The sequence below is a fragment of the Oncorhynchus tshawytscha genome, linkage group LG25, assembly GCF_018296145.1.
Source record: "Oncorhynchus tshawytscha isolate Ot180627B linkage group LG25, Otsh_v2.0, whole genome shotgun sequence".
Taxonomy (NCBI): domain Eukaryota; kingdom Metazoa; phylum Chordata; class Actinopteri; order Salmoniformes; family Salmonidae; genus Oncorhynchus; species Oncorhynchus tshawytscha.
This window is the reverse complement of record NC_056453.1, coordinates 12,022,218-12,094,306: the sequence shown is the minus strand read 5'-3', so window position 1 is coordinate 12,094,306 and position 72,089 is coordinate 12,022,218. Positions and strand designations below refer to the sequence as shown.

Here is a 72,089-nt window from a genome sequence, read left to right as displayed (position 1 = left end):
AATTTTTTATTTCTAAACGTATTTAGGCTTGCCATAACAAAGGGGTTGAATACTTATTGACTCAAAACATTTCAACTTTAAGTTTTTATTCATTTGTAAAAAAAAAAAAAAAAACACAAGTCTACTTTGACATTATGGGGTATTGTGTGTCGGCCAGTGACAATAAAATCTCAATTGAATCATTTAAAATTCAGGCTGTAAAACAACAAAATGTGGAAAATGTCAAGGGGTGTGAATACTTTCTGAAGAAACTGTATATATTTTCACACTATGAGGTTGGAATAATACTGTGAAATTGTGAAAATGATGATAATGTCCATTTAGTGTAAGAACCTTTTGAAACAACTGACTGAAATTTCAACCTGTTTTGGTGGGATGGAGTTTTGGCCTGCCTGGTGACATCACCAGGTGGTAAGTTAGTCACTAGACCAATAAGAAAGAGAGGGTTTCAAATCTCTCTGCCAATAACAGCTCATTTTCTGTTTTCACCTCCCCACTAAGACCACTCCCAGACAGTCCTAGCAAAATTCTTGGTTTAGAAAGTGGTCTTTGCTTAATAAGATATTTTTGTTTATTTTTGACCATTTTAATTGAAAACAATCGATAAGGTACATAGTTCTTACTCAGAAATGATTTGATATTGAGATAAAAATGGATGCTTCACCTTTATGGACCTTTAAGCGAAGTAGAGTGTAAACAATCCAGATAATTATAACGTTTCTCAGTTAACTACATATCTCTTGTCCACTACCACAACAGTATTGTCCACTTTGTGATAACCACAGAAAGAAACCCAGCAACATACATGCATATATTGAAGTAAATGCCTAAACTGTGTTGATTAGCTTTACAGCAGTGCAGTAGGGAGTGTTTGGTATAGTGTGTGGCTGTATAGCTGGAACAGTGGGTCTTTGTTTGCAGACAGAATAGTGCTCCCTATGGGTTCACCACAGGATCCCAGCTCTCACAGGCACAGGGAAACTATACATTGGAGTTCCTGCCCTCCTATGAATGTTTTATTAGCTAGGGGAGTGAGTCTAAAAAACCCACCCTCAACACACACACACACACACACCGTCTTCAAACTTAATGAGTGGCGCCTGACCGTAGCATCTAATGCTTTAGTTGACTTGTGAGGGTGAGGGAAGGGGCGCGGGAGTTGGATAGTGAGAGGTGTGAATCATGCTTACCTCAAGCCCACTACTCTTCATTCATTGACTTAGCTATGTAATTTATGTCAATGGAGGAAGTCATTCGCTCTCACTGTGGAAATACATAGTGCTCTCACTGCTATGGAAATACAGTTGATCAAAATGAAACAAAGAGGACAAAGAGGTTTTTTTTCTCCAAACAGAGGTCTCAAAATCCAAGTAATATCCCAGATGCAAGATTAAGAACTGGAATCTCTTCATTCGTTGGCCTCTGTGCCATGGAGTATTGCTCTTGATCTGTACAGCTGTATGACTTGAGATCTTATTAAAGTGTTATAATTACTTTCCAGAGTGCTCAGCCTGGCCTCAGAGCCATGCGAAACATACATTACGTATTTCTGAGCACCTCCAGGATGTATGATACCTACTAATGGTCTAGTTACTTTAGACAGAGACTAAAGTAGGGAGGTTAGTCGGGGTGTCATGCCCTGGCCTTAGTTATCTTTGTTTTCTTTATTATTTTGGTTAGGTCAGGATGTGACATGGGGGATTTATGTGTTTTGTCTTGTCTAGGGGTTTGTATGTTTATGGGGCTGACCCTGTCTAGGTAAATTGTATGTCTATGGTTGCCTAGATTGGTTCTCAATTAGAGACAGCTGTCTATCGTTGTCTCTGATTGGGTACCATATTTAGGCAGCCATATTCTTTGGGTATTTTGTGGGTGATTGTTTCCAGTGTCAGTGTTTGTGCCACACAGTTCACGTTATTATTTTGTATTTGTGTTCATGTTTAGTTTTTCTTATTAAAAACCATGGACACCTACCACGCTGCGTATTGGTCCGATCCTTGTTTCACCTCTTCAGAGGAAGAGGAGGAAATCTGCCGTGACACGGGGAGGATGGGCGGGTGTAATCTGCGACCGTCTAGCAATCCCAAGGTTGCATGTTAATGTCGCGTCTGGGGCAACTGTAGCATTTTAGCTAATCCTTCCACTAACCCTTATTCTAAACTTAATTTACGTAATCTGCTACAAATCTTAATTTGACCCTTTTCATGGCAGGAAGAAAATAACCCTACAGCAGGGGGATTTGAATGTCTGAAGACAAATTTAAAATCGACTCCAGGGGGGCAGCTGGAAGAGGTGTTTGTATACAATGCAGTACTGTAACCAGTGGCATGTATTCATGGATGCCAAGGGAAGCCAGGCTTCCCCAGAAAATGTACCAAGAAACACACAGTTGAATTCGGATGTTTACATACACCTTCGCCAAATACATTTAAACTCAGTTTTTCACAACTCCTGACATTTAACCCTACTAAAAATTCCCTGTCTCAGGTCAGTTTGGATCACCACTTCATTTTAAGAATGTGTAATGTCAGAATAATAGTAGAGAGAATGATTTATTTAAGCTTTTATTTCTTTCATCACATTCCCAGTGGGTCAGAAGTTTACATACACTCAATTAGTATTTGGTAGCATTGCCTTTAAATTGTTTAACTTGGGTCAAATTTTTCGGGTAGCTTTCCACAAGCTTCCCACAATAAGTTGGGTGAATTTTGGCCCATTCCTCCTGACAGAGCTTGTCAATTTTCGAGGGCCTCCTTGCTCGCAGACACTTTTTCAGATATGCCCACAAATGTTCGATTGGATTGAGGTCAGGGCTTTGTGATGGCCACTCCAATACCTTGACATTGTTGTCCTTAAGCCATTTTGCCACAACTTTGGAAGTATGCTTGGGGTCATTGTCCATTTGGAAGACCCATTTGCGACCAAGCTTTAACTTCCTGACTAATGTCTTGAGATTTTGCTTAAATATATCCACATCATTTTCCTGCCTCATGATGCCATTGATTTTGTAAAGTGCACCAGTCCCTCCTGCAGCAAAGCACCCCCACAACATGATGCTGCCACCCCCGTGCTTCACGGTTGGGATGGTGTTCTTTGGCTTGCAAGCATCCCCCTTTTCCTCAAAACATATCGATGGTCATTATGGCCAAACAGTTCTATTTTTGTTTCATCAGGCCAGAGGACATTTTCCAATAAGTACGATCTTTGTCCCCATGTGCAGTTGTAAACCGTAGTCTGGGTTTTTATGGTGGTTTTGGAGCAGTGGCTTCTTCCTTGCTGAGTGGCCTTTCAGGCTATGTCGATATAGGACTCGCTTTACCGTGGATATAAATACTTTTGTATCCAGCATCTTCACAAGCTCCTTTGCTGCTGTTCTGGGATTGATTTGCACTTTGCACCAAAGTACGTTCATCTTTAGGATCTCGCGTCTCCTTCCTGAGCGGTATGACGGCTGCGTGGTCCCATGGTGTTTATACTTGCGTACTATTGTTTGTACAGATGAGCGTGGTACCTTCAGGCATTTGGAAATTGCTCCCTTGGATGAACCAGACTTGTGGAGGCTGATTTCTTTTGATTTTCCCAATATGTCAAGCAAAGAGGCACTGAGTTTGAAGGTAGGCCTTGAAATACATCCACAGGTACACCTCCAATTGACTCAAATTATGTCAATTAGCTTATCAGAAGCTTCTAAAGCAATGGCATCATTTTCTGGAATTTTCCAAGCTGTTTAAAGGCAGTCAACTTAGTGTATGTAAATTTCTGACCCACTGGAATTGTGATCCAGTGAATTATAAGTGAAATAATCTGTCTGTAAACAATTGTGGGAAAAGTGTCATGCACAAAGTAGATGTCCTAACCGACTTGCCAAAACTATAGTTTGTTAACAAGACATTTGTGGAGTGGTTGAAAAATGAGTTTTAATGACTCCAACCTAAGTGTATGTAAACGTCTGACTTTAACTGTATCACGGTTGCATAGCATATAAACTAAAAGGTTATAAAGAAAACAACTGCTTTGAGGCTAAAATTCTTACAATTTAAAAAACCAACATTATATATAAATATATATATATAATTTTGTTTGGGGGGGCTTGCCTGTTTTGAATGTTATTTTGGCATTAATACGTGTCACATATCAGTTCGCAAACAAGGTAAAAAAATAAGAATGTATCATTTGGTTTATGAAGCCGCATACAAATATGGTTCTTGAGTAATGCAGCTCCAAAATGCAGGTGTTTCAGCCTAGCTCAGTGCTTTCTGTGGTGGTGGGACAAGCCAGCAGAAAATACAGAGCGTTGCACTGTGATTGGCTCAGTGTTCTGTCAGTCATGGGGACACTACGTCACTGCCAAGTCGAAGGGTAGACCTAAAAAATTCTAACCCTTTGGGTGCTGCTACAGAGTTATATTAGAAGTGCCCATACAAGAAGGCTCAAGGTCATAGGCCACAGATAAAATGACGTCAAATCACGTTATATGTACAGTAGCTTTGATTGGACTGATATCAACATCATACTTTCAAAATCTTAGCTAGCAGTCATCATCATGAATCAAGTCGACAATCTACTGGCAAATCCTTTTTAATCCTTGTCATATGAAGATAAATAATTAAGAGAAATTTTACCCCTCCTAACCACGCCTACTGTTCTGACTTGGTGGTGCACATGTAGCCTATAACCTGTTTTAGAGAAATGTAATCATTGAATATTGTAAGAGCTTTCATTGTCTGCTTATATGCCCCATTTATTTATCCTATCCTTGGTGTACAGGGAGAACTCTATAAGAACAACCCATGTTCTGAATTCTGTCGCTTTACATTTCAAAAGTGCTAAACAAATAATTATATTGACTACGTCCATCCTAGTTCGCTCATTAATGTCTTAAGCGAAATTACGGATTGCCTCTTAAAAGGCATGAATTGTTTGAACTGAATTAACTGATTCACTGCCAGACAAGGCTCTGCTGATAGCCAGGTGTAGCATTGGTAAGGTGTTGGGACTGCTGTTGGGACAGCTTTATGTAGGCCCTAACAGTTTGTGGGCACCGTTTGTCACCGTTATAGTGCAAATAATATTGTTTAGTGTTGTGTTATGTAGTGGCTTTCCTGGCATGCATCCCCACCAAGATTTACATGCTAAAATCGCCACTAGTTGTAATAAATTATGGAATTTTTTTCTGGCTTGGATCCTCAGTGATATTACCCAGGCACCGCTACTGACCGTACCTACATTGTACCTTAGACTGCAGGTCCACTGGGCACCAGTTCAAGTAGCCTATCTAGGCTACGTGCAGGCTACAGTGCGTCTCTTGTGCATTCTTATGTGGATTATAATAAATATAAATAAATAAATACAATTTATTTTATGTTAGGGTAAATCAGTATTTTTAGACTAATTTTTTTATTATATGTTCAAAGAATAGACAGAATACATTTTTGGTGGCTTCATTGCCTGTGTGGTCCAACGGTTGCAGCCGCTGTCAGCATGAGTTCAAATCCATCCGACTGCACTTTGACCCCCCCCCTGTCTTCCCTGTCTTTACAACACTGTTCTCCGCAATAAAAGCTCCAAATTTATGAAAGGAGAAGGACTGCCCAAATAATAAATCATTGGGCGAATTAACAATACAAGGTAGGCTAAATTGATTCATAGAACATGCACAGACCTAGCAAGCAACAATGGATGCTTTGCTAACTGATTCCAACATTGAAAGAGAAAATAAACAAAGGAATTAAAAAATGTACTCTATATGCTGAGATTCAGGTCTGAGATTTTGAGGTGGAAACTTCAGAGGACTTTTAATCCTCGAATACATTGCAAGTTTGCCCTTTCACTTTTGATTCAAGCACTGAATAAGTAGATGAATTGCATTTATTTCAATGTTTTCAAGAAGTAAAATAATTTAGCCTGATAACTTAAACATCAAAGAAGTGTCTCAGCTCAACAATTTGAGCTGATGGCCCTAATCAGCTCATCAACTCAGCCAGGGAAGCACAAACAGTAGGTTAGTCTATTATCGGTTTTCAAACCATTCATTATGCAACCTTATGCAAGGGTGGGTCTAATCCTGAATGCGGATTGGTTAAAACCGCATTCCAGCCGGTGTCTATCCCAAAGGTTACCACCGGCTAAATCTATGACGTTAAAATGCCTGTTTACTCTGTTCCATCTGACAGCGCAATCCACTGTCTCATCAGCCCAGCCAGGCAATTTATAAACTTGATCCCCACTATAAAAAGCATCTAGACATTATCTCACATTTCTTGTAGACTAACATTTAGTTTTCAACAGCGGAGATTTGTATAAACCTTGCTGTCTGTCTCTCCAGTATTTGCAACATTATTTCAATATTCAAATTCGATCTCCAGCTGTCCCATAGTAATGAACGTGTCAGGAGTTGGGATGAGACAGACATGCAGGCAACGTTTCTCAACAAGTCGAAATCATAAATCAGCGGGCATCAATTTATGGATATATACAGTGCCTTGCGAAAGTATTCGGCCCCCTTGAACTTTGCGACCTTTTGCCACATTTCAGGCTTCAAACATAAAGATATAAAACTGTATTTTTTGGTGAAGAATCAACAACAAGTGGGACACAATCATGAAGTGGAACGACATTTATTGGATATTTCTACCTTTTTTAACAAATCAAAAACTGAAAAATTGGGCGTGCAAAATTATTCAGCAGCCTTTACTTTCAGTGCAGCAAACTCTCTCCAGAAGTTCAGTGAGGATCTCTGAATGATCCAATGTTGACCTAAATGACTAATGATGATAAATACAATCCACCTGTGTGTAATCAAGTCTCTGTATAAATGCACCTGCACTGTGATAGTCTCAGAGGTCCGTTAAAAGCGCAGAGAGCATCATGAAGAACAAGGAACACACCGGTGTTACCTTAGTCCTGCTTGCAACCAAATTCTTTGAAGATATGTTTGCCCACTATTTGGTATTATCATCAGAAAAACATTGTCTTTTTTTGGACAGACTAAGGGCGATGTATCTATTTGACAAGCATTCTGTACAATTGAAGTAAAGTATTTCCTTGTTTACCCCGGCAAATCTACTATGAATGGAAACGTTGGTGTAGCCTATTGTTATTATTGAATTTGGTTTCCCATTTATGTTACCCATTAAATACAACTGTCTTTAAAATAAAAGTGTCTGGCATGGTCATTTCTTAACAAGATCAGGAGTAAAACATCCATGGACTGGCCATATTTGGAATCTGTAACTAAATCAAGTCAATCTGGGGATTGAGTTATTTGTGCCAGAACAGTACGGACTTACAGATGAACTGTTAAAATTGAGTTCAAACATGGCCTACCGATATGGTAGGCCTATATGTTAATCCTGAAGGCAGCGATCCTAGACCACCCCAGGCCACGTCTGAACTCAATTTTAACAGTTAATCTGTAATTTTAGGTCTGCTCGTAAACAATGTGCTCTTTTTCGATTACATATACTGTAGACCTCAAACTCATGGGCTGCATTTTTTGGGTGTTTTTCAAATCAGTCGCTTTCTTTCATGTGCCACTGCGCTCCATTCCGTAGGCTACATCACTATTGTTCATTTACATCTGAGATTATAGACCTATGTGTCTGATTCGTTTTGAAAGGCTACAGTAGGCTATAGTTGAGGTGTAGCCTACTGTACGGCTGGCTGCAATGCGGATACACTTCACACTTGTATGTGGTAGTGGAGAGGAATATCTATCTTGTGTTATTAAGCTATATAAAACTCGGTTGTTGATGTGCATGCATGCATTTCAGATACATTTTTTGTACATTTGAACATTGTAGTAATAGGACATATAGGCCCACAGTAGCAGTAGTACATGTATTTGTGTTCTGTCTGGTGATATAGCATTTGAGCGAGCGAGAGAGGGATGATGATTTCAGTAGCTGGCACTAGTCAGAACACCTCGACTGCCCCAGCTTGGAGAGAAACAGAACTGCAGGTTTTCAGTGAATATATCTAAATCACAAGGCTATTTTGAATTTCCTGATGCGCAGAACATTTTCTGCGGCGAAAGAGTAATCGAAGTAAGATCCGACATCTATAGTAAATTCACCTGACCTTTGTTGTTTTAGTACTCCTAACCTTTTACATAAATGATCCTGACCTTTGTCGTTAGTTCCCCTAACCGCCAGTGTAAATTCTCCCCGTAATTCTCCTTTCTTTCTCAACAAGCAACCTGGTGTCTGAGAAATACTTATAATAATATGTCCTCCAAGATGTATGTTAGTTACATCATCCAATTCGTATGCTATTGTACAACCGGGTAAGACGTATGATACTGTACGTCCTCTAATTTGTATGATATTGTACGACCGCTGTTCCATTCATAATGTAGCCTAACGTAATATGTCATACTAAATGGAGTGACACAGATTTACGTACATAATACCACAAATTGCCCTGAGACCACGTTGGAGTGCTCATTCAAATAAAACAGTATATTCCCTTTTCTGGTTTGAATTGGAGCTCATTCGTGTACAGGGGATATGCTTGAAGAGCTCTGCAGGTTTCGCTTTGAAGGCCCACAAATTCATGTGACGGGGGGATTTTCCCTTCAATGGTCACCGTCTGTCTTGTAGCGTGTAGCTCTTGGTGGGATTTTGGTCTCCACTTTGAGTGTTATTCATTTGAGGGGTAAAAACTTAGATTACTAGTCAATCTCCTGCTGAGGATTCACTTACGGCGGCACATTTATCAGAGCTGAGAGCTGTCATAGCTTGGACCACCGTAACGAGCTACAGGAGTCAGAGCTATATCCCCCCCCACAACGAGATTACTCTAGGAACCCTTCCAGAATCTTCTTCTCTCCCATGACAACACCTATCTCCATTCTGCACAAACAGCCATACAGGTTCTGCCCCCAAAAATATGGAAGTCTTCATACAGATATTGGACCGTGTTTTTGACAGACTCGCGCAAACAAAGTCTGCAGAAGCGTTTGCCAATATCCTGCCTCACATCTTCGTTTTCAAAGGCACTCTGCCGACGTCGTTGACAATTCTTAACCCAGGGCTTTGCTCTGGGGTTGCATGTCCCAGCACCTGTTTGATGTGTTCTGGTAGCCAATCAGTGTTTTTGTCAGGGGGCTGCCTTACTCTAATGTCTCTTAACGTCTATCACATTAACCTTAATTGACTGCACATGAAAAAACAAAAACACTTTGAGAGGCGCTGTTGAGACGGATGAGCCCCGCGGGCAAAGCAAATAAACAAAACATTTAGCAAAAATAGATGTGTGTGTCCTGAAGCTGCGGGTCATACGCCAACGTTTTAATTGCTGTGCACTCAACCTGCTACTGTGTGCAAGATGGAGTGAGTCAAACCCAATGTTGCCATGGGGGCAGACATTTCATCATAATCACTTATGGCATTCAAGTCTGTACCCACAACAACCTGCGGTCAATGTACAGTATTTTCATACTTTGTGAATTGCTCTACACTCTTAGAAAAAAAAAAGGTTAAAAAAATAAATAAATAAAGGGTTCCATAGGAGAGTAGAACTCCCTTTCCACAGAGAGTTCTACATAGAACCCCAAAAGTTCTACCTGGAACTAAAAAGGGTTCTTCAAAGGGTTCTCCTATGGGTTGTAGATAGCACCTTTCTTTCTAAGTGTATGTGTGTACTGGTTGCATGTGTATGTATGAGTGTGTTTATTTGTGTACTTGTGTGCTGCACGTGAGTGTAAGTGTGGAGTTTGTTGTCGTCTGCATAGTGCAGTTGTCTGGACAGCGAGATCTCTCTTTTGCTCAGACAAAGGCGCGTCTCGCCCTCTGAGGAGTTGTCTAGGCAAGAGCAGGAATTTGTCCTGGATGACTACGTCATGCTGTTACACTTCAGGCTCAAAACAACTGTACCTATTGAGGGTTGACAAGGAATTGACTCCTTCCATCGAGTCCATCTTTTGAAAAAAAAAAATATATATAATAAAATTGTTCAGAAAATGATGTTGTATTAAGGTATGCACAGTAGGTATTATTGCTGATATGGGGACGAAAGTAAGCCACTGAATAGTATGTGTATCAAGTCTTAAGATACTGTAGCAGAGCCAAGTTTCTGAAGCTTTAAAGTCTTATATTACCTTGATTAAAGACCTCAGGCAGCCAACACGCACGCGCGCGCGCACACACACACACACACACACACACACACACACACACACACACAAAGACAAAGACACAAAGACACACAAAGACACCAAGCTCTTATTTTACAACCTTTAACTAAACAATTGCAAAGCGGAGGTGACATTTTTACAACTTGTTCCGACAGGGAAGCATGCTAATTTCCTCTACTTTACTTGTAATTCCGCCATTTTCACACTTTATAGAGCTGAAAGTAGTGGTAAAAAAAGTCAGTGTTGTCCTGAGTTCTTTTGACAGCTTTGGAACCGAATCAAGATGATCTACTATTGAATCTTAATCTCTACTGTTGTAGTTTGTTAGGAGGACACACTAGCGGACGTGAAGGTAGTATAGTGTTGTGACCCTAAGTTACGGTGACATCCTACGGCACATCTTTCAGTGCCTTCCAGGGTATAGTTGCACAGCTGTCCTTTAAAACCAACCTCTTCCTCGCTCTACATTATTTGTCCACTCGTCTGTCTATAAAGACCCTGTAACCCGGACTCCTCATCCCCTGTTAAATCATCCTTATATCGGTGGACCTCGCTTGCTGCAGGAACACTTCAAGCATGGCTGAGCACCAACACAACAGCTATGGAAGCAGAGTTAGGCTCCAGGTTTTTTTCTTTCTGAACCGCATGACCCGACCAGGAAAAACTCAGGGCCCTAACTATGGTCAATCTCTGTACCTGTCGTGATCTTTATCAGAGCTATAGACTGCAGTAGCATCTCAACCTGGCTCTAAGAGTAAATTAGCTGGCCCGCCCATCCTCTATTAGCTTGACATTCATCAGACTGTTTTGACTTTGGCTCCTCCAACACTAACCATGTAAAATTGAACGCAATACGAAATAGTAGAGGCATTTCTGTATTATCTACCAATGGAAGAATGCATAATATGTCAGGATTTACGGACGTTGTCAATCCAGAGTGGACAGGGTTTTGTAGCTACTGGCAACAGCTGTCCCTCTGTGAGTGCAAAGGGTAACGTTGGAGCTCCCTTAACCCATATAGGTGGCCATGACTACTGGATGGGGATTGGTCAACGCACCGAAACAACATCCAGTGGGCCAAATTCTTCAGTGTGGAGTTTCCACTTGGATTCAATATTTCTGTAAAAAATGGAAGTGTTTCTCATATTTTGAGTCTTTCCTGTTTTGGGGCCAGCCATTAGGGCGGGTGGGTGGTTAGCATTGGGGCCTTTAAAGATGGCTGTATGGGACTGGCTGTGCATAAAGCCGTCCTTCATAAGGAATGCTACAGTACACCCTAACAAATGTCCGCCATCAATATGACTTTTGTTTCCAAGCCACCAAAGCACAGCTTGTGGAATGGGAGTATGTAATCAGAAGACAAAAACTATTTGGAGCCGTTTTTGTCAAGCAGCGGGGATGTGTCTGTGTTGTGGGAGGTGTGCCAAGGACCCGGGTGTTGGTTAGGGCTGTAGTGGCCCCATGACCACCCATGCTCAGGGAGAGTGTGTGCGTGTGTGTTGCCTGGATAACAACAGCGTACAAAGCCCTGTCCTCTCCTGCTGAGCTGCCTGCGCGAGTCAGTTGCTAATGGCCCCATATTGAAGGTGTAAATACCATTCCATAAATGATTAGCCACACCAGCTAATGAATGGCTGTGGCTTCCTCCATAGGAAGAAGGTGTAGTTAAACAATAAAGAAACAGTTTTAGGAACGTCCTCTCTTTGAGTCTTTTTACATGAGCAAAACGGTGGCTCTTACATCAAAATTGTCAGGTTGAAGTGTGTATTTTTCATTCTGTTTCGACTGAACGGATGAATACATTTGCTGCAACTCTCTCTCCTTCCTCACACAACCCCCTTAACTTCTCCATGCTGGATGTGTCCAAAACGTCGCTCGGAGCCATGAAAATCATGATTCAAAACCCATGTTGCAAAGAGTTCAGCCAAACAGACAACAATACTGAGCATGAATGCTTGTAAACCCAAAATGACTTGTAAAACCCCCTCGGATCATAATGTGATCATACTGCGGGGGATATATCACTGTTGACCTTTGGGTTGGACGAGGTCTTATCTGTTCAATCACTCTTCTCCTCCACCATTTTCCCAGTGAGAGAAGCCACAAGCCTCGGTAATTCCTTCGATTTCCTATAAGACAATAAAGGCCTATCCTTTTTGACCAACATCAATATGTATTTTCCATAGGTCACACTTGAAATCTCTTCACTGGTTAGGGGTCTGGGAGCAGTCACAGACGGAAGCCCAAATACTCCTCGAGGTGCTGTTTCTGTGGAAACAAAAGATCATAACCCGAGCCATCACAACAGGGTGGGGGGGGATGAATTCGTCTGAGGTCTGATTAATGAAATGATGATGAAACTCCACACGGGCACCTGGAGAAGGCACGGAATTCATCATCACGAGAAAAGGACTTGACACATTTCTCCTGAAATGTCAGCAGACTCCACATATCCAGAGGCCTTTTTCTCTTGGCAAGGACACACCATCTAGAAAGTGAAGCGGAGCTGCAACTGTCATCAAAGCCCGAGGATGGAATCTTAGTTAGTGAGAATAATGGTGTTATTATTACAGTGAGGTAATGGCAGATGGAAGAGAGAGACTGGGCCAATGGAAGAGTAACCCTCATATCCCCAGTTCCACGGTCGTTGTCACAAGAGCAGTCATGGAAATATACTATTCTATTACTGCTTGCAGTTTCGGAAACTTCATACGGAGTTCAGAGGACAGCGAGAGTGGGTAATAAATGTGAGTGTTCAAGCCAAGCACTTTGCTGTTAAAAGTAGGAACATTTTTTTTTGCAGTAAGTAAGATTCCGAGTGTAAAACGGACAGACACGGCCGTCTCTCAGTACTCTCTCCTCTTGAGGCTATTATTTGTGTTGTTCTTGGACTTCTGGAAGCCACTGGAGCTCTGGGAATTTAAAAAAAACTTTCTCTCAATCTTTGGATAGAAACATGACATTGACATGTACTTATTTATCAACAAAATATTTTGCTGCTGCAACTCTCTCCAAATGAGTAGGTCGTCGAAATTCTCTCAGAACCAGTTCCCATGGAAGAGCTTCACAAGTAGGCCTGCAGTATATAGCTACAACTGTTGCAAAAAAAGTGTCAAATAATCTCCAGGTGCACAATTACCATATGGGATTGCACACAATGGGTGTATTCCTACCACAGTGTCCAGCCCCGGGATAAACTGAGAAATAGAATCCCATCTTGACAGTTCTCCCTGCACTCTTGGCCCTCAATGGATAACCACTAATGGCATCTGATGGTTTGTCTTTCTGCTGTGGTAATGCATGAGGCTCCCTGGTCTCAGGCAGATTGACTGTACAGTACAGTACTGTATGGTGCGCCCAGCAGACAAGACTCACCAGCACCATCTACTGGTTCATATACAGTGACACTGGATTTGAATTCATGTAAAAAAAAATTAAAAAAATCATTGCTTTAAACGTATTAGGGTAATGGCGTTGTTCATTGAAAGTAGTATATACAAACTACATACGCACCTGAAAAACGGCGATGGAATTTAAACCATCTCCACCATCTCGGGGCTGCAAGGTAGCCTGGTGGTTAGAGAGTTGGACTAGTAACCGAAAGGTTGCAAAATCGAATCCCCGAGCTGACATGGTAAAAATCTATCGTTCTGAACAAGGCAGTTAACCCACTGTTCCTAGGCAGTCATTGAAAATAAGAATTTGTTCTTAACTGACTTGCCTAGTTAAAGAAAGGTAAGATAAAACTGTTAACAAAGCAGAGGGATGTGGCCCTTCTGACTTGTGTTGAGTGTAGGAACGTATGACCACTGCAAGACAAGAGATAGCTCTGGTACACATACATACTCTGCACAGACCCAGAACCACACTGCACAGCCGCAGAACCACACTGCACAGCCGCAGAACCACACTGCACAGCCGCAGAACCACACTGCACAGCCGCAGAATCACACTGCACAGCCGCAGAATCACACTGCACAGCCGCAGAACCACACTGCACAGCCAAAGAATCACACTGCACAGCCAAAGAATCACAGTGCACAGGCCCAGAACCACACTGCACAGCCAAAGAATCACAGTGCACAGGCCCAGAACCACACTGCACAGCCGCAGAATCACACTGCACAGCCGCAGAATCACACTGCACAGGCCCAGAACCACACTGCACAGCCTCAGAATCACACTGTACAGGCCCAGAACCACACTGCACAGCCGCAGAATCACACTGCACAGGTGCAGAACCACACTGCACAGGCCCAGAACCACACTGCACAGGTGCAGAACCACACTGCACAGCCGCAGAATCACACGGCACAGGTACAGAACTAGGGTGTCTGGCCACAGCACTTTCAGAATGTTCCCAACACCACACGTCCTTCAACCCCCAAGCCCCAGATGCTCTCTCAGCGAATGTCCACCCAGTTCATAGTCAAGCATTCAGACACAACCACAGTGCAGCTATATTAAGCCTCACTGCAAGTATGCACTTCCAGAACGTTCACAAAGCCAGCGTCCAGGCCACAGATAACCTCTCTGTGGAAGGCCCCCAAGTTCTTGGTGAAGCAACCTCCCAGTGCAGTCGCAGCCACAGTTCAGGTATGAAACCAACTGCTGCAGCTGGCTTTCCATCTCCAATTCCAGGAGCCTCATATGGCCTCTATTCTGCCTCTATTCAAAACACCTACCTTCATCTACTTTGCCACATAATGGCTTTTTTTTTTTTACACTTTTGTGTAATTAAAACTTGAGTGATGCCTATTAAGAATTCCACAGTGGTGTAAAATACTTAGGTAAAAATACTTGAAAGTACTACTTACGTTATTTTTTTGGGTATCAGTACTTTACTTCACTATTTATATTTTGGAGAACTTTTACTCTTACCTCACTACATTCCTAAAGAAATGTTGTGCTTTTTACTCCAAAAGAACTAGTTACATTTTGAATGCTTAGCGGGACAGGAAAATGGTCCAATTCACACACTCAAGAGAACATCCCTGCTCATCCCTACTGCTGCTGATCTGGCTATCCGTAAATAAAACAAGAAAATGGTGCTGTCTGGTTTGCTTAAAATAAGGAATTTGAAATGATTTATATTGTTAAACCAAATACTTTTAGACATTTATTCAAGTAGTATTTTACTGGGTGACTTTCACTTTTCTAAAAGGTATCTTTACTTTTACTCAAGTATGAAAATTGGGTCCCCTTTTCACCACTGGAGTTCTGTACATATAGGTTTATTCTAACGTGTTAATCTACAGGCCCAGAACAATTCTGCACAGGCCCAGAACCATGTGACTTCTCAGTGGATGGTCACCCAATTCTTGATCCAGGGCAGACACAGTTCTACTACGCAAGCTCACTGCAATTACCCAGCCGATGTTAGTAATCCACTTCTACAAATGGCTTCACATCTCCAGCCTCTGACAGCCTCCTCCGTGGAAAATAAAAAGGATTCTGGTTCTGTGTCTGTTTCCTTGAATTCCGAACATGCATCCCTCTCGTGCCATGAAAATCACAGGCATGCTCCAAGAAATCGACAACGCTGAACTTCTACACTGAAGTCCCTTCAGTACATCTGCTCTAAGGTGGAGGAGGCATAGGCGGTGCTACATGTCCACCATATAGAAAATAAATCTGTCAACTCCGTTGGAGCTTGAAGCAAAGCACAGGACTGGGATCCTTAAAATTTGCTTTACGTTGAAACGCATAAAAATATTTGATTTCAATATATTTTTTTGCCAAGTCTAGATACAGTTGAAGTCGGGAAGTTTACATACACCTTAGCCAAATACATTTAAACTCAGTTTTTCACAATTCCTGACATTTAATCCAAGTTAAAATCCCCTATCTTAGGTCAGTTAGGATCACCAATTTATTTTAAGAATGTGAAATGTCAGAATAACAGTAGAGAGAATCATTTATTTAAGCCTATATTTCTTTCATCACATTCCCATTGGGCCAGAAGTTTACATACACTCAATAAGTATTTGGTAGCATTGCTTTTAAATTGTTTAACTTGGGTCAAACGTTTCGGGTAGCCTTCCACAAGCTTCCCACAATAAGTTGGGTGAATTTTGGCCCATTCCTCCTGACAGAGCTGGTGAAACTGAATCAGGTTTTTAGGCCTCCTTGCTCTCACATGCTTTTTCAGTTATGCTAACACATTTTTGATAGCATTGAGATAGCATAGCCTTTGTGATGGTCACTCCAATACCTTGACTTTGTTGTCCTTAAGCCATTTTGCCACAACTTTGGAAGTATGCTTGGGGTCATTGTCCATTTGGAAGACTCATTTGCGACCAAGCTTTAACTTCCTGACTGATGTCTTGAGATGTTGCTTCAATACATCCACATAATTTCCCTCCCTCATGATACTATCTATTTTGTGAAGTGCACCAGTCCCTCCTGCAGCAAAGCAACCGCTTCACGGTTGGGATGGTGTTCTTCGGCTTGCAAGCCTCCCCCTTTTCCTCCAAACATAACATTATGGACAAACAGTTCTATTTTTGTTTCATCAGACCAGAGGACATTTCTCCAAAAAGTACAATCTTTGTCCCCATGTGCAGTTGCAAACCGTAGTCTGGCTTTTTTTTATGGCGGATTCGGAGCAGTGGCTTCTTCCTTGCTAAGCAGCCTTTCAGGTTATGTCGATATAGGACTCGTTTTTATTGTGGATATAGATACTTTTGTACCTGATTCCTCCAGCATCTTCACAAGGTCCTTTTTTCTGTTGTTCTGGGATTGATTTGCACTTATCGCACCAAAGTACGTTCATCTCTAGGAGACAGAACGTGTCTCCTTCCTGAGCGGTATGATGGCTGCGTGGTCCCATGGTGTTTATACTTGCATACTATTGTTGCTAAAGATAAATGTGGTACCTTCAGGCATTTGGAAATTGCTCCCAAGGATGAACCAGACATGTGGAGGTCTACATTTTTCTTTCTGAGGTCTTGGCTGATTTCCCCATGATATCAAACAAAGAGGCACTGCTTTTGAAGGTAGGCCTTGAAACACATCCACAGGTACACCTCCAATTGACTCAAATGATGTCAATTAGCCTATCAGAAGCTTCTAAAGCCATGACATCATTTTCTGGTATTTTCCAAGCTGTTTAAAGGCACAGTCAACTTAGTGTATGTAAACTTCTGACCCACTGGAATTGTGATCCAGTGAATTATAAGTGAAATAATCTGTCTGTAAACAATTGTTGGAAAAATGACTTGTGTCAAGCACAAAGTAGATGTCATAAATCACTTACCCAAAACTATAGTTTGTTAACAAGAAATTTGTTGAGTGGTTGAAAACAAGTTTTATTGACTCCAAATCGTAATGATGGAAGTACAAACTTGATTAAACAAAAAAAGTAGGATGAAAACAGAAAATCAAGGCTTGAGACAATGTGAAAATGAGAACATTCATTTGTTTCCGTTTGTCTGTGCTCAGAATATCAAATGGTAAGTGAAGAGACCACATAGCTGGGCATTTTAAATTGCTGACTGTCATGAAATGTCAAAAAGCAAACAAACATACACACGCACACAGGTCCTGCCTCCATGGCCCCACATCGTTAACGAGACCTCCTCTATTTACATTGCGAATATCTTGCCAAATACTGCACATCACCACGGACAGTAGAAGAATGCTAAAAGTGCATGCGTCAACTCTAACTGTAGACAGTAACTCTATGAGACTGAATAATCTATCACACAGCGCCAGAGGACTTTACAGCAATATGTTATGCCTGCCTACATTGATTGGTTGTGAGCAGTTGCTGAGTGGTTTGCTTCGTTGAAATATAGTGCGAGTGTGAATGCACTGCTGACATCTGGTGGATTAGACTTGTGTTGACAGTGATCTATTCACATCCTCTGTCTCCTCTCCAAAGGATGTGGTCCTCATTGTGGCTTTCTGCATGGCTGCATCCAGGTGGAGACAATATGACCCCGGACGGAGGTCAACTCCGATTAGCCACACTTCCTCTTCTGTAGCTCAAGACAGCGGTCTGATACTCACCCATCCGCTCTCATCCATCACTGTTCCATTAAATGGATGGGACCCATGATTTATAAAGGCCAGGATATTTGCCACCCAAAAACAGTCCCAATGGAAACCGGCATGAATCTTTATGGGTACAAATATACGTTTATGAGGAGAGATGGACAGACAGAGCTATAATTTACAGTTCTGGCATGCCCTGCTTTTGTCCTGGGGGAAGCATTTGAGAAGGAGAGAGGGAGCACTGGAGGAAGGATATAAAGGATTATTTGAGCTCAATGTCATTATCTTACAGTCAAATAAAAGAGGCCCGGACTGAAGCTCTGAGGCGTTGTTAAATTCCTCCAGTGCGTGCCTCTCTTCTCCTCCGAGCTTCTCTGAGGCTCTCGTGTTTCTGATCGGAGGAAAAACAATGTATTTCATTTGACTTTGTTTGTTTGCATTCCGGCTCTCTTTGACACGGAAAGGAGGCAGAGACAGAGAGGCAGAGAGAGTGGCAGACGGCGAGAGAGAGGCAGAGAGAGAGAGAGAGAGATCGAGAAAGGTCTTGTGAAAGCAGTGCTGGAGCACTGTGGTCTTGCTGCGTTTCATGCAGGCTGATATTAACGGCTGTGGAGGGGTGTGGAGGTCCACGTTTGTCTGCCAGGGTCCTGGGTGATACTACCCTGTAGAGATGGTATAGAACCAAGAGGGTGAGGTGGAAGGGAGCAGAACCAGCGGATGGTGGATGGAATTGACCAGCTGTGGCCTGCCTGGGAGGGTGTGCGTGTATGTGCATGTGTTTATCACCCAAATTATAGTGACATGGCATCCTCTACTGAGTTGACATGATTTATGTCTTCTCTCTCCCAGTGGAGGCTGCAGAGGGGAAGGATGGCTCATAATAATGAATGTGTTTAATACCATTCCATTCACTGCATCCCGGCGGTTATTATGAGCCAACCTCCCCATAGCAGCCTCCACCGCTCTCCACATACTGTAAAATGACAACAGCCACCTTGATTATTTTCCTTTGCACATTTTCTCATATAAACCTGGACCGGTCTGTGAAGATACACACCATATGGTAGCAATGGAGCATGTTTTATATAACTGGGAGTTCTCCCCATTTACCCAGTGTTTTAAGGTCCCCATGCAATGCTCTACTGTACTTGGCTTCCTGCGTCGCAGCGAGAGTCAACACAACCCTAACATCTGATTGCAGCTCTATGCTTGTGACTGTGGAAAACAGGCATGGCATAAATCACAGGAGAGGAAAAGAAAGAGGCCCAACCAAACACTGATTGTGCACTTATGTCGAGTTTAGAGTTACTAGAAGGATGGTTTCCAGGATGTGCCCATCACTGGAGAAGATAGAATTGGCCCTTAACCACTGAAACAGGGTCAGATATAATGACCTAATAACGGAATGGTTTGAATCTGTGGTAAAGGTCCATTTCTACTTCAAGCCACTTCTCCATATCCACAATGGCTGTTTCAGGCAACGGCAGCATTTTCGCCCTGACTGAGGCCCGTGTTTCAGGCAACGGCAGCATTTTCGCCCTGACTGAGGCCCGTGTTTCAGGCAACGGCAGCATTTTCGCCCTGACTGAGGCCCGTGTTTCAGGTAACGGCAGCATTTTCGCCCTGACTGAGGCCCGTGTTTCAGGTAACGGCAGCATTTTCGCCCTGACTGAGGCCCGTGTTTCAGGTAACGGCAGCATTTTCGCCCTGACTGAGGCCCGTGTTTCAGGGTTTTGACCTCACCTCCAGCACCTCCTGTGTGATGGGAATAACCTCCATCCCCTGAGGCCCTTTGATCCATTCTGCAGATGTTTCTCCTCAGGAAGAGGAGGCGAGTGAAAATGAAAAACAAGGTGTACAGTATCCAAAAGACTTCACAGATTCCAAGACCTTTACTATTATTTTTCTGTGGGGGAAGGGAAAGGACTGTGTAAAATATAACTACAGGCTTGAAAACCCGTCTGAAAATCTTATCGCCAAGTTGACAAAAAAAAGAAACCCCTCTGTGCGCCAAAGCCTTTAACACAGAAGTCAGCGCAAAACACAAAAAGATCATTCAAAGCTGTCACCCTCCTTCTCTCCCCCGCAGCACACCCCATCCCCCGACCAACCACCTACACAATACCGAAACAGGGTCTGCCCTGCACAAAACACCCAGGCTTTTCTTGACTTTGTTTTCGTTTCCTAAAGTGGAGAGACGTACGATGTGGATTTGTGTTATAGGCCGTATTGAATAGCTCTCCTGTGTGTTACTGGGCTGTCACTAGAGGGACCTCACACGGAGAACAATGTCAACATGTTAACTTTGTATACTACGCCCATTTGTATAGCTTTCTCCCGCCCTTTTTTCCCCTCTCCCGCCTATTCAGCCACAACGCCATTGAATTTTACACACTTCCACTGGTCCGTTTTAAACATTCTTTGACAGCCCCTCTGATATATCGTTCTCTTTTTTGTACTTTTCTGACGCCCTCAAAGCTGGAAGGCTTCAGAGACTTTATGAGTTGGCCGGGCTAACTCTCATAATGTACAATTAGCACTGTTTTGATTGTCAGTATCAAGTACCTGGTCAGGATATAATCGCAATTAGGATTTCCTTTCCCACTCGAATTATAACTCCACATTTGTGATTTCTCACTCACATTCTCTGACGGGTGGCTTTTTCCATGCCGGTCGGGCATCCGAAGGTGATGAATTTGAAGTCCTCTCAAAAATAATATATAGAGTCTACCTTTAAATCGTGGCACGCCACTTAACACATTAGCACAGTCACTTTAATTGGGAGTGAGAAGCACATCAAAAGACTCAAGCGGAACACATGCAATCATGGATGGGTGGCGGGATGGCTGGACTGTGCGTCAGAGCTGTGGAAAAAGTGAATCTTTCACAATCTCTCATAATATAGAGGGAGAAGGTTTCAGAGCTGCCAGACTGCAACACCATGTCCATGTTTTTTTCCCTCTGCTTTTCTGGAGGAGCAGCAAGGTTGGCACACTCTGTCATGACTGCTGCTATTTATACACCTGCTGTGGATAAATAGTATTAAAAGGAACTGTCCAGTGTTTCCAGATTTTTATGAAATACGACCTATAATGAATTACAATAGGAGTGAAATTGTTTTCCTTCCAAAAAAAGTATAAGTATGCTAAAAAAAGCAACTTATCTGTATTGGAATGGTGTGAGTGTATCCTACCACCAAAATGGTGTGGGCGTATACCGGTGGGTAAAAAATATGAATGCGAGTAGACCACTGACTGGCCAGCTCATCCTCCTCAGGATGACATCATCCTCTATGAGGAAATAGCAAGCATTATTTTAAACGTTCTGTTTGAGCTAAAAGTTTGAGTTAGGGTTTTTAAAGTGTTTTTTTTCTTTCTTCAATGTATGCTTTTGGCCACAAAAACAAGAATAGGATGAGTCAACGTTATTTGGGTATGAGTTAACAGAATATTAACTTTAAAAGTGAGATTTCTACTGCACAGTTACTTTAAAAACTCAGGTCTGCAACTTTAGCCTGGATAGAACTCCTGAGCCACCACGGGAAATAGACCGAGTAGGAGATTTTGAATTCCATGATCTTGGTGAGAGTCACGTTCAGAACCCTGTCCCAAATGACTCTACCACTTCAATTCACCAAACCACCTTGGAATCCTCTAGCTTTTTTTTATGACCTCATTATTAAATTACCTTTCACTGTCAGTGGCTGTGGATGATGAGGCATGAATGGAGGACAGTGCGGAGGATTCATCTAACCACAGAGAACACCCCAAAAACTCACTGATTGCCTTCTCCTCTGCTCTGGTTCAATGTCAGTGAAAAGAGTGGAGGAGAACAGTGTCCCAGGTTACCTCTGCTTGAGAGACAGTGAGAAACAGAAATGTGAAAGAGGGAGAAAAAGAGATGTAGAGAAAGAGGGGTGTGTGGGAGAAACGAGTGTCCACTCCACTGACAGTCAGACATCACGGAGAACCAGTGACCTGATCGAGGAGTGTAACACGACTACACCGGGACAGTTATATTGTTTACGAGAGAGAACAGCGGGCACTCTGTCGAGCAGGCCTGCGTGCCGCCATTGGGCCGCTGTAATTAGAAACATTTGGGATCATTTGCAAGGGAACACGAGTCCAAATGGGAACCAGATGGATCAACCGATGGCGGGTTTCACCTGAAATACAGGAACCCTTATTTACGAGGGGAGGTGAAGGGTTCCTGGTTGGGGGGAGAGGAGTTCATCTCCACCCGTATCCAGACCCCCAAAAGAGGATGACCCTCTGGCTTGTATCGACTCGGCCCTAAGGGGGGGTACACACCGTTCATTCTACTCTGGAGGTCAAAGCCAGTCTGAAGGCTGACTGGTGGTGAAGAACATCATCTTGAAGACACTGTATTTCCAAACACACCTTTGTAGATGTTAAACACATTCATGTACAGTGCCTTGCAAAAGTATTCATCCCCCTTGGCGTTTTCTATTTTGTTGCATTACAACCTGTAATTTAAATGGATTTTTATTTGGATTTCATGTAATGGACATACACAAAAATAGTCCAAATTGGTAAAGAGGAATTTAAAAAATAACTTGTTTAAAAAAAATCTAAAATGGTAAAGTGATGCGTGCATATGTATCCCTTTGCTATGAATCCCCTAAATAAGATCTGGTGCAACCAATCAGAAGTCACATAATTAGTTAAGTAAAGTCCACCTGTGTGCAATCTAAGTGTCACATGACATGTCACATGATCTCAGTATATATACACACTGTTTTGAAAGGCCCCAGAGTCTGCAACACCACAAAGCAAGGTGCACCACCAAGCAAGCGGCATCATGAAGACCAAGGAGCTCTCCAAACAGGTTGTGGAGAAGTATAGATCAGGGTTGGGTTATAAAAAATATCAGAAACTTTGAACATCCCACAGAGTACCATTAAATCCATTATTCAAAAATGGAAAGAATATGGCACCACAACAAACATGCCAAGAGAGGGCCGCCCACTGAAACTCAGGGACCAGGTAAGGAGGACATTCATCAGAGAGGCAACAAAGAGAACAAAGATAAACCTGAAGGAGCTGCAAAGGTCCACAGCGGAGATTGGAGTATCTGTCCATAGGACCACTTTAAGCTGTACACTCCACAGACCTGGGCTTTACGGAAGAGTGGCCAGAAAAAAAGCCATGGCTAAAGAAAAAAATAAGCAAACGCATTTGGTGTTCTCCAAAAGTGGGAGACTCTCCAAACATATGGAAAAAGGTTCTCTGGTCAGATGAGACTAAAATTGAGCTTTTTGGCCATCAAGGAAAATGTTACGTCTAACACCTCTCATCACCCCGAAAACACAATCCCCACAGTGAAGCATGGTGGTGGCAGCATCATGCTGTGGGGATGTTTTTCATCAGCAGGGAATGAAAAACTGGTCAGAATTGAAGGAATGATGGATGGTGCTAAATACAGGGAAATGCTTGAGGGAAACCTGTTTCAGTCTCCCAGAGATTTGAGACTGACGGAGGTTCACCTTCCAGCAGGACAATGACCCTAAGCATACTGCTAAAGCAATCTGTGGTATGACTTAAAGATTGCTGTACACCAGCAGGAACCCATCCAACTTGAAGGAGCTGGAGTAGTATTGCCTTGAAGAATGGGCAAAAATCCCAGTGGCTAGATGTCCCAAGCTTACAGAGACATTCCCTAAGAGACTTGCAGCTGTAATTGCAGCAAAAGGTGGCTGTACAAAGTATTGGGGGGGGTGAATAGTTATGCACGCTCAAGTTCAGTTTTTTTGGTCATATTTCTTGTTTTTTTCACAATATAAAATATTTTGCATCTTCAAAGTTGTGTAAATTAAATGATACTAACCACCCCCAAAATACTTTTGCAAGCCACTGTACCTCCCGGTGGGTTAACTTGGGGGTTCTCCAGTTAAAACACACACTCACAAAACACACACTCACAAAGGCAAGACCACTGATGATATTCAGAAGAGTTTAAGACTGTAGAATTCAGAAAAAATAACAGAATCGAATGTCACTATTTCTTGCCTCTTTGACAGGTGTGTTCATTCTGCTTGTGTCACAGCAAAACCTCCACATGCTACACATGCTAGTTGCTACTAATTTAGGGTGATGTCACTGAGTAGCCTTCCCATCATGTAGTGTGGCTATAAGGCCCCATGTCAGAATCAGTGTGATCCTACAGTAGGTTTATGACTAAACAGAAGGTAGGAGTTCATTAAAGTAAAGTAAAGTAAAGTTTATGACAGATGTTTTCATGTGCTTTCCGGGGGAGTCATCCCTTTGCACCAGATTACATTCGGTAGCTCCGTCTGTGAAGAGAGAGGCAAAGATCAATCACAAACCAAAACTCTATATTTGATATCAAGTATCCCCTAACCATCACGTATAGGCAAAACTACTTCTTAGTGAGAAATATTTAGAAGACTTTCTCCAACCAACCTGGCTTTGAGGCACAGGAGGGGTGATATAGGGACAGCGACTGTGGAAGGGGATTCTTTTTTAGCTCTATGCTGCCACCCAGTGGACAATAGCTTCATGGGTTAAATAAGAGGTACATTTCTTACCTGTTCTTTGATTATGCACTGCATTTGTGGTGCCTTCTGTATGAAATCATCCTACAGTCTATATTCTATACTGTTAATATATAATATTAAATTGTAAGAGGGCGACAGTATAAGAGGGCAACAGTATAGGTCCCGCAGCCCTGTGCATATGTTACCAGGCAGAGAAAGACTGCCAATCACTCTGTAAGAGCTCTGTTCTGTTTGACCTTAAATGAATGTGATGTATTGCCCTAAGTACAGGACTTCACCTGATCTCCACTCACAAACACTCACAAACACTATTAGGGGGATATACTGAACTGTGCAGGACAGAACATTGAGGTGTTCTTTAAAGCAGGACTGTGGTTACGTACTCTTTCTTTATCAGGCCTCCCTATGTGACCATAGCGCTTCAACCGTGTACCCTTTCTCTCTTTGTACGCGGTACATCCGGTCTGTCTTTCTGTGCCACTGACCACAGAACTGAAACCAAATCCGCATCAGGCAAAACCATACAGTTCACAAAGCCATGGTGAATAAATTCCCCCGACCTTCAATCCACTTGAGCTTGTGTAATAGAGCGCTCCTTGTTGTCAGTGGTTAACACTGTATAACACCACTGCCCCAGTCCAACCACATCTTCCCTTACGGAAAAACCACATTCATTTAACGTGAACACATGAAGTGTTCCAAAAAACACATTTTCATCTTATGGGAAGTTAATGTGATAACATGTGACAACAAGTAAAGCAACATGTGATAACATGAAGCTACATGTGGTTTTTCTGGAAGGGTTTTGCCTCTCCTGGTACTCAAAATAATCTAGGAAAAGAGAAAAGGCCATTGACTTGATCTGAATATAGAGCATCAGTCAAACGTTTGGACACACCTACTCATTCAAGGGGTTTTCTTTAATGTTACTATTTTCTACATTGTAGAATAATAGTGAAGACATCAAAACTATGAAATAAGACAAATGGAATCATGTTGTAACCCCCCAAAAAACTGCCAAACAAATAAAAGTATATTTTATATTTGAGGTTCTTCAAAGTAGCCACCCTTTGCCTTGATGACAAGCTTTGCACACTCTTGGCATTCTCTCAACCAGCTTCATGAGGTAGTCACCCGGAACACGGTTCAAATAATAGGTGTGCCTTTTTAAAAGCTAATTTAAATGCTTTTGAGCCAATCAGTTGTGTTGTAACAAGGTAGGGTTGGTATTTGGTAAAAGACCAAGTCCATATTATGGCAAGATCAGCTCAAATAAGCAAGGAGAAATGACAGTCCATCATTACTTTAAGACATGAAGGTCAGTCAATGCTGAAAATTTCAAGAACTTTGAACGTTTCTTCAAGTGCAGTCGCAAAAACCATCAAGTGCTATGATGAAACTGGCTCTCATGAGGACCACCAAAGGAAAGGAAGACCCAGAGTTACCTCTGCTGCAGAGGATAAGTTCATTAGAGTTAACTGCACCTCAGATTGCAGCCAAAATAAATGCTTCACAGAGTTCAAGTAACAGACACATCTCAACATGGTTGAATTGCTGCAAAGAACTCACTACTAAGCGACACCAATAATAATAAGAAACTTGCTTGGGCCAAGAAACACAAGCAATGGACATTAGACCGTTGGAAATCTGTCCTTTGGTCTGATGAGTCCAAATTGGAAATGTTTGGTTCCAACCGCCATGTCTTTGTGAGACAAGTAAGTGAAAAGATTATCTATGCATGTTTAGTTCCCACATGGAGGAGGTGGTGTGATGGTGTTTTGCTGGTGACACTGTCAGTGATTTACAGTGCCTTGCGAAAGTATTCGGCCCCCTTGAACTTTGCGACCTTTTACCACATTTCAGGCTTCAAACATAAAGATATAAAACTGTATTTTTTTGTGAAGAATCAACAACAAGTGGGACACAATCATGAAGTGGAACGACATTTATTGGATATTTCAAACTTTTTTAACAAATCAAAAACTGAAAAATTGGGCGTGCAAAATTATTCAGCCCCTTTACTTTCAGTGTAGCAAACTCTCTCCAGAAGTTCAGTGAGGATCTCTGAATGATCCAATGTTGACCTAAATGACTAATGATGATAAATACAATCCACCTGTGTGTAATCAAGTCTCCGTATAAATGCACCTGCACTGTGATAGTCTCAGAGGTCCGTTAAAAGCGCAGAGAGCATCATGAAGAACAAGGAACACACCAGGCAGGTCCGAGATACTGTTGTGAAGAAGTTTAAAGCCGGATTTGGATACAAAAAGATTTCCCAAGCTTTAAACATCCCAAGGAGCACTGTGCAAGCGATAATATTGAAATGGAAGGAGTATCAGACCACTGCAAATCTACCAAGACCTGGCCGTCCCTCTAAACTTTCAGCTCATACAAGGAGAAGACTGATCAGAGATGCAGCCAAGAGGCCCATGATCACTCTGGATGAACTGCAGAGATCTACAGCTGAGGTGGGAGACTCTGTCCATAGGACAACAATCAGTCGTATATTGCACAAATCTGGCCTTTATGGAAGAGTGGCAAGAAGAAAGCCATTTCTTAAAGATATCCATAAAGTGTGTCCTTTAAAGTTTGCCACAGGCCACCTGGGAGACACACCAAACATGTGGAAGAAGGTGCTCTGGTCAGATGAAACCAAAATTGAACTTTTTGGCAACAATGCAAAACGTTATGTTTGGCGTAAAAGCAACACAGCTCATCACCCTGAACACACCATCCCCACTGTCAAACATGGTGGTGGCAGCATCATGGTTTGGGCCTGCTTTTCTTCAGCAGGGACAGGGAAGATGGTTAAAATTGATGGGAAGATGGATGGAGCCAAATACAGGACCATTCTGGAAGAAAACCTGATGGAGTCTGCAAAAGACCTGAGACTGGGACGGAGATTTGTCTTCCAACAAGACAATGATCCAAAACAAAGTAAAATCTACAATGGAATGGTTCAAAAATAAACATATCCAGGTGTTAGAATGGCCAGGTCAAAGTCCAGACCTGAATCCAATCGAGAATCTGTGGAAAGACCTGAAAACTGCTGTTCACAAATGCTCTCCATCCAACCTCACTGAGTTCGAGCTGTTTTGCAACGAGGAATGGGAAAAAATTTCAGTCTCTCGATGTGTAAAACTGATAGAGACATACCCCAAGCGACTTACAGCTGTAATCGCAGCAAAAGGTGGCGCTACAAAGTATTAACTTAAGGGGGGCTGAATAATTTTGCACGCCCAATTTTTCAGTTTTTGATTTGTTAAAAAAAGTTTGAAATATCCAATAAATGTCGTTCCACTTCATGATTGTGTCCCACTTGTTGTTGATTCTTCACAAAAAAATACAGTTTTATATCTTTATGTTTGAAGCCTGAAATGTGGCAAAAGGTCGCAAAGTTCAAGGGGGCCGAATACTTTCGCAAGGCACTGTATTTAGAGTTCAAGGCACACTTAACCAGCATGGTTACCACAGCATTCTGCAGCGATACGCCATCCCATCTGGTTTGCGCTTTGTGGGACTATCATTTGTTTTTAAACAGGACAATGACCCAACACACCTCCAGGCTATGTAAGGGCTATTTGATCAAGAAGGACCTGGCTTCCACAATCATTGAGATGATTTGGGAGGAGTTGGACCGCAGAGTGAAGGAAAAGCAGCCAACAAGTGCTCAGCATATGTGGGAACTCCTTCAAGACTGTAGGAAAAGCATTCCAGGTAAAACTGGTTGAGAGAATGCCAAGAGTATGCAAAGCTTGTCATCAACGGGTGGCTACTTCAAAGAATCAAAAAACTGTAATCTAGTTTGATTTTTTAAACACTTTTTTGGTTACTACATGATTCCACATGTGTTATAATAGTGAAGACATCACCACTATGAAATTCGACAAAGTAGAACACAGTAAAAATAAAGAAAAACCCTTGAATGAGTAGGTGTCCAAACTTTTGACTGGTACTGTATATATACACACAGGTAACCCCTGTATATTGCCTCACTACTGTTATTTTACTGTTGCTCTTTATCTATTTGTTATTTTTCTATTTTCTTATTTTTTCTTAAAACGGCATTATTGGTTAAGGGCTTGTAAGTAAGTATTTCACTGTTGTATTCGGCGCATGTAAAAAACATTTTTTGATTTGATTTTGATTTGAACTAACTCCTACTTACCTAAATAAAAAGAGATTTCCATCATTTAGCATATTCATCACTTCACGAATTGCCCTAAGCAGCGCCTCCTGCTTAACGCAGTTGGTTCTTGTCTGCCGGGGGGACTCACGCAACACCTCTGACTCATTGAATGCAGTGATGCTGAAAATGCAAATTTCACAATTATTCAGGTCAAATTTTTGCAGTCTTTAAAACGGAATCTGACATTATGAGGTATCTTGAGATACATCTTGTAGCGCTGGTACTGACCGTCTCCACCTGTCCTGCCCTTTCCTCTGGACAGATCTCCACTTGTCCTGCTCCTTGAACATCTCCTGTCTGTCTCTCGAGAAGTATATTCCTGAACATCCATTGGTGCTCACGTACTGTGATGTTACATCACTCAGGTGCTAAGCAATGTTTCAATGGGAGGCAGAATTCCTTGGAAGAGATCAAAATGGAAGGAAAAGGAAGGAAAAATACAAACACATGCAGTTTGATATTATGGCCAAGGAATAAAAAGGCAACTTTATTAAAGAGGCAGCGTGGTCATAAACAGGGTTTTAGTGTTTTACAGTATACAATGCCTTCGGAAAGTATTTAGACCCCTTGACTTTTTCCACATTTTGTTACGTTACAGTCTTATTCCAAATTTGATTAAATAGTCCCCCCCCCCAATCTTCACCCAAAACCCCATAATAAAAAAGCTAAATCAGGTTTAGAACTTCTTGCTAATTTATAAAAAACATATAAATATCACATTTACATAAGTATTCAGACCCGTTACTCAGTACTTTGTTGAAGCACCTTTGGCAGCGATTACAGCATCGAGTCTTCTTGGGTATGATGCTACAAGCTTGGCACACCTGTATTTGAGGAGTTTCTCCCATTCTTCTCTGCAGGTCCTCTCAAGCTCTGTCAGGTTGGATTGGGAGCGTTGTTGCTCAGCTATTTTCACGTTTCTCCAGAGATGTTCGATCAGGTTCATGTCCGGGCTCTGGGTCGGCCACTCAAGTACATTCAGAGACGTGTCCAGAAGCCACTCCTGCGTTGTCTTGAATGTGTGCTTAGGGTCGTTGTCCTGTTGGAAGGTGAACCTTCACCCCAGTCTGAGGTCCAGAGCGCTCTGGAGCAGGTTTTCATCAAGGATATCTCGTACTTTGTGCCGTTCATCTTTGTCTCGATCCTGACTAGTCTCCCGGTCCCTGCCGCTGAAAAACATTCCCACAGCATGATGCTGCGGCCACCCTTCTTCACCGTAGTGATAGTGCCAGGTTTCCTCCAGACATGACACTTGACATTCAGGCCAAAGAGTTCTAAGTTTCATCAGACCAGAGAATCTTGTTTCTCATGGTCTGAGTCCTTTAGGTGCCTTTTGGCAAACTCCAAGCGGGCTGTCATGTGCCTTTTACTGAGGAGTGGCTTCCGTCTGGCCACTCTACCATAAAGGTGTGATTGGTGGATTCCTGCAAAGATGGTTGTCCTTCTGGAAGGTTCTCCCATTTCCACAGAGGAACACTAGAGCTCTGTCAGAGTGACCATCGGGTTCTTGGTCATCTCCCTGACCAGGGCCCTTCTCCCCGCTTGCTCAGTTTGGCTGGGTGGCCAGCTCTAGGAAGAGTCTTGGTGGTTTCAAACTTCTCCATTTTATAATGATGGAGGCCACTGTGTTCTTGGGGATATTCAATGATGCAAAAATGTTTTGGTACCCTTCCCCAGATCTTTGCCTCGACACAATCCTGTCTCGGAGCTCTACGGAAAATCCCTTCAACCTCATTGTTTGGTCTTGGCTCTGCCATGCACTGTCAACTGTGGGACCTTATATAGACATGTATGTGCCTTTCAGAATAATATCCAATATATTGAATTTACCACAGGTGGACTCCAATCATGTTGTAGAAATGTCTTAAAGCATAATAAACACCTGAGCTCAATTTCGAGTCTCATAGAAAATGTTTTGAATACTTATGTGAAATAGGTATCCGTTTTTTACATTTAAAACATTTGCAAACATTTCTAAAAACCTGTTTTCGCTTTGTCGTTATGGGGTATTGTGGGTAGATTGCAGAGGATTCATTTTTGTTGAATCCATTTTAGAATAAGGCTGTAACGTAATCAAAAGTGTAAAAAGTCAAGGGGTCTGAATACTTTCTGAAGGCACTGTATACAGGTTCCTGACAACATAATGGAAACAATTACTTTTTGGAATACAAAGTTTATTGAAAGCAGGTGGTTCCAGACAGGTGTGGTTCCTGAGTTAATTAAGCAATTAACATCCCATCACGCTTAGGATCGTGTATACTGAACAGAAATATAAACACAACATGTAAAGCGTTAGTCCTATTTTTCATGAGCTGAAATAAAAGATCCCAGAAATGTTCCATCAACACAAAAAGCTTATTTCTCTCAAATTGTATGCACAAATGTATGCATATCCCTGTTAGTGAACATTTGTCCTTTGCCAAGATCCTCTATTCACCTGACAGGTGTGGCATATCAAGAAGTTAATTAAACAGCATAATCATTAAACCGGTGCACCTTGTGCTGGGGACAACAAAATGGCACTCTAAAATGTCCAGTTTTGTCATACAACACAATGCCACAGATGTATCAAGTTTAGAGGGAGCGTGCAATTGGCATGCTGACTGCAGGAATGCCCAAGCCGCCTCCAACGTCGTTTATAGAGAATTTGGCAGTACATCCAACCAGCCTCACAACCACAGACCACGTGTTACCACACCAGTCCAGGACCTCCATCTTTATTTTTCACTTGCAGGATCGTCTGAGGAGAGTGGAGGGCTGTGGAGTATTTCTGTCTGTAATAAAGCCCTTTTGTGGGAAAAAAACATACTCTGATTGGCTGTGGGTGGCCCTGTCTCCCAAGTGGGTTGGCCTATGCCCTCCAAGGCCCACCCATGGCTGTGCCGATGCCCAGTCATGTGAAATCCATAGGTTAGGACCTAATGAATTTATTTCAACTGACTGATTTCCTTCTATGAACTGTAACTCAGTAAAATCCTTGAAAATGTTACATGTCGCGTTTATATTTTTGTTCAGTATATAACAATGCTGAACAGACCATTATTTGCGCCATTATTTTGGCTACCCTGGCTAAACCCCCCATAGGATGACAATGCTCCCATCCACACGGCACAAGTAGTCACCGAATAGTATGATGAACATGAAAACGATGTAAACCATACGCCATGGCCGTCTTAATCACCAGATCTAAACCCAAGTGAACACTTATGGGAGATTCTGGAGCGGTTGCCTGAGACAGTGTTTTCCAACACCATCAACAAAACACCAAATGATGGAATGTTGTCACGTCCTTCCAGTAGTGTTCCAGACACTTTTAGATTCGATGCCAAGGTGCATTGATGCTGTGTTGGCTCATGGTGGCCCAATGTCCTATTAAGACATTTCATGTTGGTGTCTCCTTTATTTTGACAGTTGCCTGTATATTCCCACATTGGAATAATACTGTGAAATTGTGAAAATGATGACAATACCCATTTAAGGTAAGAGCTGTTTGCAAAGAAAGCCTGACATTTCAGCTTGTTTTGCATGGGTGGGGCTTTGTAAACGTTAGACCAATCACAAAGAATTCTTGCTTGAGAATGAGCTTTTTGCAAAAAAATATCTATTTTTGTTTGTTTTTGACCATTTTAATTCAAAACAGTCACAGTAAGATACTAAATTGTTACCCAGAAATGATTTGATATTGTGGTAAAAACTGCATTGGACTTTTTAGTGTGAAAGATAAAATGTTCTCATAAATGCAAAAAAAATTGCGTAAACATTTTAATTGGATTACGTTATCTGCCCTGTCCAGATGTGTATTTACCTGGAGCAGGACGGCACAGAGACAACCGGACTTCAGGAGGAGAGCTTCTCAGCAGCATTACCACCCTCTACAGGCCATAGAGAGAACAGTCACTCACTGTCATCTACAGCCAGGCAATTAAGTCATTATGGGAAAGATAGACCAGAGATGGACTAAGGAGCTGGCCACTGAGAAGGGCTTTGTACACTGCACGTTCTTAGATCTTCACTTATTAATCCCATCCGTGTGTTAATGAGGTACACTGAATCTAAGTACTCTTGGACTCACCACAATACGATTGACTGTTAATAACCAAGTTATTGTCTCCCAATTGGCTTGATGTAACCCATAATACAAGAAAATGATCAGAGATAATGGTGATAAAGAGCTATTGAACAAACCAATCACATTGAGTGAAACAAAACCCCTCTCTCTCACACTAAATTGTCACAATTATCGGTCTTCCTATGCTCAGATTAACACAAACCCACCCACCCCCCATATACAGTATTCTAACTCACAGTTGTAGCTACAATTGTACAGTCGTATTATGTCACATTGGTCTACGTCAATATTTACCTGGTAGGACAATCCCTTCAGCGGTTCTCCATTGACTGCCAGGATGACGTCGCCCTCCTGGATCCGCCCACTTTCCTCCGCTGGCTGGCCAGGGAAAAGCTTCTTGATCCGGACAAGACTACTGCCTGAGTCTCCTTTTGAGGGGTTGAGCTCAGGGACCAGGAAGCTGAAGCCCAAGCCATTCTGGCTCTTCTTCAAGGTCACCTCCAGAATGTTATCTGTAGGGTGGAGGGGTTAGGCGATTGAAGTGTGTCTGAGTTCACCTTGGAGGCTTGGACGGTGGATCCAGGACTGAGTTTGGGAAAACCTGCTCTAAGGGACGGATTAGAAATCATGCAACATCACCCAGTGTAAACTCATGGACAATGATAACCTTGCTTCGGAGGTCAATCCCTCGAAGCGCCAGTGTTCCCCCTTACACTTAAGCTTCCTTGTCAATGATATTTCCCTTACTGTCAGACACAAAACTGTAGTCCTTGGGCCCGACGAAGAACGGGGTGATGATGGCGGGGCAGCTGTTGTTCCTCATCTGGGTGATGTCCAGGTGGGCACTCGGGGAGACAGGCAGCGCCCCAGGAGACTGCGCCCTGTGTCTGGGCTCAGAGACACCCTGGGCAGGGTCATGTTCTCCCTCTCCAAGACCATGGTCACCACCTAGGACAGGAAAGGGTTAAATGAAGACAAACAATGTGATACGCCAGCCTAACGGGGGCTGATGAACTTTCATGTGCCTTCATTTCAAAACTTGTATGTGGTCCATAAATATGAATACAAATGTTAAATGATGAGCCTAGGTTAGCCAAGGAGAAAGCACTGAGCTATACAGGGATAAAGACAGGATCCTTCCTGGCTAAGCATGATTGGCTGAGATAATGGAGCGGTTGACCATGCTGACTGCTTGCTATGCATTTAAAATGTGAATTCTTAAATAGATGGGTGGGTCTATGGCTTAAGGGGGTGTGAACGATGCTGAAAGGGTGTAAAACAAAGAAGAGCTCTCAAGCACTCAACAAAATCTTTCAATGTCATTCTCTTCTACTTGTCTCCTAAGTGGGAAAACAAGTTTCTAAATGTTTAAAGCAGCCTCATTTTCCCATGCTTCTTCCAATCACAGTGTATGATACACCATTTTGGAACCCGATTTTTTTGTAATCTGTAAAAAAAAAAAAAAACATTTATGATTTTTTCGACATAAGCCCCCGTTGGGACCGGCTGTCACAAATGCTTAATGCTTGACCTTGTAGAGACCTTAACCTAAACACCTAGCGACCTCATGAGGAGGACAATGGACATTATGACATGCCACTGCCGTTTAAGGAAGAAAGACCCAACATTCCGAACAATAAAACATGTGCAGTTCACCGTCTCAAGTGCCTGGAAAGGAGGCTAAGGAGAGACAAGCAGTACTACAAGGACTACACAGCATACATGGAAGAGACCATAGCTTGTGGAGATGCTGAGAAGGTCTCCAAAGAGGAAATTAACAAGCATCCAGCATGGTACATCCCGCACCATTTGATTTGATTTGATTTATCACCCACAAAAGCCTGGGAAGATACGAGTCGTCTTTGACTGCTCAGCTGTTTCGAGAGACGTCCTTGAATGACCATCTCCTTACCGGTCCAGAGTTGACAAACACATTGCTGGGTGTCCTTTGTCGTTTTCGTAAGGGTCCAGTTGCAATCATGTGTGACATAGAGCGCATGTTCCACCAGTTTCATGGGAAAGCAGAAGACCAAGATTATCTACGGTTCCTTTGGTGGGAGAACGGAGATCTAGTCTCAACCCTCAGTGTATCGTATGAAGGTCCACTTGTTCGGCGCAGCTTCATCTCCTGGTTGCGCCAACTATGGTCTCAAACATCTTGCTCAGAGGGGAACTCTACTGAGCTGGCTGCCGTCAAGACACGAAACAGTATGTGCATGCCTGGACCAACTGGACAGTCACCATTTTGTTACAATATACATACACATTGCATAAGACAAGATGGCACATAATCAGAACACATGTTAAAATGTTATATTTTTTTATACACAGTTCAGTTGAAGGCCAATGCAGAAGCAAAGCTTTGATGGTGTTGCCCTGTCCTGGTTGCAGCTGAGATATTGATGTTCTTTTACCTCTCCTGTTTTCGCCAGACATTCCACAGCCTGCTGATGTGTGAACCCTTGAAACCTGATGCCATCCACTTCCAGCAGTCTGTCACCTGTTAGATGTGCACAAACATATGCACACACCATTGCGATTCATCATCTCACTCTAATCTATACTGAACAAAAATATAAAACGCAACATGCAACAGTTTCAAAGATTTTAGTTGTAGTTCATTTGAGGAAATCAGTCAAGGCCCTAATCTATGTATTTCACATGACTGGGAAGACAGATCTGTTGGTCAATGATACCTTGCAGAAAATAGGCCTCTGGATCTCATCACGGTATTTCTGTGCATTCAAATTGCCATCGATAAAATGCAATTGTGTTCTTTGTCCTTAGCTTATGCCTGCCCATACCATAACCCCACTGCCACCATGGGGCACTCTGTTCACAACATTGACATCAGCAAACCGCTCTCCCACTTGATGCCATACATGTGGTCTGCGGTTGTGAGGCCGGTTGGACGCACTGCCAAATTCTCTAAAACAATGTTTTAGGTGGCTTATGGTAGAGAAATTAACATTAAATTCTCTGGCTACAGCTCTGGTGGACATTCCTGCAGTCAGCATACCAATTGCACTCTCCCTCAATACTTGAGACATCTGTGGCATTGTGTTGTGAGAAAAACTTGCACATTTTAGAGTCGCTTTTTATTGTCCCCAGTACAAGGTGCACCTGTGTAATGATAATGATGTTTAATAAACTTCTTGATATGCCACACCTGTCAGGTGGATGGATTATTTTGGCAAAGGAGAAATGCTCACTAACAGGAATGTAAACAAATTTGTGCACAAAATTGGAGAGAAATACACTTTTTGTGCGTATGTAACATTTCTGGGATCTTTTATATCAGCTCATGAAACAGAGGACCAACACTTTACATGTTGTGTTTATATTTTTGTACAGTGTAAATTAAATTTGTGCAGCAATAATCCAGTGTAATGCTCTTCTAGTGTCATTATTGTTCCAGGTGCTTCACTGTAACATAATATAGCTTGTTCAGGATTATACTGCACCTGACTGGATGCGGCCATCTTGCTCAGCAGCCCCTCCACAGACTAGGCTTTTGATGAAGACACCGCCATGACGCAGGCCTGTGGTCACACCAACCTGACAAACCAGAAACACAAGGTTATTATCCAACAATATAACAGTCTCGGTGGAAATGTAAGTTTATCAATATACGCCATCAATAACATTTGCATTGAAAATGTACTTACTATGCCTGTGATATGTGGTTGTCCCACCTAGTTATCTGAATGTCACGCCCTGACCTTAGAGATCCTTATTATTCTCTATGTTTGGTTAGGTCAGGGTGTGACTCAGGTGGGAAAGTCTATGTTTTCTATTTCTTTGTTTTTTGCCGAGTGTGGTTCCCAATCAGAGGCAGCTGTTTATCGTTGTCTCTGATTGGGGATCATATATAAGTTGTCATTTTCCGTTTGGGTTTTGTGGGATCTTGTTTTCTGTTTAGTGTAGTGTCTGACAGAATGGTTCGCTTTCACGTTTGAGTGTTTAAAAAAAAAAAAATATCATGAACGCATTCCACGTTGCGCTTTGGTCCACTCCTTTCGACGAGAGCCGTTTACACTTAAGATAAATACACTAGCTGTAAGTCGCTCTGGATAAGAGTGTCTGCTAAATGACTAAAATGTAATTGACATTAATGACAATGTACCATAAAGAGTTAACACCTCATATTTTTTTCAGATCAATAGTCCCCACACTCAGGCTGCTACTGTAAATGAGAGGGATGATTAAAAGGAATAATGTATGTTTATCAGGTTACAAGATCTTACACTCTGTTTATCACAAGGAGGTAAAAAAACAGAATGCCAACAGACACTCCACTCTGTGGTGGGGTGTGCTCTCATCCCTGGTCCCCCTTCACATCATCCGAATTCCGGCCAGGCATAATGAGAAGACACCAACAAAAAGTCAGTATCCTTGTTCACATAGCACAGATCAACCGCCAATCAGCGTCATTAAAATACTCCAGACCACAAAATGGCAGTAGATTTCTTAAGCTACGTTTGGCTTGTGCCTGCTGTAGATAGCTAATGTTAGCTAACTAGCAAGATGCACTAATGTTGTTGCTAACTAGCCACAATTTGTAGTAAGCCCAGTAGCCAGATGGCCACAACTAGATAACTAGCAACATTATGATTACATCACAATGCATTATGCAGCTTTACTGTTTTAGTTAGAACAATTCTGATGAAGGGAGTGGATTACAACGGGAAAAGTGCCCTCTTATCCTTTTCTTGTCACTCCTGTCGGCTCCCCCACGTGGAGGTTCGGGCTCTCTGATTGGCTCAAAGTCAAGTGTCTGCCACTGACGAACATGGCGATTCCTGTTGGTACCAGGTCGGTAGGCAGTAGGTACATGTACATATTTTGTTCGAGAAGGAACGACCTCCTAAGTCTCTCTCAACAGCTTGCACCTACCTGCCTTGTGAGTGGTGAGTAACTCACATAGCCTGTTGAGGTTGACCTGTCACAGGCTGTTAGGTAACGGGTCAGGGTCTCTCACACACATGTGCTTTTTAAATGCACTCTGTGCTTTAAGGGGCTACTCAAGGCTAAGCTTCCTTTTGTGTTGGTCTCTAGCCATACAACCAGCTGGGAAACAACAGTCTGTAAAGGATGGTGCACACACACACACACACACACACACACACACACACACCTGGGCTTTACCGTAGGCTACTGTAATGTCCAGTAGGCAGACAGGTTCCAAGCTGCAGGCCCTCCCTCTCCAAGGTGATTAGCCCCAGGGGACTGAAGGATTACCCAGAGACATAGAGGACAGCTAACTTCCTGTCCAGAGAGGTGTGGTCAACTCATCTGTACACCCCATAGACTTAATTACAGTTGGTCCATCCCTCTCCCGCCTACCAGGAAATACACCCTTTGCCTATAACTGGTGTTGTCCTAGGGAGTTAGGTGTGAAACAGCAGGGTTGGTGAGTTAACTCACAGCGATACTGATCCCTAACCCTCCTCCAGCATTCTTCTTTAGCTCCACAGATATCTTATCACCCCTGAAGCAGTTCATGGAAGGAGCCCTGGAGCAGCCATCCTGAAAAATGTATAGAGGATAAGAGCTAATGATTAATGGTGCAATTCACGAGAACGGCTGTATTGTATTGTATTCTTTCATCAGATTTAACGGACATTCTGTAGAGTTGATTGCTAATGTTCGTTGTCTTGTTTGTGTACAAAATCCAAAACACTCGTCGATCACACAAAAGGCTTCACTGTTCCTGAATCTAAGCATGTGCGGTATGTACAGTATTGTCTGTAACACGGAGGAGATGGTCCAGTAGCCATTGGTTACCTGAGCATTGAGGATGCGTACGTCAGGGAGTTGCAGTCTACTGCCAGTCTTTGGAGTCAACATGACAGACACGATCTCATCCAGGTCGTCCTCCCCAGAGTGTACATCAGTCATCAAAGTGGTCTGGGACTCGTAGTTCTTCAATAGCGGAGATCTCACGCTGTTGGGTGTCAAGGAAACTGTAAAAAAACACAAAAAAAACAAACAGATTAATTATCAGCTAATAACGAAAGTCATGGAAACCTCTGGCCACGTACATTATGTATCAGAGGAAGCTGGTGGGAGGAGCTATAGGAGGATGAGCTCATTTTAATGGCTGGAATGGAACGGCGTCAAACATGTGACATGTTTGATACCGTTTCATTTACTTCATTCCAGCCCGTCCTTCTATAGCTCCTTCCACCAGCATCCTCTGGTGGTATGTACTGTAGTCAAGTTCTACAGAGGCCAAACAATTCAAATTCCAGTAGCTTAATTAAGCATTTGGAGGTCTAACTAGTGTCTAGCTGAAAAGCCAGCAAGTTTCATGTCTACTTCAAAAACACAGTTTATTACTAAACCAGCTGTGAACAGAGCAGAGACACACACATCCAGTACCTTTGGGCTGGGACACAATTAGTGTGACCTCCCGTGGGCTGTTCTGCATGACCTCTGCCACCTCACTGAAGGTCATGCCCTCCAGACTGGTGTGGTTCAGAGAGATCAGACGCCCACCTGAGGGAGAACATCACCGTAGCATTTCATTATATCAGGTTTCACTTTTATATTTCATTGAAATATGACTAATCTTGTTGTTGGTGTCCACTTAGTCCTGGCCCGGAATCAACCGTTAGCCCCTATCCAATTCATTTAGATTTGTAAACGTCATAAAAGCAGGGGATAAGAAAAGGGACTGGGGGTTGTATCTAGACAAGGCCCCTAGTCTTTGTTAATTAACCAGCAGAGTGTCAACAGACAAAGCTCACATAAGAGCTTAGAAAGCCTATAAACCCGGCATGTAAGGCTATTATCCACAAGTTTTGTGTAGCCAGACCAGACGTCATAATCCGGTGTGAGTTGTGAGGCGAAGCCTGGGGGGGGAAAAAAAAAAGCCTGATCACCGACCTGGCCTGATGCGGCCATCTTTATCCGCTGGTCCCCCCGGCACGATGGATGCTATGAAGATACCCAGGTCGTACTTCCCCACCGTGTCTTCTCCAACTATCACAATACCTGAACAAATAAAAGGATTTCCTTTGAACAATGACTTTTCATTGTAGTGCTAATCTAAAACATGTCCTTTTAATATATATATATATATATATATATATATATATATCACACACACACACACACACGACTCAATGCTGTTAACGGTATACTCACCAACGCCGTACTTCGGGTCTTTCTTTAAGGACACACAAATGACTTCTCTCTCTGGTATGACACTCTTTGATGGGGTATCTATTGAACACAACAAAAGAACATCTATTGACTGAAGTACCACAGCTACCTGGTATTGAAATACATCGACCACAGCGCCTCGTTAGAAGCCTGTATGCCATCTCTTCCTGATAATGATAGGCTACTATGGCGGTTGCTAGGATGCCCTCCTCGCGGCGCCCTGGCTTTGGAAGGCTTCCGGGGAACACCGACTCTTGATCCTGTCCCTGATTCAACAGTGTTATGAGGTTTTAATTGTCTTGGGAGCTGATAATCGAGCCATACCTCTGGCTCCTGAAGACATGGAGGGTGCCTCAGACCCACACTTCCCAGACCCACGAGACAGGGCTGGTGACAGGTTCCCAGACAATGGTCTCCCTATGCTGGAAATGATACAGGGAGAAATGAGATGACAAAACATTTGATGAAAGACATTCAGTAGCAAGAAAAAGTAGGTGAACCCTTTGGAATTACCTGGATTTCTGCATAAATTGGTCATAAAAATGTTATTTGATCTCCATCTAAGTCACAACAATAGACAAACACAGTGTGCTTAAACTAATAACACACAAATTATTGTATTTTCTTCTCTATATTGAATACATGATTTAAACATTCACAGTGTAGTTTGGAAAATATGTGGACCCCTAGGCTAATGACTTTTCCAAAAGCTAATTGGAGTCAGGAGTCAGCTAACCTGGAGTCCAATCAATGAGACGAGATTGGAGATGTTGGTTAGAGCTGCCCTGCCCTATCATAAAATTTGAGTTTGCTATTCACAAGAAGCATTGAACAACGCCTTGAACAAAAGAGATCTCAGAAGAACTAAGATTAAGAATTGTTGACTTGCATAAAGCTGGAAAGGGTTACAAAAGTATCTCTAAAAGTCTTGATGTTCATCAGTCCACAGTAAGACAAATTGTTTATAAAATGGAGAAAGTTCAGCACTGTTGCTACTCTCCCTAGGAGTGACCGTCCTGCAAAGATGACTGCAAGAGCACAGCGCAGAATGCTCAATGAGGTTAAGAAGAATCCTAGAGTGTCCGCTAAAACGACTTGCAGAAATCTCTTGAACATGCTAACATCTCTGTTGACAAATCCATGATATGTAAAACACTAAACAAGAATAGTTTTCATGAGAGGACACCACAGAAGAAGCCACTGCTGTCCAAAAAAAACATTGCTGCACGTTTTAAGATCGCAAAGTGCACCTGGATGTTCCACAGCGCTACTGGCAAAACATTCTGTGGACAGATGAAACTACAGTTGAGTTGTTTGGAAGGAACACACAACTCTATGTGTAGAGAAAAAAAGGCAGAGCACACCAACATCAAAACCTCATCCCATCTGTAAAGTATGGTGGAGGGAGCATCATGGTTTGGGGCTGCCTTGCTGCCTCAGGGCCTGGACAGCTTGCTATCAGACAGATTTCCCAAGTTTATCTAGACATTTTGCTGGAGAATGTAAGGCTATCTGTCCGCCAATTGAAGCTCAACAGGACATCACCCAGAAGTTAGGTGATGCAACAGGACAATGACCCAAAACACAGAAGTAAATCAACAGCAGAATGGCTTCAACAGAAGAAAATACACCTTCTGGAGTGGTCCAGTCAGAGTCCTGACCTCAACCCGATTGTGATGCTGTTGCATGACCTCAAGAGAGCAGTTCACACCAGACATCCCAAGAATATTGCTGAATTGAAACAGTTTTCTAAAGAGGAATGGTCCAAAAGTCCTCCTGACCATTGCGCAGGTCTGATCCGCAACTACAGAAAACATTAGGTTGAGGTTATTGCTGCCAAAGGAGTGTCAACCAGTTATTAAATCTAAGGGATTCTTTCCACCCTGCACTGCACTGTGACTGTTTACACGGTGTGTTAAAAAAAGACATGAAAATGTATAATTGCTTGTGTGTTTAGGCAGACAGTGTTTGTCTATTGTTATGATTTAAACGAAGATCAGATAACATTTTATGACCAATTTATGCATAAATCCAGGTAATTCCAGGTAGTTCACATACTTTTTCTTGCCACTGAATAAAAGGTACTTAAAAGATGCAAGAAATGAAAGAAAAGGTTTATATATATTTCTATAAATAATACAGGGAAGGGAACTTCATGCTCTCCATCACTCCTACCCCTGCTCGTGGAGGACACGCTGCTGTTTGATCCGCGCCTCGATCTTGGCGACAATGTCATCACACAGTTTGGTCATGGAGTCGCCCTGCAGTATGGTCAGACCGCTGTCTGTCCGTATGGTCTCAGAGACAGAGCACCGGCTCACCTGGCTGTTCATCTGGCTACGGCTGTTCTGAGCCTGACACACTGCCGCATACTGCACTATGCTCTCCTCTGGAAAGAGAAGGGGCTCTTACGTTCAAACCATGGGTGGTCAAAAGTGGCTAAAGTGAAATCAAAATGGGTGTGAATGTAGATCTAATAAGTGTGCAAATTGCTCTAATAACTGTACTATAATCACAACATGTCCCTGTTTGGCCTGTCAATGAGCCCACGTGGAACAATAGCAGGATATACACTGAGTGGACAAAACATTGGGAACACCTTACTAATATTGAGTTGCACCCCTCTTGCCCTCAGAACAGCCGCAATTCGTCGGGGCATGCACTCTATGAGGTGTCGAAAGCGTTCCACAGGGATGCTGGCCCATGTTGACTCCAATGCTACCCACAGTTGTGTCAAGTTGGCTGGATGTCTTTTGGGTGGTGGACCATTCTTGATACACAGGGGAAACTGTTGAGCGTGTAAAACCCAACAGCACTGCAAGTTCTCGACGACTCAAACGGTTGCGCATAGCACCAACTACCATACATACTCAGTTCAAAGGCACAAACATTTTTTGTCTTGCCAATTCACCCTCTGAATGGCACACTTACACAATCCATCTCTCAATTGTCTCAATGCTTAAAAATCCTTCTTTAACCTGCCTCCTCCCCTTCATCTACACTGATTGAAGTGGATTTAACAAGTGAATCATAGTTTTTACCTGGACTCACCTGGTCAGTCTATGTCATGGAAAGAGTAGATGTCCCTAATGTTTTGTACACTCAGTGTATAGCTTGCTAGCTGTATGGCTGAAGAGTCTGGCAAAAAGTCAGGCTAAGATTCACCAAGAACAGGACACAAACTGTATCAAATCAGAACAAGCTGTCTCTGGCATAGTATTAACAGGAATGTAGTAGTAGTAGTTACGGACGGGGCCATGAGTTCTTCTTGACTGTTACCAAACCAGGAAAAACTTTTGGCCCCAAGCCAGTTAGGATGACATGAAAGGTTCTGACCTGAGGCCAGACTGTGACTGAGCTGGCGAGAGTTCATCTCATTGTGAAACTTGTGCTGGGCAGAACAAAGGTTGCACAGGTACGTGGCCGTCTTGGATCTCTCTGTGACTAAGGTGTGCTTTTTCTTGCTCCCTCTGCTCTCGATGACAAATTTACGGCGCTGTGGAAGGACAGAGAGGACCGGTTAAGGCATTTACAGACATAACAAGCCAACAAAAACAACAGCTTATAAAATATTTATATTCAACTACACTGAACAAAAATAAACGCAACATGTTTCCTCTAAGCTGCGCACCGGCGTGCAGTAGCCCCTATACTGGCTCCCGGAAGAACTATCAGCCCAGGAAGAGAAGCATGAGATTGAACTCAACTTTCTAGAGTTTTCCCTGTTAACACTATCAACGTTTTCCTTTACTGTGGCAATTGCTATTGAATGAACGCAATATTAACAGCGTTCAATGCAACATACTGAAACAAAATCAACTATGCAAGAGATTTTGTTGTTGGCAGAACGCATTGGAGTAGGATTCTATTGAGAACAACTCAGCCCTTATTCTACAAAGACCGGCAGCATGACCAATCAGAGTTGCAGTAGGCCTATATGTAAATAGACCGTTACCATATATGGATCTATGCCATTTACATTGAACTGGACTGTGTTAAGAACTGTGGTTGTGAGTAGATGCATCCGGAAAGTATTCAGACCTCTTTTTACAAGTTTTGTTACATTACAGCCTTATTCTCATCAATCTAAACACAATACCCCACAATGACAATTTACATAAGTACAGCTGAAGTCGGAAGTTTACATACACTTAGTTTGGAGTTATTAAAACTCATTTTTCAACCACTCCACAAATTTCTTGTTAACAAACTATAGTTTTGGCAAGTCGGTTAGGACATCTACTTTGTGCATGACACAAGTAATTTTTCCAACAATTGTTTCCAGACAGATTATTTCACTTATAATTCACTGGATCACAATTCCAGTGGGTCAGAAGTTTACATACACTAAGTTGACTGTGCCTTTAAACAGCTTGGAAAATTCCAGAAAATTAAGTCATGGCATTAGAAGCTTCTGATAGGCTAATTGACATAATTTGAGTCAATTGGAGGTGTACCTGTGGATGTATTTCAAGACCTTCAAACTCAGTGCCTCTTTGCTTGACATCATGGGAAAACCCCCCAAAAATCAGCCAAGACCTCAGAAAAAGAATTGTACACCTCCACAAGTCTGGTTCATCATTGGGAGCAATTTCCAAATGCCTGAAGGTACCATCTGTACAAACAATAGTGTGCAAGTATAAACACCATGGGACCACACAGCCGTCATATCGCTCAGGAAGGAGACGAGTTCGGTCTCCTAGAGATGAACGTACTTTGGTGTGAAAAGTGCAAATCAATCGTAGAACAACAGCAAAAGACCGTGTGAAGATGCTGGAGGAAACAGATTCAAAAGTATCTATATCCACAGTAAAACGAGTCCTATATCGACATAGCCTGAAAGGTTGTTCAGCAAGGAAGAAGCCACTGCTCCAAAACCACCATTAAAAAGAACTACAGTTTGCAACTGCACATGGGGACAAAGATCATAGAAATGTCCTCTGGTCTGATGAAACCAAAATAGACTGTATGGCCATAATGACCATCATTATGTTTGGAGGAAAAAGGGGGAGGCCTGCAAGCCAAAGAATACCATCCCAACAGTGAAGCACGGGGGTGGCAGCATCATGTTGTGGGGGTGCTTTGCTGCAGGAGGGACTGGTGCACTTTACAAAATAGATGGCATCATGAGGGAAGAAAATTATGTGGCTATATTGAAGCAACATCTCAAGACATCAGTCAGGAAGCTTTGTCGCAAATGGGTCTTCCAAATGGACAATGACCCCAAGCATACTCCTGAAGTTGTGTCAAAATGGCTTAAGGACAACAAAGTCAAGGTATTGGAGTGGCCATCACAAAGCCCTATCCTACATAAAATGTGTGGGCAGACCTGAAAAGGCGTGTGCAAGCAAGGAGGCCTACAAACCTGACGCAGTTACACCAGCTCTGTCAGGAGGAATCGGCCAAAATTCACCCAACTTATTGTGGAAAGCTTGTGGAAGGCTACCTGAAATGTTTGACACAAGTTAAACAATTTAAAAGCAATGCTACCAACTACTAATTGAATGTATGTAAACTTCTGACCCACTGGGAAATAAATCATTCTCTCCTATTATTCTGACATTTCACATTCTTAAAATAAAGTGGTGATCCTAACTGACCTAAGACAGGGATTTTTTTTTACCAGGATTAAATGTCAGGAATTGTGAAAAACTGAGTTTAAATGTAATTGGCTAAGGTGTATGTAAACTTCTCACTTCAACTGTATTCAGACCCTTTGCTATGAGTCTCGAAATTGAGCTCAGGTACATCCTGTTTCCATTGATCATCCTTGAGATGTTTACACAACTTGATTGGAGTCCACTTGTAGTAAATTAAATGGACATGATTTGGAAAGGCACACACCTGTCTATATAAGGTGCCACAGTTGACAGTGCATGTCAGAGCCAAAACCAAGCCATGAGGTCGAAGGAATTGTCCGTAGAGCTCAGAGACAGTAGTGTTGAGGCACAGATCTGGGGAAGGGTACCAAAACATTTCTGCAGCATTGAAAGTCCACAAGAACACAATGGCATCCATCATTCTTAAATGGAAGGACTTTGGAACAACCAAGACTACCTAGAGCTGGCCGCCTTGCCAAACTGAGCAATCGGGGGAGAAGGGCCTTGGTCAGGGAGCTGACAGAGCTCCCTGACCACTCTGACAGAGCTCCAGAGTTCCTCTGTGGAGGTGGGAGAAACTTCTAGAAGGACAACCATCTCTGCAGCACTCCACCAATCAGGCCTTTATGGTAGTGGCCAGACGGAAGCCGCTCAGTAAAAGGCACACGACAGCCCTCTTGGAGTTGGAAAGTGAGTCAGGTAAAGAGATAATTGTTCTTAAAGGGGCATTGTTGTATTTTGAGACAGGCTTGAATTAGCTAAGTAGCCAATAGGCAGAGGGTAGCATAATTTGTCTGATTCACTGTAATAAATGGTAATGGGAATAATAGTGCATTTAATTTTGTAAAGTGGTTTCTTGTATCAAACAAAAACATTTTCAGTTACCTCCTTGTCTGGAGGACAAGTAGATAATCAGGTTAACGTCAAGCCCTGCATGTCTCATGGAATGTTGGCCTACATTGAACATCACACATTGGCTGCTACTGTTGGCTGAATGACAGAACAGCTATTTTTATGTTAATGTTATAAGATCTATTATCTACATTGCTTTTGATGGTAGGCCACTCTGGTATTATGATCAAATAGCCACAGTAGACTACTTGGCCACTGTTAAAAGTGTAACGTAAAGCGGGTACAGCCTCAGCATTCACAGTAAACTTTCTCTGGGAAGTTGCACAGAATTTACAATGTTAAAATTTCAGCAGACCTGATCTCCAATTTTGTGCAAATATGTTTATATCTGTTAAGGTTTTCTTCCTCCTCTTCCTCCAAAATGCAGCGTGGTTATTTCGATACCTCTTTAATAAAGATAATAATAACGAACAATACAAAACGTACCGTGAAAAACCAAACCAGCCCTATCTGGTGCAAACAAACACAGAGACAGGAACAATCACCCACGAAACACTCAAAGAATATGGCTGCCTAAATATGGTTCCCATTCAGAGACAACGATAAACACCTGCCTCTGATTGAGAACCACTCTAGGCAACCATAGACTTACCTAGACAACTCTACTATACCACAATCCCATAACCTACAAAAACCCCAAGACAAAACACACCACATAAATAACCCATGTCACACCCTGGCCTGACCAAAATAATAAAGAAAACACAAAATACTAAGACCAGGGCGTGACAATATCCCTGTTAGTGAGCATTTCTCCTTTGCCAAGATAATCTATCCACCTGACAGGTGTGGCATATCAAGAAGCTAAACAGCAGGATCAGTACACAGGTGCACCTTGTGCCGGGGACAATAAAAGACAAATAAAATGTGCAGATTTGTCACACAACACAATGCCACAGATTTTTAATTAAATGTTTTATTTTATTGCACCTTTATTTAACCAGATAGGTCAGTTGAGAACAAGTTCTCATTTACAACCTGGCCAAGAAAAAGCAAAGTATTGCAACACAAACAACACAGAGTTACACATTGGATAAACAAACATACAGTCAATAACACAATAGAAAAGTCTATATACAGTGTGTACAAATGGAGTAAGATTAGGGAGGTAAGGCAATAAATAAGCCATAGTGGCAAAATAATTACAATTTTGCAATGAAACACGATTGATAGATGTGCAGAAGATGAATGTGCAAGTAGAGATACTGGGGTGCAAAGGAGCAAAAAATAAATAACAATATGGGGACGAGGTAGTTGGGTGGGCTATTTATAGATGGGCTGTGTACAGGTGCAATGATGGGTAAGCTGCTCTGACAGCTGATGCTTAAAGTTATTGAGGGCGATATAGCTTCAGTGTTTTTTGCAATTCGTTACAGTCATTGGCAGCAGAGAACTGGAAAGAAAGGCGGCCAAATGAGGAGTTGTCGTGGGGGATGACCAGTGAAATATACCTGCTGGAGCGTGTGCTACGGGTGGGTGCTGCTATGGTGACCAGTGAGCTGAGATAAGGCGGGGCTTTACCTAGCAAAGACTTATAGATGACCTGGAGCCAGTGGGTTTGGCAACGAATATGAAGCGAGGGCCAGCCAACGAGAGCATACAGATCACACTGGTGGGTAGTATATGGGGCTTTGATGACAAAACAGATGGCACTGTGATTGACTACATCCAATTTGCTGAGTAGAGTGTTGGAGGCTATTTTGTAAATTACATCAGTTTTATGAGGGTATGTTTGGCAGCATGAGTGAAGGATGATTTGTTGCGAAATAGGAAGCCAATTCTAGATTTCATTTTTGGATTGGAGATGCTTAATGTAAGTCTGTAAGGAGAGTTTGTCCACATATTCTAAGTCAGAACCGTCCAGAATAGTGATGCTAGATGGGCGGCCGGTGCGGGCAGAGATTGGTTGAAGAGCATGCATTTAGTTTTAATAGCATTTAAGAGCAGTTGGAAGCCACTGAAGGAGTGTTGTATGGAATTGAAGCTCGTCTGGACGTTTGTTAACAGTGTCCAAAGAAGGGCTAGAAGTATACAAAATGGTATCATCTGCATAGAGGTGGATCAGAGAATCACCAGCAGCAAGAGCGACATCATTGATACATCCAGAGAAAAGAGTCGGCCCTAGAATTGAACCCTGTGGCACCCCCATAGAGACTGCCAGAGGTCCGGACAACAGGCCCTCCGATTTGACACGCTGAACTCTATCTGAGAAGTAGTTGGTAAACCAGGCGAGGCAGTCATTTGAGAAACCAAGGCTGTTGAGTCTGCAGATAAGAGTGCGGTGATTGACAGAGTCGAAAGCCTTGGCCAGGTCGATGAAAACGGCTGCACAGTATCGTCTTTTATCAATGGCGGTGATGATATCGTTTAGGACCTTGAGCGTGGTTGAGGTGCACCCTTGACCAGCTCAGAAACCAGATTACATAGCGGAGAAGGAACGTTGGGATTCGAAATGGTCGGTGATCTGTTTGTTAACTTGGCTTTCGAAAACTTTAGAAAGGCAGGGTAGGATAGATTTAGGTCTGTAACAGTTTTGGTCTAGAGTGTCTCCCCCTTTGAAGAGGGGGATGACCGCGGCAGCTTTCCAATCTTTAGGGATCTCAGACGATACGATCATGGTATGGGCAGGCATAAGCTATGGACAACGAACACAATTGCATTGTATTGACGGGAATTTGAATGCACAGAGATACCGTGAGGTCCATTGTCGTGCCATTCATCCACAGCCCTATGTCGCAAGGATCTGTACACAATTCTTGGAAGTTGAAAATGTCCCAGTTCTTCCATGTCCTGCATACTCACCAGATATGTCAACCATTGAGCATGTGTGGGATGCTCTGGATCGACATGTATGAAATTGTGTTCCAGTTCCCGCTAATATACAACAACTTCGCACAGCCATTGAAGAGGAGTAGGACAACATTCCATAGGCCCCTATCAACCTATGCAAAGGAGATGTGTTTTCTGATCCACGCCCCTACCTCTTTTAAAGTATATGTGATCAACAGATGCATATCTTTATTCGCGGTCTTGTGAAATCTATAGATTAGGGCCTAATTTATTTATTTAAATTGACTGAGATTTCCTTATGTGAACTTCAACTCAGTAAAATGTTTGAAATTGCTGCGTTCATATTTTTGTTCAGTATATTCAGTAAACGTTCACTTTCAACATTCCTCAGTTCCCTTCAATAAAGTGTAACTCCAATGAAAAAACTGTGTTTGCATTATCATAAAAAGGCATGATACTCACAGAGGAGGAAATACTGGCCGTTTCCCGCCAGTGGAATGTCTGACTTGTGGAGCGGGAGCTATCTTTAACCTCATACACTATGACTCCTTTGGCACACACTCCTAAGATCAGTTCTCCGATGACTGGCTTCTTCTCGCGACCCACGCGGTAGAACAGAACGCCATACTCAGGAAGCTGCTGGGTGGCCTGGGAGGAAGTAAGATGTTAGACGTTAGAACGGCCGACGTGCAAGATTCCCGCACGGGCTAAGAATGTTAGTCCACATATTAGTAGTATGGAATTAATGAGACTGACAACCATTTTATACACTGCTCAAAAAAATAAAGGGAACACTTAAACAACACAATGTAACTCCAAGTCAATCACACTTCTGTGAAATCAAACTGTCCACTTAGGAAGCAACACTGATTGACAATACATTTCACATGCTGTTGTGCAAATGGAATAGACAACAGGTGGAAATTATAGGCAATTAGCAAGACACCCCCAATAAAGGAGTGGTTCTGCAGGTGGAGACCACGACCACTTCTCAGTTCCTATGCTTCCTGGCTGATGTTTTGGTCACTTTTGAATGCTGGCGGTGCTTTCACTCTAGTGGTAGCATGAGACGGAGTCTACAACCTACACAAGTGGCTCAGGTAGTGCAGCTCATCCAGGATGGCACATCAATGCGAGCTGTGGCAAGAAGGTTTGCTGTGTCTGTCTGCGTAGAGTCCAGAGCATGGAGGCGCTACCAGGAGACAGGCCAGTACATCAGGAGATCAAATCAAATCAAATCAAATTTTATTTGTCACATACACATGGTTAGCAGATGTTAATGCGAGTGTAGCGAAATGCTTGTGCTTCTAGTTCCGACAATGCAGTAATAACGAGCAAGTAATCTAACTAACAATTCAAAAAAAAAACTACTGTCATACACAGTGTAAGGGGATAAAGAATATGTACATAAGGATATATGAATGAGTGATGGTACAGAGCAGCATAGGCAAGATACAGTAGATGATATCGAGTACAGTATATACATATGAGATAAGTATGTAAACCAAGTGGCATAGTTAAAGTGGCTAGTGATACATGTATTACATAAGGATGCAGTCGATGATATAGAGTACAGTATCAACGTATGCATATGAGATGAACAATGTAGGGTAAGTAACATTATATAAGGTAGCATTGTTTAAAGTGGCTAGTGATATATTTACATCATTTCCCATCAATTCCCTGGAGTAGAGTCAGTGTCATTGACAGTGTGTTGGCAGTAGCCACTCAATGTTAGTGGTGGCTGTTTAACAGTCTGATGGCCTTGAGATAGAAGCTGTTTTTCAGTCTCTCGGTCCCAGCTTTGATGCACCTGTACTGACCTCGCCTTCTGGATGGCAGCGGGGTGAACAGGCAGTGGCTCGGGTGGTTGATGTCCTTGATGATCTTTATGGCCTTCCTGTAGCATCGGGTGGTGTAGGTGTCCTGGAGGGCAGGTAGTTTGCCCCGGTGATGCGTTGTGCAGACCTCACTACCCTCAGCCTTACGGTTGAGGGCGGTGCAGTTGCCATACCAGGCGGTGATACAGCCCGCAGGATGCTCTCGATTGTGCATCTGTAGAAGTTTGTGAGTGCTTTTGGTGACAAGCCGAATTTCTTCAGCCTCCTGAGGTTGAAGAGGCGCTGCTGCGCCTTCCTCACGATGCTGCTGATATGGAGGAGGCCGTAGGAGGGCAACAACCCAGCAGCAGGACCGCTACCTCCACCTTTGTGCAAGGAGGAGCACTGCCAGAGCCCTGCAAAATGACCTCCAGCAGGCCACAAATGTGCATGTGTCTGCTCAAACGGTCAGAAACAGACTCCATGAGGGTGGTATGAGGGCCCGACGTCCACAGGTGGGGGGTAGTGCTTACAACACCGTGCAGGACGTTTGGCATTTGCCAGAGAACACCAAGATTGGCAAATTCGCCACTGGCGCCCTGTGCTCTTCACAGATGAAAGCAGGTTCACACTGAGCACATGTGACAGATGTGACAGTCTGGAGACGCCGTGGAGAACATTCTGCTGCCTGCAACATCCTCCAGCATGACCGGTTTGGCGGTGTGTCAGTCATGGTGTGGGGTAGCATTTCTTTGGGGGGCCGCACAGCCCTCCATGTGCTCGCCAGAGGTAGCCTGACTGCCATTAGGTACTGAGATGAGATCCTCAGACCCCTTGTGAGACCATATGCTGGTGCGGTTGGCCCTGGGTTCCTCCTAATGCAAGACAATGCTAGACCTCATGTGGCTGGAGTGTGTCAGCAGTTCCTGCAAGAGGAAGGCATTGATGCTATGGACTGGCCAGCCCAGACCTGAATCCAATTGAGCACATCTGGGACATCATGTCTCGCTCCATACACCAACGCCCCGTTGCACCACAGACTGTCCAGGAGTTGGTGGATGCTTTAGTCCAGGTCTGGGAGGAGATCCCTCAGGAGACCATCCGCCACCTCATCAGGAGCATGCCCATGCGTTGTAGGGAGGTCATACAGGCACGTGGAGGCCACACACACTACTGAGCCTAATTTTGACTTGTTTTAAGGACATTACATCAAAGTTGGATCAGCCTGTAGTGTGGTTTTCCACTTTAATTTTGAGTGTGACTCCAAATCCAGACCTCCATGGGTTGATAAATTTGATTTCCATTGTGTGATTTTGTTGTCAGCACATTCAACTATGTAAAGAAAAAAGTATTTAATAAAAATGTCATTAATTCAGATCTAGGATGTGTTATTTTAGTGTTCCCTTTATTTTTTTGAGCAGTGTATATAGACACACGACCGTTCAAAAAGTTTGTGGTCACCTAGAAATGTCCTTCTTTTTGAATGAAAATCACATATTTTGTCCATTTAATATAACATCAAATTGACCAGAAATACAGTGTAGACATTGTTAATGTGGTAAATGACTATTGGAGCTGGAAACGGCTGATTTTTAAATTGAATATATACATAGGCGTACAGAGAGACATTATCAGCAACCATCACTCCTGTGTTCCAATGGCATGTTGTTTTAGCTAATCCAAGTTTATAATTTTAAAAGGCTAATTGATCATTAGAAAACCCTTTTGCAAGTATGTTAGCACAGCTGAAAACTGTTGTTCTGATTAAAGAAGCAATAAAGCTGGCCTTTTTTTTAGAATAGTTGAGTATCTGGAGCGTCAGCATTTGTGGGTTCGATTACATTAATGAAAATGACCAGAAACAAGTACTTTCTTCTGAAACTCGTCAGTTTATTTTTGTTCTGAGAAATGACGGCTATTCCATGTGAGAAATTGCCAGGAAACTGAAGATCTCGTACAACACTGTGTACTACTCCCTTAACAGAACAGTGCAAACTAGCTCTAACCAGAATAGAAAGAGGAGTGGGAGGCCCCGGTGCACAACTGAGCAAGAGGACAAGTACATTAGAGTGTCTAGTTTGAGAAACAGACGGCTCACAAGTCCTCAACTGGCAGCTTCATTAAATAGTACCCGCAAAACACCAGTCTCAACATCGACAGTGAAGAGGCGACTCTGGGATGCTGACCTTCTAGGCAGAGTTGCAAAGAAAAAGCCATATCTCACACTGGCCAATAAAAAGAAAAGTTTAAGATGGGCAAAAGAACACAGACATTCGACAGAGGAACTCTGACTAGAAGGCCAGCATCCCGGAGTCGCCTCGTCACTGTTGACTTTGAGACTGGTGTTTTGCGGGTACTATTTAATGAAGCATTTCCACTGCTCCAGAGTCCAATGGCAGTGAGCTTTACACCACTCAAGTCTACGCTTGGTCCAGTTCTGAGTGCTTGTGTGGCCTACCACTTTGTTGCTGAGCCATTGTTGCTCCGAGATGTTTCCACTTCACAAAACAGCACTTACAATTTACTGGAGCTACTCTAGCAGGGTATATATTTGACGAACTGACATGTTGGAAAGGTGGCATCCTATGACGGTGCCACGTTGAAAGTCACTGAGCTATTAAGTAAGGCCATTCTCCTGCCTGTGTTTGTCTATGGCTGTGTGCTTGATTGTATACAACTGTCAGCAACGGGTGTGGCTGAAATAGCAGAATCCACTAATTTGAAGATGTGTCAACGTTCTTTTGTATATATAGTGTATGTATACAGTGCATTCAGAGTATTCAGACCCCTTGACCTTTTCCACATGAGGCTAGAAGCTTGACACACCTGTATTTGAGTTTCTCCCATTCCTCTCTTCTCCCTCAAGCTCTGTCAGGTTGGATGGGGAGCGTCACTGCACAGCTATTTTCAGGTCTCTCCAGATATGTTAGATCGGATTCAAGTCCGGGCTCTGGCACGTTAAGGACATTCAGAGACTTGTCCCGAAGCCACTCCTACATTATCGTGGCTGAGTGCTTCGGGTCGTTGTCCTTTTGGAAGGTGAACCAGTTTGAGGTCCTGAGTGCTCTGGAGCAAGTTTTCATCAACGATCTCTCTGTACTTTGCTACGTTCATCTTTCCCTTGATCCTGACTAGTCTCCCAGTCCTTGCCACAGAAAAACATCTCCACAGCCTAATGCTGCCACCCTATGCTTCACCATAGGGATGGTGCCAGGTTTCCTCCAGGCGAGACGTTTGGCATTCAGGCCAAAGAGTTCAATCTTGGTTGTAACATAACAAAATTTGGAAAAAGTCAAAGGTTCTGAATATTTGTTGAATGCACTGTACGCTATAACACACCATAACTCTATGTTGTGTTTTCATTGGCTCATGTTACCTTTAGGAACTCAAGTTCGGACTCGTCAGTACTCATTGTGGAGTTATTGACATGTAACCGTAGCAATTCCTCCTTTAGGTAAGGCAAGGCTCTTTTCTCCATGACGCTCTTGGCAACGTACTGGTCTGGTCGATAGTAGTTCCTCCCATAAACCTTTGGAAAATATCAGATCACATTTCGTCATCACTCAACTATAACATTACTAGAGCTAATATTACAAAATATTTACCATGGATGGGCATTTGAAATTATTTTAATATTCAAATAATATAATGACATTTTTATGACAGTCAAAATTTGTAATAATAATAAGCTTTTTTTTTGCTCTTGACTCTCGACCAATCAGAATGACGCAAATGCACACGGCAGAGCATTCTGCGAACATTCAGCGAACATTCTGCTTTTCTCCGGTAGTTTGGCTAAAAGCAACAGCGAGAAGAGAAGTCCGATTTTCCATGATTCTCTTACAAAAAGGTTTTCTGGAATGTTTTGCATGGATCCGTGTCATGCCGATCATGTCAGGGCAGCCTGGAGGTCTAAATGTGCAGACGTAGCACAAGAGTAGCTCAACACACCCTTAAAAAAAACATTCAAAAGTTTGTTTTATTAAATTCAGAACTTTAAAAGTCATGGTATGTCCTTTTAGGTAAAAATGGGACAAAGAAATGTTTATTTAATTTAGACAGCTTTTTCTTTGCTAACCTCTAAAAGTCTAAGCGTTTGGGGGGGGCGGGGGTTCTACTAAGCTAACACATGGAATTATTTTAGGTTGGTCATACTGAGGATCATTAAGTTATTTGATTTAGAATATTAGGACCCCCTGTATGTTTATTTTTTAATTGTTGGATAAAATATTGAATTTGGCCTTTAATATTATAGCCCATAGAAACACATTGAATACCACATTCATAAATGGCAAAAAAAAAGTCAGCAAAAAATAATACATCATAAGGGTTTTGAAGTGTCATTTTTTTTTATCTAGGAAATATTCGAAAGCTCAGGGGAAAAAATTGCGGGGACACATTTAACCTCTTTTTTAAAATTGGCACAAAATTACCTCCATTCATTTGTATGGGTTAATAACAGACGAGTCCCATGATACTTGTGGGGGACGTAGAGCAGAACAGAGAACACCGCCCTGCCTGTGAGTCTCCCCTTTCCACAATGGGGTCATATTAGTTTGTAGCCCAAACGGTTTGGACGGCACAGACAAAAATTGGCACATCGGCGACACCGTATACAGAAGAGTCCCGTGACACTTGTGCGCGTCGTAGAGCAAAACGGAGAACACCATTGTGTTTGTGAAAGTCGACTCTTTCCATGTAGTGGTTATTAGGCACATTCTGATGCTACAGACGTTTTCCTGAGAAGATTGTCTGGATGTGTCCTGGGCTGACAAACAGCACTGTAGCCTGTCACTTTCCACCGCAGATGCGGAAGGCCGAAATGGGCGGATGCGGTGAATTGAGATGCGGCTCCATTCTGCAGCTATCGCTAGCTTAAACCGAAGGATTTTGATGGGGATTTTTTTATTATGCTCATTAATTTTAGGGCAAAAAAAAATGTGGCTCCAAAAATGAAAACTCTTTCAAGTAATTTAATACTAAAATCCGTTTAGATATCCGGATATTCAATTAACTGTGCCCAATTCTGCCCAGCCGTAGTATTTACAAGGTAATATCTACTTACTGTACCAGTCAAAAGTTTGGACACCTACTCATTCAAGGGTTTTTCTTTATTTTTGCTATTTTCTACATTGTAGAATAATAGTGAAGACATCACAACTATGAAATAACACATATGGAATCATGTAGTAACCAAAAAGAAGTGTTAAACAAATCAAAATATATTTTACATTTGAGATTCTTTAAAGTAGCCACCCTTTGCCTTGACGACAGCTTTGCACACTCTTGACATTCTCTCAACCAGCTTCATGAGGAAAGCTTTTCCAACAGTATTGAAGGAGTTCTCACATATGCTGAGCACTTGTTGGCTGCTTTTCCTTCACTCTGCGGTCCAACTCATCTCAAACTATCTCCATTGGGTTGAGGTTGGTTGGCTCAAATGCAATTCCACAAATTAACTTCTAACAAGACACACCTGTTAACTGAAATTAATTCCAGGTGACTACCTCATGAAGCTGGTTGAGATAATGCCAAGAGTGTGCAAAGCTGTCATCAAGGCAAAGGGTGGCTACTTTGAAGAATCTCAAATATAAAATATATTTTGATTTGTTTAACACTTTGTTTACTGCATGATTCCATATTTGTAATTTCATAGTCGATGTCTTCTACAATGTAGACAATAGTAAAAATAAAGAAAAACCCTTGAATGAGTAGGTGTGTCCAACCTTGTGACGGGTACTGTAAATATGCAGAAGAATCCACCTAGACCTTGTCAATCAGGTGACTATACAGGATATCAAAGATACTGTATAACCATATAACTCAAATAAAATGTATAAAATACCTCAGGCATGCAGTCTCCATACTCTGCTTGGAGAGCCAAGGCACCCAGATATAGGCCTGTCTCTTCATGGCAGGCCAACCTGTCCTCCAGTATATCCTTCCTCAGCTGTAGGTAGTACTGGTGACGAGTCAGTTTGTGCCTGCCAAAAAACCCCAGTCACACACAATTTGCTTCCATGGAGAAAGCAGTGGACAATCTGCAACATTGCCTGACCTCTATGAATTCCATCGGCCGACTTTGAATACAATACAATACACTGTAAGCACGAGCGGATGCGAGGTACTTACAAAAGGAGAGAGATGTCGTGGACAAAGAATTTCACCCTGAAGAAAAGGACAAAAGTGCAGGTAGGCACTTTCTTCCAACTGTCGGGGGCGACCTTGGATATCTTTGTGTCATTTTCCAGGAAGAAAAACTCATGGTCTAAAACCGAGAGGTAAAAAGGAAGAGTGACCTTTTTAACACACGAACCATGTAAAGACAACAGCCATACATGACCCAACAAAACACCTCAATGAACTGTTTCCCAGTAAACGACATGCAATATTTGTGAATTACCATCAATGTAAGCAAGGCCAAAGTAGAAGTGCTCCACCAGATTGGAGTGGGCAACAATCATATCAAAGACATCCCCTCCTCCTGACTTGACGTCGCACTTGACCAGGATGCTCTGTCCGTTTGGCATGACCACACTCAGCTCCCTCATAGAGGAGGGAGACTTCCCTTTCTTTGACTGGATTAAGAGACAGAAAGAGAGTGATTCATGTGAAGACCGATGGATGACAGTTGGGCTGATGATAAAAGGCATTTGATGTAGCTCTTGATTTAAAAAAAAAAATGGTTTCACCTTTTATTTAACTAGGCAAGTCAGTTAAGTACAAATTCTTATTTACAATGACGGCCCACCACGGGCCAAACCCGAACGGCGCTGGGCCAATTGTGTGCCGCCCCTATGGGACTCCCAATCACAGCCGGATGTGATGCAGCCTGGATAAGAAGAGGTGGTGAGGCCTGACCTGAGCAGGCCAGACCACTAGCCGATGATAAAGCCATAATTACCACAATGGATCCGGGCAGCTCCAAGACAACCAGAGGCTCGTCTAACTTTCGAATGAACTCAGGACCCATATCCTGCAGAAATAACGAATCGAAACATTAAGAGCTACTAAAATGTCAACCCGATATTTCACACGACTCACTATGATATCATACCTTGGCTTTCTTTTCATTAAGACTGACCGTGGACTCGTTTAGATATGTGTATGGTACAGGTCTGACGCTGCCACGGCGAAAGCCATCCAGGTACGGGCTAGAGGGGCTACGTGACTGATAGCTGCAGTAACTCTCTCTGTGACGTGACCCTTGGGGAATTCTGGGAGAAAGAAATATACAGATTACAGGGATGAAAATCTTTAACTTATTGTCCATAGACAGTTGGGTGAACTATCCCTTATATATATATACAGTGCCTTGCGAAAGTATTCGGCCCCCTTGAACTTTGCGACCTTTTGCCACATTTCAGGCTTCAAACATAAAGATATAAAACTGTATTTTTTTGTGAAAAATCAACAACAAGTGGGACACAATCATGAAGTGGAACGACATTTATTGGATATTTCAAACTTTTTTAACAAATCAAAAACTGAAAAATTGGGCGTGCAAAATTATTCAGCCCCCTTAAGTTAATACTTTGTAGCGCCACCTTTTGCTGCGATCACAGCTGTAAGTCGCTTGGGGTATGTCTATCAGTTTTGCACATCGAGAGACTGAAATTTTTTCCCATTCCCCCTTGCAAAACAGCTCGAGCTCAGTGAGGTTGGATGGAGAGCATTTGTGAACAGCAGTTTTCAGTTCTTTCCACAGATTCTCGATTGGATTCAGGTCTGGACTTTGACTTGGCCATTCTAACACCTGGATATGTTTATTTTTGAACCATTCCATTGTAGATTTTGCTTTATGTTTTGGATCATTGTCTTGTTGGAAGACAAATCTCCGTCCCAGTCTCAGGTCTTTTGCAGACTCCATCAGGTTTTCTTCCAGAATGGTCCTGTATTTGGCTCCATCCATCTTCCCATCAATTTTAACCATCTTCCCTGTCCCTGCTGAAGAAAAGCAGGCCCAAACCATGATGCTGCCACCACCATGTTTGACAGTGGGGATGGTGTGTTCAGGGTGATGAGCTGTGTTGCTTTTACGCCAAACATAACATTTTGCATTGTTGCCAAAAAGTTCAATTTTGGTTTCATCTGACCAGAGCACCTTCTTCCACATGTTTGGTGTGTCTCCCAGGTGGCTTGTGGCAAACTTTAAAGGACACTTTTTATGGATATCTTTAAGAAATGGCTTTCTTCTTGCCACTCTTCCATAAAGGCCAGATTTGTGCAATATACGACTGATTGTTGCTGTAGATCTCTGCAGTTCATCCAGAGTGATCATGGGCCTCTTGGCTGCATCTCTGATCAGTCTTCTCCTTGTATGAGATGAAAGTTTAGAGGGACGGCCAGGTCTTGGTAGATTTGCAGTGGTCTGATACTCCTTCCATTTCAATATTATCGCTTGCACAGTGCTCCTTGGGATGTTTAAAGCTTGGGAAATCTTTTTGCATCCAAATCCGGCTTTAAACTTCTTCACAACAGTATCTCGGACCTGCCTGGTGTGTTCCTTGTTCTTCATGATGCTCTCTGCGCTTTTAACGGACCTCTGAGACTATCACAGTGCAGGTGCATTTATACGGAGACTTGATTACACACAGGTGGATTGTATTTATCATCATTAGTCATTTAGGTCAACATTGGATCATTCAGAGATCCTCACTGAACTTCTGGAGAGAGTTTGCTGCACTGAAAGTAAAGGGGCTGAATAATTTTGCACGCCCAATTTTTCAGTTTTTGATTTGTTAAAAAAGTTTGAAATATCCAATAAATGTCGTTCCACTTCATGATTGTGTCCCACCTGTTGTTGATTCTTCACAAAAAAATACAGTTTTATATCTTTATGTTTGAAGCCTGAGGGGGCCGAATACTTTCTCAAGGCACTGTATATATATATATATATATATATATATATATACACACACTTGTAAAGCTGATAATATGTGTATTCCGGTCAAGATGTGCCTTTTGTTGTTTGAAAGGCGACTGCTAGGTTCTTACCCTCTGCTGAGCTCAGCTTGGAATGTTGGGGTGCTTCTGTTTCTCAGTGCCCAGGTGGAGTTATGATACGAGGCACTTCCTGAGAGACTGTGAAGCCTCTCTCTGACCATCTGACTCCTGTCAGTAAGTTGAGGACCAATCTCAGCCATGGACACATGATCAACCTAGAAAACACAATAGAATGACAGATGATGAATTAGATAAGTTGCACTGACCTATCCTTAAAAATAACCATGTCTCAAATCAATATGATCTCAATTGAAACCCAGCTGTAGATTGTAGCCAAGATAGAGTTGCAAGCAGCCAGTATTGTCACAATATGGAATAGAGGCCAATTTATTTCTAGAAAATGTGAGCCTATAATGTCAGTGTGCTGGTCAGCACATGGAGTGTAGAGTGACAACTATACTGACTACAGGTGCATTGCCTAAACCAAAAAGGGAATGTGGGTGACTCACAGAGTCCCTGAAGACATCTTGTACTAGCTGTCTGATGAGCTTCTCTGGTAGGGGCAGTTGAGCAGCCTTGATGTGCTGTTCACAGGTCTCCAGCACGGTCACAAGATCTGCTCGTCTGTGGACCGTGTCCTCACACATACTCAGCAAGAGGTTGTTCAGGTTGTCACTCAGCTGAATGGGCTGGTTTTGAGGTAGTTGATAATCAACGGACCAGAAGAGGGTCATTCCTAGGGAATATACAATCATCTGAAGAAAACAAAGAGAAAAACAAGGCAACAGTAAACATGCCGGTTATTTGGTGCTAGAGGAGTAGCGTTTTAAGTGTTTTTCACAAAATTCTAAATCCATCAGGGCGGACCTCTTGGGTCCCTGAGGCAAATTTGTTCCTTGTAAGGAGAGGGACCTATGTACCACATTTCATGACTTTAGGTCAAACGGGGTGTGGGCGTGACCTTACAAAGTTTGCATTTTCAATCGCATGTTATCTGGTCAATCAGTGTAATTTTGTAAACCGTAAGACGCATCATTCACCCAAGCTTCGTCAAAATCGGGCCCGCGCCATCTGAGACACTGCGTGTGACGAACGTACACGCTAACTGACAGAGACAGATCCAAAGCCAAAGGTCGAGAACCAAAACAGTGGCGAGATGTCAAGCCAACGGAGACCATCGGAGTTGGCCATATAGTACAGACGGATATGAAATGGGATTATGCAGTGAGATGCGATGACGTTGCGATCAGGGGTTCATTGAGCACCTTCTCCGAGGCAGTCCTGTTGGAGGCAGCGTGCCCCTCCTGTACCTCTGGAGCAGTGAAGGAACCAAGGTTCTCTGACCGGGGACAGCTCTTGAAAGCAAGGTTCCCAGTGGCTGACAGCAGCACTGAGCCAGGGCTCAGTACACTGCACATGTTACCAGGACCTGTCGAGAGGACAAAAGACAAAACTATTAGAAGTAGAGCATGACGTTGTGTTGCCTACCCTTCCCAATCATCTCGGGTTTGAGGCCTATTTCTTCTCATGCATAAAGATGCATATACAAAAACAAGTCATGGGATATGAAAGTCAGCTCAACATAATACCACTTATGGAGGACTGCAAACATCTGACACACGTGGGTGTTAACAATCCCTTTAAGGTCAAAAGATTCTGCCGGTGTGTATTATCATTGGTCCGGAAAAGCATATAAATATGTCCAGGTACCTTTGTGAGAGATTTCCATTAAGGCCTCGGCGGTGCCTAGTAGCAGACACCATACCTCATCCTCCTCCAGAGGTGACCCCCGGGCCTCCAGCACCTCCGCCAGGGTCACGAACGTGCCCATCCTGGGGGGGACACAGCCATGGGTAGATACAGTCATATATTATCTAAATCATTTTTCGGAATTTCTGCCTCAAAACGCTGTAATAGCTTAATATGAGCAATACATGTTGTTTCATCATAGACTCTGTGACAGAATATGCGAGGCCGTTATTTGGAGTACAATGAAAATTGTTGAACGCACAAAACTTGATTGTTTCCATAAATTATTGAAGAGTCCACACCACCATATTATCTAATTGCTTAAACTATTAGCTCAAAGTGATCTTTTTCTTTGACAAGACAGAGATACTAGGAGAACAGTAAATTTGGTCCATTTAGACAAGTAGCTATGGATGATTATCTACAATGAGTGAGGTGATTGATCGGACTAAAGGGCTCATGCAAAGCAATATAGACGCCCCCTCCCCTTCTCTAGCCACCTGTTCATCCCCCCCTTTCCCTCTCTCACACATGCACACCGGTGCTTTCACACGATGAGCTTTCAGTTTGCCATGTAATAGGCTTCCGCAGAGCCTGGAGGATTTGCTCTGATATGGCTACTCTCTGTGCCTTTCATTTGTCTCCCTCTCCTCACCAAGGTGACTGTGAAGCGTTACAATGAGACGTGACTGTGGTAGCATCCGGCTGAGGTTCTGTGACTTATCAAATGACACTGAACAAAAATATAACATGCAACATGCAACCATTTCAACGAATCTTTCGACATGGGGCCGTGATTTATCATGCTGGCGGATGAACGGCACGACAACGGGACTCAGGATCTTGTCACGGTATCTCTGTGCATTCAAATGGCCATCGATAAAATTGAAATTGTGTTTGTTGTCCGTAGCTTATGCCTGCCCATACCATAACCGCACCACCATGGGGCACTCTGTTCCCAAGGTTGACATCAGCAAACCGCTCGCCCGCATGACGCCAGACACGTGGTCTGCGGTTGTGAGGCTGGTTGGACGTACTGCCAAATTCTCGAAAAAGGACGTTGGAAGCGGCCTATGGTAAAGAAATGAACATTAAATTATCTGGCAACAGCCTGGTGGACATTCCTGCAGTCAGCATGGCAATTGCACGCTCCCTCAAAATTTGAGACATCTGTGTTGTGTTACAAAACTGCACATTAAAGAGTGGCCTTTCATTGTCCCCATCACAAGATGCACCTGTGTAATGATCACGCTGTTTAATCAGCCTCTTGATATACCACTCCTGTCAGGTGGATGGATTATTTTAGCAAAGGAGAAATGCCCACTAACGGATGTAAACTAATATGCGCACAGAATTGGAGAGAAATAGGCTTTTGGCGCGTATAGAACATTTCTGGAAACCTTTATTTCAGCTCATGAAAACATGGGACCAACACTTTACACTTTTACATGTTGAGTTCAGATCTTTGTTCAGTATAAAACCTCATGTTAGAGGGATACTGGTTCACTTTTCTCCAAGTTGTGAAGTTATACACTGACTGTGTGATGAGTGTAGCTACATGAATGTAGCTATATGTCATCCCTGAAAATCAAAGGATATACGGTACTATGATCCAATAAACGTCAATGCTTTAATTGGTAGTCTAGCAACTCTGGTTCCTGCAGGTAGAGACATGTCTACAAAATATGTAGGAAGTGATTTGTGGTGACGTCATCGTCACAGTTATACCATAAATTTGTACGGCCTTGTTGGTGCTGTGAGTCAGGGATAACAAAATAGGTATTCATACTAAAAGACTGAGCTGAAGCCTTCAGAAAGTATTCACACCCCTTGACTTGTTCCACATCTTGTTGTACTACAGCCTAAATACGAAATGCATTAAATACAAAACACTTACCCATCTACACACAATACCCCATCATGACAAAGGGAAAACATGTTTTCAGGAATGTTTGCAAATGTATTGAAAATAAAATTGAAAAAAAAAAAAAAAACTAATTGACATAACCCTAAAAACTAATTGACATAACCCTAAAAACTAATTGATATAACCCTTCACACCCCCTGAGTCAATACTTTGTATAAGCACCTTTGGCAGTGATGACAGCTGTGAGTCTTTCTGGGTAAGTCTAAGAGCTTTCCACACCTGGATGGTGCAACATTTGCCGACTTTGTTTAAAAATAATTCTTCAAGCTCTGTCCAACTGGTGTTGATTATTGCTAGACATCCATTTTCAGGTCTTGCCATAGATTTTAAATGACATTTAAGTCAGAGCTGTAACTCGGTCAGTCAGGAACATTCATTGTCTCCTGATAAGCAACTCCAGTGTAGATTTGGTCTTATGTTCTAGGTTATTGTCCTGCTGAAAGGTGAAATCACCTCCCAGTGTCTGGTGGAAAGCAGACTGAACCAGGTTTTCCTCTAGAATTTTGCCTATGCTTTAGCTCCATTCTTTTAATTTTTTTACCCTAAAAAAACACTCCAGTCCTTAAAGATTAGAAGCATACCCATAACATAATACAGCCACCACTATGCTTGAAAATATGGAGAGTGGTACTCAGTAATGTGTTGTATTGGATTTGTCCCAAACATAACACTTTGTAGTCAGGACAAAAAGTGAATTGCTTTGCTATATTTTTTGCAGTCCTACTTTAGTGCCTTGTTTGCAAACAGGATGCATGTTTTGGAATATTTTTATTCTGTACAGACTTCCTATTTTTTACCTCTGTGAGTTAGATTAGTGTTGTGGAGTAACAGTATTGTTTATCCATCCTCAGTTTCCTCCTATCACAGCCATTAATTGACTATCGCACCGTAGCACTCAACTGTCATCATGAAGTGCTTTGAGAGACTAGTCAAGGATCATATCACCTCCACCTTACCTGCCACCCTAGACCCACTTCAATTTGCTTACCGGCCCAATAGATCTACAGACGAAGCAATTGCCACCACACTGCCCTGTCCCATCTGGACAAGAGGCATACCTATGTAAGAATGCTGTTCATTGACTATAGATCAGCATTCAACACCATAGTACCCTCCAAGCTCATCATCAAGCTTGATTACTTGGTTCTGAACCGTGCCCTGTGCAACTGGGCCCTGGACTTCCTGATGGATCGCCCAAAGGTGTTGGCAGGAAACAACACCTCTTCGCTGATACTCAACACTGGGGCCCCACAATTGTGCGTGCTCAGCCCCCTCCAGTACTCCCTGTTCACCCATGACCGTGTGGCCAAGCACGCCTCCAACTCAATCAAGTTTGCAGACGACACAACAGTAGTAGGTTTGATTACCAACAACGATGAGACAGCCTACAGGGAAGAGGTGAAGAGGCTCTGCGAGTATGTTGCCAAGAAAATAACCTCTCACGCAATGTCAACAAAACTAAGGAGATGATTGTGGACTTCAGGAAACATAAGAGGGACCACCCCCCTATCCACATTGACGGGACCGCAGTGGAGAAGGTGGAAATTGAGAGCATCCTGCCGGGCTGCATCACCGCCTGGTACGGCAACTGCACCACCCACAACCGCAATGCTCTCCAGAGGGAGGTGCGGTCTGCCCAACGCATTACTGGGGGCAAATTTCCTGCCCTCCGGGACACCTACAGCACCCGATGCCATAGGAAGGCCAAAAAGATCATCAAAGACATCAACCATCCCAGCCACTGCCTGTTCACTCCACTATCATCCAGAAGGCGAAGTCAGTACAGGTGCATTAAATCTGGGACAGAGAGACTGAACAACAGCTTCCATCTCAAGGCCATCAGATTCCTAAACAGCCATCACTAGCACATCAGAGGTGGCTACCTATAGACATAGATTAGGAATCACTGGCCACTTTAATAATGTCTCCATATCTTGCATTACTCATCTCATATGTATAAATTGCACTCTATACTATCTTGGTCACTTCAATTGTGTGTAAATATTGCGTCACCCATCTCATATGTACATACTGAATTCTATACTATGCCACTGTATCTTAGTCCAATGCCACTCTGACATATATGTATATATTCTTAATCCATTCCTTACTTAGAGTTCTGTTTATTTTGGGTAACTGATACATATTACTGCACTGTCGGAGCTAGAAGAACAAGCATTTCGCTACACCCGCAATAATATCCGATAATCACGTATGTGACCAATACATTTGATTTTGATTTGAACTTTTAACTGTTGTAAAGTTGGCCTCGTGGTGAAATCCCTGTGGTTCCCTTCCTCTCCGGCAACGGAGTTAAAATATGCCTGTATTTTTGTAGTGACTGTGTGTATTTTATACACCATCCAAAATGTAATTAATAACTTCACCGTGCTCAAAGGGATATTCAATGCATGGAGAAAAAAAATAATATATATATATATATATATATATATATATATCAACCACTTGCACTTCTTCGAGAGGTATTGGAAAACCTCTAGTCTTTGTGGTTGAATTTGTGTTTGAAATTAACTTCTAGATTGAGGGACCTTACAGATAATTGTATGTGTGGGGTACAGAGACGAGGTAGTCAGTAACAAATCATGTTCAACACGATTATTGCGCACAGAGTGAGTTCATGCAAATTATTATGTGACTTGTTAAGCTCATTTTTTCTCCTGAACTTATTTAGGCCTGCCATAACAAAGGAAGTGAATACTTATTGACTCAAAACATTCCCGCTTTTCATTTCTTATTTATTTGAAAAAAAATAATTCCACTTTGACATTATGGGATATTGTGTGCAGGCAAGTGACAAAAATAATCTAAATTGAATCAATTTTAGTCATACTTTAACACAACAAAGTCATACTTGAAGACAACAAAGTCATACTTTAACGCAACAAAATGTGGAAAAAGTCAAGGGATGTGAATACTTTCTGAAGCCACAGTACCACTGTTGGATCCAAGTCGTTAGAGTATTCACAGAAAATGTCACGCTGCGGAAGGTGTGAAGAAAAAATTGTATGTTTACCACAGATTGTGTTACACAGCAAAATGAGACTTGAATGAATCATGAATTCCATCTCTATGTGAAGTATGTCGTTCAGAGAAGTGTTTATGCATACAAAACCCCCACATATGCTAAAAAATAGAGAAGCAGTACAAAAACATGGAACAGAAGGTTTAGAGAACATTTAATTGGATGCCAAAAATAAGGATTTAGAACAAAGCAATCTCATATCTGAAGAGCACATACAGTGGAAAGAAAAAGTATGTGAACCCTTTGGAATGATTTGGATTTCTGCATAAATTAGTCATATAATTTGATCTGATCTTCATCTAAGTCACGACAATAGACAGTGTGCTTAAACTAATAGCACACACATAATTGTATTTTTCTTGTCTATATTGAATGCATAATTTACACATTCACAGTGTAGGTTGGAAAATATGTGAACCCCTAGATTAATGACTTTTCCAAAAGCTAATTGGAGTCAGGAGTCAGCTAACTTGGAGTCCAATAAATGAGACGAGATTGAAGATGTTGGTTAGAGCTGCTCTGCCCTATAAAAATAAAAACAAAAATCACAAATTGTGAGTTTGCTATTCACAAGAAGCAATGCCTGACGTGAACCACGCCTCGAACAAAAGAGATCTCAGAAGACCCAAGATTAAGAATTGTTGACTTGCATAAAGCTGGAAAGGGTTACAAAGGTATCTCTAAAAGTCTTGATGTTTATCAGTCCACGGTAAGACAAATTGAGAAAGTTCAGCACTGTTGCTACTCTCCCTAGGAGTGGCCGTCCTGCAAAGATGACTGCAAGAGCACAGTGCAGAATGCTCAATGAGGTTAAGAAGACTCCTAGAGTGTCAGCTAAAGACTTACAAAAATCTCTGGAACATGCTAACATCTCTGTGGACAAATCTATGATATGTATAACAATAAACAAGAATAGTTTTCATGAGAGGACACCACAGAAGAAGCCACTGCTGTCCAAAAAAAACATTGCTGCACATCCGAAGTTCGCAAAAGTGCACCTGGATGTTCCACAGCGCTACTGGCAAAACATTCTGTGGACAGATGAAACTACAGTTGAGTTGTTTGGAAGGAACACACAACTCTATATGTAGAGAAAAAAATGTCACAGCACACCGACATCAAAACCTCATCCCATCTGTAAAGTATGGTGGAGGGAGCATCATGGTTTGGGGCTGCTTTGCTGCCTCAGGGCCTGGACAGCTTGCTATCATCGACGGAAAAATGAATTCCCAAGTTTATCAAGACATTTTGCAGGAGAATGTAAGGCTATCTGTCCACCAATTGAAGCTCAACAGAAGTTGGGTGATGCAACAGGATAACAACCCAAAACACAAAAGTAAATCAACAACAGAATGGCTTCAACAGAAGAAAATATGCCTTCTGGAGTGGCCCAGTCAGAGTCCTGACCTCAACCTGGTTTAAAATGCTGTGGCATGACCTTGAGAGTGGTTCACACCAGACATCCTAAGAATATTGCTGAACTGACACAGTTTTGTAAAGATGAATGGTCCAAAATGTCTCCTGGCCGTTGTGCAGGTCTGCTCCGCAATTACAGAAAACGTTTGGTTTAGTTTATTGCTGCCAAAGGAGGGTCAACCAGTTATTAAATGCAAGGGTTGACATACTTTTTTCACCCGACACTGTGAATGTTTACACGGTGTGTTCAATAAAGACATGTAAACGTATAATGGTTTGTGTGTTATTTGTTTAAGCAGACTGTGTCTATTGTTGTGATTTAGATAAAGATTAAATCTACTTCCTAATAATTTGGTCTATTTTCACTCATGCGGTATTGTAAACACATCATTCGTGGCCGGTGTGTGCTTGTTTGCCCATAACCTGTTTTAGAGAAATGTATAATCATTGAATATTGTAAGAGCTTTCATTGTCTGTTTATATGCCCTCTTTATTCATCCTACGGCTCTGACTTGTTGTACAGGGAGTACACTGTAAGAATGGCCCACGTTCGGAATTCTGTCGCTGTACATTTCAAAAGTGCTGAACAAATAGTTTTATTGCCTATGTCCGTCATTGCTCACTCATTAATGTCTTAATCGAAATTACGGATTGCCTCTTATCCGCTTGTTGCCCCCTTATGCCATAGTTTGTACATTTAAATTGTTAGTAGAAACCACAGTTGTTTAAGCAAGTCAGCCATATCAGCTATGTTCTTTAAAAGGCAGTAAATGAGGCTTAATGAACGGTGAATGAGTTTCTGTGCACTGTTTGTCACCATTATAGTGCAATTAAATGTATTGTTTGTTGTTGTGTAGTGGCTTTGCTGGCATGCATCACACATTTATTTTATTTGCCCCACCAAGATTTACATGCTAAAATCGCCACTGCTAGCAAGCTAGCCAACATTAACTAGTTAGCTAAGTCAGTGTTCCCCGGACACCGAAGACGCAGCCCCCCGCACCTCTCTGGTTCAAAGGGGTTTGGTTAAATGTGGAAGATACATTAAATTGGACAACTGACTAGGTATCCTCCTTTCCCCTAGCTTGGGTGCTTGACTGCTGTTAGATCAGAACATTCGGATCAACCCTACTCCTCCGCCAGAGTGTCCAGTGTGCGTTCAGAACAAATGGACAATTTGACAACGCTATGAGTTTACGAGCGCACTCTGAGCACATTCTGGCACTCCAGATTGAATTTACGAACACACCCTTAGTATAAACCAGCCGTTAGTCTTAATCTTTGGTTGTTTAGTACATGGCCTCACATCTGAATCCTTAATAAAGAGCTGGGTGGGGATAAAGCTTAAGCGGGTGTAAACAATGCTGAATGGGTGTAGACGAAAAAGTGCTCTCCAGTAGGTGTACCAAAACATTCAAGGGCCATTTTCTCTAAAGTGAGGTTACAAGTTTATCAACTTTCAAAGCAGAATTACTTTCCCATTGTACCTCAACTGTGGTGTATGATATACCATTTTGTAGCTCTGAGTCTCTACTTTTATCCAATGTAAAAAACACAATTTTAAATGTTGCTATATAAAGACCCGATTTGAGCCGGTTGGTCACATTTGTTAACTTGTCTACACGTTAATAGGCTATTTATTGTATTTCAAACGTGATATTGAATTCTGCTCGGTTATCAATGGAACCAAATATCAACATTAGAAGGAGATTTATCTTCCGCTTGGATAGTTCCATCTGTCCCACTGACTTAGTCTGGCTTTAATTCCAGTTTGTTTTTCAAATTAATCAGTCATGTTGGATTCACATCTCCAACTCAACCAAAAATCTAAGTTAAAGAATATGATTAGGCCTAAATCAAATTTACGTTTAATTTAAGTTTAATTTGATTTAACTGAGATTTTGGTTGAGGTGGAAACGTGAATCCAACATATAAATTATTAATTTGTAGACAAACTGGAATTCATTTTTTTTCTCTCAATTTGGACATAAATTTGGACATAAAGGCATGATAACTGGCTATATGTATGCTGTCATTTCATATAAAACACAAAATATAAAAATCTATTGCCCAATATTGCTAAAATGACACCGTAACATATCTGCTTTACTAAAGATAAGATATCTTTAGGTTGAGATCATGCCTACTAGGCCATTGTCAAGAAACTGTTGCAATTCAACTGTTAACTACCTAATGGAAAGCTAAACCTACAATTAACTCCCAATAACATATCGGCATTCAATCATTGGCTGTGGTACGGAATTTTTACGCATTCATAGAATACCACATTTGTGTAGAATAGATGTAGGTCTATAATTTTGAGGAATTATATCCAATTAAACCCAAAACTTTACCTTAATTCATTCGATATCTGAAGTCCCTCTTAATTTCTTCAGAATACCTGCAGCTCGAATGTAATCCCCTCAAGCATCACATGGCATTCCACCTGTGGCTGTGCTCTCCATCGGCAAATTTTTCTAGCCTATCAGGCGACTTTTCATCTATCCATCTATAATTCCACCACACGACAGAGCGGAAATAACACATTTCTCCATCGCATATAACGTTCTGTACTCACACCTAATTACATGTCCATACTGTGTTTCTGTTAATTTGGACTATTTTTAGACTCCAGCTATAAGAACTCAATTGGATTACGCAGCGGCAGTGTGACAAGTGGCAAGGCAGTGAGCAACCAATTGGTGTGGCCAAGTACTCTGTGCAAGATAAACTGTAGCTAATGGTCGCGCTCCCTTGTTCAGAATTTACATGCATCAACCAATGGTTGCGTGCGACGTCATCAACTGTGTAATCGACTGACAGATTGCGATAATATATGATGTGTTTAGCTGATACCTTACCTGATAAATACCTTTATAGGCGTTGTAAAATCTGGCAGTAGTCAGCAACGCCTGGGCAGAGGAACGCGCCCCAGCTGTCAGTTGAACAGTGAGGTGAAAGGTGAGACAAGTATGTTCTGCTCAGTTCTACTAACACAAAGTATGTTAAAAAATTGTCCAATTAATTTTTTTAAAGAGAACTTCAAAAATCACGTGTGATTGTTGTTTGACTAAAGAGCCAACTCCCCATCTCTCTCTTTTCTCTATTTCTTTCTCTCTCTTCTGTCTGTCTGTCTGTCTGTCTGTCTGTCTGTCTGTCTGTCTGTCTGTCTGTCTGTCTGTCTGTCTGTCTGTCTGTCTGTCTGTCTGTCTGTCTGTCTGTCTGTCTGTCTGTCTGTCTGTCTTCTCTCTCTGTCTCTCTCTCTTTCTCTCTCTTCTGTCTGTCTGTCTGTCTGTCTGTCTGTCTGTCTGTCTGTCTGTCTCTGTCTGTCTCTCTCTCTCTCTGTCTCTCTCTTTCTCTCTCACACACACACACACACACACACACACACACACACACACACACACACACACACACACACACACACACACACACACACACACACACACACACACTCAATCAATTTCAATTTAAGGGACTTTATTGGCATGAGAAACATATGTTGACATTGCCAAAGCAAGTAAAATAGATAATAAACAAAAGTGACATAAACAATACAAAATGTACAATACACATTACACTTGCAAAAGTTCCAAAATAATAAAGACATTTCAAATGTCATATTATGTCTATATGATGTGCAAATAGTTCAAATAAATAAACATAAATATAGGTTGTATTTACAATGGTGTTTGTTCTTCACTGGTCGCCCTTTTCTTGTGGCAACAGGTCACACATCTTGCTGCTGTGATTGTGGTATTTTACCCAGTAGATATGGGAGTTT

The 72,089-nt window shown here is 42.3% G+C and overlaps 1 protein-coding gene across 1 annotated transcript; it reads right to left on the bottom strand.

The window, feature by feature from the left end:
- Positions 1-24,098: 24,098 nt before the first annotated feature.
- LOC112224209 (FERM and PDZ domain-containing protein 2-like) lies at positions 24,099-70,906 on the bottom strand. The gene is made up of 29 exons (XM_042306155.1): positions 70,660-70,906; positions 61,881-62,002; positions 61,436-61,599; positions 60,680-60,925; positions 60,222-60,385; positions 58,282-58,441; positions 58,129-58,200; positions 57,628-57,802; positions 57,357-57,492; positions 57,070-57,208; positions 54,601-54,753; positions 49,867-50,052; positions 43,439-43,598; positions 42,278-42,491; positions 40,427-40,524; positions 40,085-40,162; positions 39,824-39,931; positions 39,317-39,433; positions 38,720-38,898; positions 38,360-38,461; positions 36,397-36,490; positions 35,347-35,432; positions 33,813-33,880; positions 33,680-33,777; positions 33,227-33,444; positions 32,669-32,735; positions 29,092-29,262; positions 28,843-28,983; positions 24,099-24,446 (listed from the first exon to the last, which is right to left on the bottom strand). The coding sequence occupies exons 2-27, from the start codon at positions 61,999-62,001 to the stop codon at positions 29,225-29,227; spliced, it is 3,441 nt and encodes a 1,146-aa protein (XP_042162089.1). The 5' UTR covers position 62,002; positions 70,660-70,906; the 3' UTR covers positions 24,099-24,446; positions 28,843-28,983; positions 29,092-29,224.
- Positions 70,907-72,089: the final 1,183 nt, after the last annotated feature.

Coding starts and splice junctions, on each gene's coding strand:
- LOC112224209 (XM_042306155.1), bottom strand. CDS start 62,001: ATGGGCACGTTCGTGACCCTGGCGGAGGTGCTGGAGGCCCGGGGGTCA. Junction 39,434..39,823: donor AGATGGCCGCATCAGGCCAG/GTCGGTGATCAG, acceptor GTTCTCCCTCAG/GTGGGCGTCTGATCTCTCTG. Junction 32,736..33,226: donor TGAAGGGATTGTCCTACCAG/GTAAATATTGAC, acceptor TATGGCCTGTAG/AGGGTGGTAATGCTGCTGAG.